Below are 71476 nucleotides of genomic sequence, written 5' to 3'. Positions count from 1 at the left end.
TTGAAAAAGCACCTGGGAAATTAGTCTCTTAATTGTGATATAGTGATGGACTTTTTGCTCGGGGCTGGTGCTTCTGAGGCTTGTGGTGGACAGACAGCACTGTTCTAAGACAGAGGCTTCACACATGTGGGTCCAGTCTCACATACGTGTGTGCAAACCCTGCGCGAAGGCCCAAATCTCCAGGATCAACTAACTCTGCAAATGGCTCAATGAGCCCTTGACACATAAGGGCACAGATGCAACCCAAACACACACACACACACACACACACACACACACACACACACACACTGTGCAAACTCTGCCGACTCCATACATGCTCTATGGACATTCAGAATCTTTGCATGCATTTATTTATCAAAACCTTCCTGCACTTCCTCTCCTTGAACACTCACATGTCTGCCACATAACAAGAGCTGGCTTTGAGGAAACGGGCTAGGCACTCTTAGGAGGTTGCTTGCTGTTCCAGAATGCCCACTTCCCAAGGGATTGATGGTCGTGGTGGTGTGTGTCAGGGGGTGTATTCCTTGGCTGGTTGCCTTCCCTCTGGAAGCCTTTTTGCAGTGGTACTTCTCAGGCAGTTGTTTGAGATCAGTGATTTTACTCCAGGGTAAGACGGTCCTGGGGGAAGAGCCAGGCACTATCTGCTATTATCATGTTGTAAGCCAGGTTGACTCACTTGACACGAACCTGGGTCTCTACACACACTGAAGGTGGTCAGCTCATTCTTCATCCTGTCCCTGGGGGCTATTCTGTCCTTGCAAACTGTAGGTATGACTTCAGAATTTTGAAAGAAAACTGCCCTCTACAGGGCTGCCTGGGCTGGCTGTTACAGGGGATGCTGGTGGGATGAGGTTTCCAAGCCACAGGCCTGGGCCAGAATTCCTGCATCCCCACTTCCCGTCAGTGTGACCCTGGGAGGACTGCCAGCCTCTCTGACGGCAGTTTGCTCAGCTGTTCAATGGGGATAATTTCAGCTCTGCGCCTCTTGTAGTTCTCGGCTTCAGCTCATGAACCTGCTCAGTGCTCGCTTCTCCTAAAAATATCCCATTTTGACCCCGTGCTCTACCCTCTTTCTTTCCTTTTCCTCTTTCTCTTAAAAGCTTAGTCTACCCTCCTGTGCCCATGTCCTCCCATCCCATTCAGGCCTCACATCAGTCAGGGTTCTAGGGACAAGTGACAGAATCTACTCCAGCTAATATAAGCACAAAGGAAATTAATGAAAGGATCCCAGGGACCCTGCAGAAACTCTGGGAAGGCTAGACTCTGGAGTCTGCACACATGGAGTGGTGCCCAAAGCCCACCCCTGGTCTCCCACACTGGAGGCTCTACTGATCTTGGCTACAGAGCCCAGAGCTGTGGCCGGCACCACTGATGATGGCATTCGGGATGCCAATGAGTCTGGAGCTGCTGACCCCAAAGCCCACAGCTCCCTACCACCCTCACCAGAAAATGGACTCCCCCAGTACCTGTCACCTTGCTCTCTTCCAAATCCAAGCTTCTCACTGGTGGGGCTGATTGGTGGAGCCCAGGTCACATGACTGTCCCGGCTGTAAGGGAGGTTGGGAAAGAGGAATTTTTTCCCTGGGGAAGAGAGACTTATGTGTGGGAAATTTACCATGCACAGGGAGGACGTTCAGGGGATGCTGAGAGATGTGACAAGCATTTGTTGCACATGCCACTCACTGCCCCCAGGCATCTAGCCTCCCCTGCCGCTCTACTGAGGCACACCGGGTATCTTCTCTTTGTCCCTCTGTGTCCACCCTCCACCCTCTTGCACCCTGCAGTCTTCTCCCAGAGGCTGACCTGGAGGACATACTTTACTTATTGCCTCACTTGCCTTTTGGCTCCCTCTTGGGTGTGGCCAATAGAGAGTGTTGGCTGGTGACTGGAAGGAGGAGGGTGAGGTCAGGGAATTCACCTGCCCAGCCCTCTACTCCTGGGGTCTCGCCAGCCCTGCCAGGCAGTCTCTCCACTCAGCTCTCCCTGTCTCTGGCCAGGGTGGTACCTGCTCATGCTGCCCCTCTGGGACCTCTCCCCAGGCAGAGGCACTGCACTTTCCTTGGGGCTTTCCCTGCACACACCATGTCTCACTGTTACCAAGACTCCCTTTATTAAACTCTGCAGAAATGACCCAACTTACAGGTGCTATCTCTTTCCTGCCAGGACCCTGATAAGACAGCTATAGCGGCCTCTACTTTCCCAAAGCCAGTGCATACTTTTTAGTCTTGATCTTCCTCTACCTCTTGGCTGCATTTGACCTTGGGGCTACTCCCTCCTTGATACCCTATGCTCCCTTGGCTTTTAACTCTCTGGCTGTTTCTCTTAGTCTCCTTCATGGAGGTTCCTTCTTCTGTCTTCTTTCTGATCATGGCTGTTCCCTGGGGTCCATTTGTGGATTTTCCCTCGTTTTTCTCTATATGATCTCTGTAGTTGAGCTTACTTACTCTCTTAGCTTTAACTCCACCTTTTTGCTGATGCCTCCTGAGTCTGAGTCTCCAGCCTTTCCCCTGAGCTCGATTCCAGGTACCCACTAGCAGCAACCACCTGGATGTCACTTGGGTATCATGCACTCAACCAAACCCCAAATGACCCATCATCCCCTCCCACCAAGCTGCTGCTCTCCCTGTGTTCCAAATCTTAATTAAAGGCAACATCACCCATTCAGTCACCCAAGGCAGCAGTCTGGGGACCACCAGGCTCCTCCTTTTCCCTCTCTGGCCTTTTCCCACCTCTTTTTCTTTTTAAGTGTTTCTTGACCCAGTGCTCTCTTCCTAACCCTACTACCAGTGCCTTGATCTGCCCTTATCACATCTTGGATAAAGTGTAGAATCTCCTCCTTACCAGCCTCCTAGTTTTCAGTCTTGCTCAGTGGAAACCATCGCCCTCTTTGTAGCCAGAGCGATGTTTCTAAAATGCAAACCAACCAGGTTAGATGCTGCTGAAAGCCCTTCAGTCCGCTGACATCCAAGCCCCTCAGCCAGTCCCACAAAGCCTCCTCCTGCTTCACCCTGCCCACCTCTTCAGCCTCATCTCATGCCACTTCCTGTCTCCAAGGTCATGCTCTAATAAACTGACCTGCTTATAATTTCAAACACAAACTGTGCCATTCCACGCCTCCTTGACCTTGCATATGCGATGTCCTCTAACCCACGTGCTGCTTCCCTTTTCCTCATCTATCATCTGCTCGGGCTTCAAGCCTCAGCTAGTGTCCCTTCCTCCTGAGCTGGTGTCCCCAGTGTGGGAAGGACCACGAATTTTATCTTTGCATTTATCATTCATATTGATTTTGTCTTTGTGTCTGTCACCCCCCACTAGACTATAATCTCCCTGATGGCAAGGACTGTTCTTTAATCATTTCTAGCACTTGGTGTCTGGCACATGTTTATTGATCTGAATTGAACCAAAGGTATTGAATCAGCTGTATCACACAATCTCTAAAAGTTTTGATACCCTGAAGTTCTTGGTGGCAGGATCTACAAGGAGAACCTTCTGCCCTCACTCAAAGGTGGTTTGGATTTCCCAGAGGGCGTCCTGGGGAATCAGAGAACCCTAAAGCCCCTCCCCTACAATGAAGAGATCTCAGGGCTGGGACAGTAGCACAGACATCTTAGAAAAGACAGTTTCTTACTGCTGGCCTGGAAACCTCACTCCAGCCAGAGTTAGAGCCCCCTGATGCCTTCCCGTCTTGGTGCTCTGCCTCCCTGGCAATGCCCTCTTTTCAGTTCTCCCTCCTAGGAAATGCCTATTTTCAAGGTTGGTGGAGCCTATAAAGCATTAAGGTTCAGAGCCAAGGCTTGGGAGTCAGACAGGCCCAGCTTAAAGTCTCCTCACCACCATGTGACCCTGGAGTTCCCTGACCCCTCTGCGCTTGTTTCCTCATCTACAAGATGGGTGGTAATTACAAAGCCAGATCACAGGGTTGTTGTAAGGATTAAATGAGATAATGGGCGTCAAGCACTTGGCTCACAGCCTGGCACCCTGACAGCATGCGCCGAACAGAGGCTGCTGTGAAGGCTGAGTCCAAATCCCACCTCCCCTGAGAAATCTCGGGTGACTCAGAGCCAGCCCACAATAGTTTCCTTCCTCCCAAGGGTGTGAGTCTGGCCCCAAACACTCCTTCCGACATTTAATCACTCACCAAGTTAGTGTTCATCCTCTCCCCACGTGCTAGCCGTGTCTACGCGGCCTGTCTCGTCTCCCCCACCACATTTCAAACCATTAGAGGACAAAGATCACGAAGCAAATAATTTCTCGAAATCTTGCAGGCACCTAGCTGGGTTCCTCCCCTTCTCTCCTTTGACGGAACACCGTGAGGGTGGGGTGGGGAGGAAGGCTGTCTATCCGGGAGACCTGAGTCTTGACCCAGGTGGAGGAGGCAGGTGAAGTGGGAGAAGGAGGGACATCTATAGGGACCACGAGGAGGGGGGCAGTTAACATATCCTCCGCTGTCACAATACCGAGGGATGGTGAGCAGTTCCTAGAAAACATTTCCCTGTGATGATTCACAGGCAGGCTGCTCAGGAAATCGGCAGGGCAGGCTGCCCCTCCTGGCGTCTGGAAAAGGATGTCCTGACATAGCCCGGCTCCCGGGCGGAGGGCGCCAGCAGCCACTGTCCACCCCCGGACCGTGTCAGGGAGGCGTTGGCAGTTCGGGGGCCCCCGGGTGCAGGGAGCTGAAGCAGCGGTAGGTCTCCTGCCCAGAAAACCGGAGTCTGCGGAGGTTTCCACACACACCGCCTGTGCGCAGGCCGTGCGCCCATGTGTTTCTGCCCGTGCCAGAGGCGCACCTCGCCTCTCTTTTGTAACAGCCCCCCACCTTCCCAACCCTGTCTCCTCTCCAGGCTGGACCTCAGCAGGCTGCAGCGTCTTTCCGCAGGAGAGATGCGAGGGCGTCCCCACCCGCCCACGACACCCGCGCGGGCACGGGCCCACCCCCGCCCCCCTCCGGCCTTGGCCCAGGGGGACAGGGCGGCGCTTGGGAACCCGAGCCCCCTCCCCGCCGCCCCAGTCCTTGGCGAAGGGTCCCGCGGCGCCTGGGTGGCGGGTCATCGCAGCCCCCCTCCCCACCGGCGCTCACAGCCGAGCTTGTCACGCCTGCGGCGACACAGCCGCCCACGCGCCTTAACTGGATGTGAAAAGTTAATTCAGGTATAAACGCGAAGGCTTAATGAAAGGAGAGCGCTGCAGATTAATTATGCCCCTTTTTGCCTAGGGAACAGCACGATCCCCCGCAGGCCAGGGCGCCCCCGCGCCAGCAGCCGCCACCGCCACCCGCAGCCGCGCTTTGGCCTCTCCCCGAGCTCTCCCGGGAGGGGACGCGCGCGCCCTCCCTGCCGAGGACGAGGACGCGCCTGAGCCGCCTGGGCCGGGGCGGGAGAAGAGCTGCATCAGTTATGGCGTTTTGGAGAAGAAACCTGCAGGGGCAGCGAGGAGCAGATGAGTGGCACGTGCTGTTCTCTTGCCAGCCGGTGAGTCAGGCCCCTCCCACGTAGCTGCCCGAACCTTCCGTCTTCTTGCTGCTTCTCCTTTGGTGTGTTCGATGTAAGACGTGCTCCTACCCTCAAGGCGCTGCAGGGCAACTGGGACTTGTTACGGTTACTACCGCTACTGTCATCGTCACCATCGTCCACTTACTGCGTATGTCTGAGCAAAGCGCTGTACTGGGCACATTATATGTTATTTAATTCCATGTTGTCAGCAATCCTATGAGGCAGGTTTTCTTCTCCCCATTTCACAGTTGAGGACATAGAGGCTCAAAGAGGTAAAACTAAATTGTCCACAGTTGCACACCTAGAAATCTGTAAAATTGGGCCTCCATCCTTGTTCTCTCCACCCCTGCGCTGTTGTGCTACCCACTCAGTTAGTGGCCCTTCAGGAAAGGTAATGGAAATAAACAAACAGCCCCAAATCCGTGATGTGTATGATGTGTGTAATGCTGCTCTGCAGACAGCAGATGATGCTTAGAAGTTCCAAGTAGGAAGATTGCAGCAGGCTCGGGTGGGCAGGAAGCAACTCCTGTTTTGGGGTGTTGTCAAAAAGCCTTGGAGCTTCCTTATTTCCCCTCCTCTGGGATCGGCACAGGTTTCCTCCTCCCCCTCTCCACCATGACCTCACCCCAGGAATTCACATTTCTCCTCTGACGTTGGAAGGTGACCTAGCTAGCCTCCAGGGCCTGGGGAAGGAGGCTCCAACCAATGTCATTTTCCCAGCCAAGTGGAACATCCCATCATAGATGAGTGCCCTGTCATGCCATGACTGAGCAGAGGTGGCCTCTGTGCCCTGATTCCCACTGCCAGAGCTGACAGTACAGACAGAGGGCTCCCGGGTCTGATCCACACTGCAGGCTGTGTCTGGGGACAGAGCTTCTGTGAGTGTTAGAGTAGACATTCTCCAGGGGCTGTGGAATCAAGGGATTTTTCTGTCCACAGCTGCATTTGTGTGCTTCGCTTTCATCCAAAGAGTATATAGGCTGGGCAGACACTGTATGGAAGTCTCAAGGGCAGCTGCTGTGTCAGTAAAGTGACCTCGTGGCCCAGAGAGCCACAGGATGCGGGAGGTGGGGGGGTGGGGGGATGCAGCCAGTGGAGGTTAGGAGACCAGAGAGGTCAGGGAACATGCTCAAGATCACAGAGTAATTTCGCACAAGCAAAACCCCTAGTCTGCATTTCCAGGTTCCCAGTGCAGGCCTCTGCTCATCGGAGCTTTTCCTCTGAGGGTAAGCCTCAGCCCAGGGAGCCCAGGAACAGGACAGGGGCACAGAAAGACTCCCCTGTGACAGGCGTGTGTGTACATATTAGGTGTCTCGGAAAGTAGACTTAGAAAGACAGGCTGACTTACTGCAGACCACCCAGTTGGGATCTACACTGGAAATGTGATGTGACCAGGGCACCCATGAAAAGGGGGTGGTTTAAGTTTCACTGGGTGAATCTTTACGGGGCACCTACTGTGTGCCGGGCCATGCTCTGCTCACTGGGGATTCGGCAGTGAACAAGACGGACGGGGTCCCACCCCTCACAGAGCCCACAGTCTAAGGGGCCAGGTACCTTTGTATTCCATGAAACAAAAGCGCAAAATGGGCACGTGTTTTATGCAGCTCTGCGTTCCTCATAGTGGGGATTCTTGACCCTGGCTGCAAAATAGGATCACCTGGGGAGTTTGATAAACCAAAAGTACTAGGGTCCCCCTCCAGACCAATGTAACTCAGATCTCTGGAAGCATGTAACTCAGAGCTCAGGGCATCAGTATATTTCAAACACTTTCCAGGTGAGGGAAGTTGCCCACAGGTTGAGAACACTGCTCTGTAGCTGCTATGGGCACTAAGAACAAAGCATGCCGGGACACATGTCTTATACTGGGGGATTGGGGGTGCGGTGACGATCAAGATTGCACCTTTGGGATTAGTGGTGGCCTTAGGAGGCAGGAATGCAGGGTAGAGAGGGCTGCAGGTGAGACCCAGACACAGGCCCTCACACGGATGACAGAGTGGAGGTGGCAAAGTGACAGGTTTATATGAATTACCTCAAGGTTTCTGTCATCTGCCTGGGAAGAATTTATTTATTTATTCCAATTTCTAAAGAGGGGACTTTTGCCGGAGTGCCTTGAGATGTATGTGTAAAATTTAAAGCACCAATTAAAATACATAAAATAGAACATGGGGAAATTGGAGTGGCAGGAAGTGGCACGGAGACGCTCCGTCAGCTCTCAGCGTCTGAGACTGGGAAGAGGACATTGTACCAGGCAGGGACTTGCCCAGGGCAGGGAAGGTCAGGAGTAAAGCGGGAAGAGCATCCGGACACCCCTCCTCTTCCAGGTGGAACGCTGGGAGATGGTCTATAACCACAGGAACCTCAGTTTGAGGGGGAGGCACAGCCCTGTCCTCAGGAACCCCACTCGGATGGTGGGACACATCTCTGTCCCCAAGGAAGCCCAGTCAGAGGGGAGACACCACCCTGCCTTTAAGGATCTCCTCATCAAATGTCTGCCTTGCACTGACTTTGTCCACATTCACATGTGTGAGGCTTATGTTTATTCTGAGTGAAGGTATGGATTGGAGTGTATGCGGTTATGTGGTCTCACTGGACACTTCATGTGTAGAGCTTGATCCCAGAGTTTTAGTTGGATGTGTTTGCTCTGTCATATTTGTGATTTTTTAACACTTTGTCAAAAGAGGATTCTTACTTTTAGTACCCATTCCTACCAGCTAATGGCCAAAAGGAGACCCAGAAGGTGTATGTTTACCAATAATAATAAAAGCTGATAGTTACAGCTTTGTGCCAAGTACTGTTGTCAAAACTTCATGCCTCATAACTCATGTAATTCCTGTAACAATCCAATGAGATGGAAACTAGCAGCCTATTTCACACAAGAGGAAACTGAGGCATAAAACCTCACTCCCTGGAAGTCACATAGCTGGTGAAAGCCCACATGGGTGCAAATCTGGATGTGCTGACCCTGGAATCCTTGCACTGAAGCAGGGTGCCATCTGGGGTGCACCTGAGCACCTCCTGACTCCCTGAGGATCTTCAAGCCCCATCGACAGGAGGGTGTGCAGACCCATCTTGGGAACTGTGTCTTCAGTTTGTGCCACAGGGAGTCAGGTGGCTGCATCCAGACACCAGCTCACAGTGTGATTTGGTGTCAGTGCCTTTGCCTGCCTGGGCCTCAGTTTCCCATCTGTCATTGAGGATGTTGAATAGGGTGAACCGGTGATACACCCGGAATCACCTGGGGGAACTCTTAAAAGACAGATTCCTGAGGTCAGGCCCTGGGGATTCTAATTCACAGGTTCTGCGTGGGGCTCCGGTAGGCATTGCGGACTCTAGGCCACCTGCAACAGCAATGAAATGAGAGTCATGATACTGACCGTAGCAGACAGTCATAGCTAGTATTCATTGAGCATGTACCATGTGCTAAGCCCTGTGCCACATGCTTTATAGGGATCATGTCATTTCATTGTCGCAACGATCCTGTTCTGAGGATGCTGTTATTATCCTCATTTTAAGATGAGGAAACTGAGGCTTAAAGAGTTCAAGTGGCATTCCAAGGTTACAGCTAGTCATTAACATTGCAGGGACTTGTACACAGACGCCGTGACTTGAGCGCTTGTGTTTGTATCCATTACGCTACACCGTCCCTTTGCGTGTCCGGCTCGCTGCCCGCCCTCCCCCAGGTCTGGCTGCGACCTATTCCTACAGCTGATTGCTGCAGGGGTGGGCAAGTGACTCACATGGGCCACTGCACTGGCTGGCTGGCCGCCGGTCAGTGCTTCTCTTGAGAATCTGAACTGAGAGACATGGAGACTAGACACTGAGAATTTGGGTGGTGTTGAGACCTAGAGTGATAGGTAGAGTTTGGGCCAGAGTTGGCACCATGGAAACTCAAAGTTACGTTAATGCTGAATTTATGGTGAGCTTTTCAGTGGAAGCTGGTTCGCAGGGAGGAGAATGGAGCAGATAGAAGGGACCGAGGGATGAGAAAGAGAGAAAGAACCCCGTGGACGCCTTCCCAGGCCCTGTGAGACCAGCCTGCACCCCCAGAAATTAGGATCCATGCTCTTCACCAGTGTCCTTATAATAAATTTCCTCTACTTAACCTAACTCCGTGGGTTTCTGATCCTTGTAGCTGAATTATTCCCTGAAATCTTGCCCCGACTTCCCTACAGAGTTTTCAGGATCAAATTGGATAACATATATGAAAGCCCTCAGTGATCTGTAAGGAACTGCACCAATTATGAATATCTGGAAGACAGTTCTTAGCTTAGGTATAATCAATGGATTACTGTGAGAAGAACTCAGAGACCGGAGGCTTACTGCGGGGAGAGTTTAATTAAGGGAGCTCTACAGACGCAGCGCTTCTGCACAGAGATCTGTAGAAGGTGTAGGATACGGACAGCAAGAGAGAGAAGGAAGACCCTCCAAGCAGGGGAAATATTATAGTCTGAGCAACCTCGTGAAGAAGGCATGTGGGTGTGGGTGTGGGGTCAGCGGGGATGGCAGGGGATTACTGTGGCAGCTGTCTAATAGGGATAATTTGGGGAACTCCAGTGAGTGGATGTTTTTTGTGTGTGGTGGGCCATAGGAGGTTATTGAAAGTCAAAAGTGATCGGTGAATTAGTTGGAGAGGGCGTGGGGGGAGTAAACAAGAAGGCACTGTAGTCTCGGGGGGTGGGCTAGAAAAGCATCCAGAAAGAAAGACTTCATGAATGAAGAGTAACCAGGACAAGGTAATAAGTTGTACACGGGTCACTCATTCATTCATTCATCTAACACACTTTTATGAGCACTTACTATGCCGGGCATTGTTCTAAGCAAAGGTGAGTTAGAATGAATGAGACAGGTGTGTTTCCTGCCCCTTTGAAGCTTGCAGTCTGGTAAGGGAGACAGACATTAATTCAACGATAATACAAATCAATCCGAGATCACAAATGGTGAGAAGAGCCTATTACGGGGGCTTGGCCAAATTGGAAAGAGGATGGAGGGGGGTCAGAAAAGGTGTCCCTGAGGAAGTGAGGTTTTCCCTGAGATGCACAGTCTGAGTAGGAGTGTTATAGGTGTAGGGCAAGTGGGAGGACGGTCCACATTGTGAGAACAAAGGCCGGGAAGTAGCTGGGACAGAGAGAGCAGGCAGAGGGTCTTGGTGAGGGAAGAGGCTGGGAAGGCGGGGCAGGGTGTGTGTGGGGTGGGGTGGGGTGGGGTGGGGGTCATTGAAGATTTTGGTCTTAATCATAAAAACAGTATGAAGCCAAGCGAACATTTTAAGCAGGGGGGGACATGATTGGATGCATGATCTTAGAAGTCCACTCAGCTGAAAGTACAGGAATGGATAGGCGTGGATCCAAAGAGCGTTCTGGGAGGCCAGTTAAGAAGCTTGGCTGTAAGCCATGGAAACTGACCTCATTGCCTTAGGCACAAAAGATTGATTGGAACAGGTTAGGGGACTCACAGAACCAAAGAGAAGGCTGTGGGGACCTTGGCGATGGGGTTGGGCGTAAGTCCCCCAAAACCCTCTTTCCTCCTTTGTCATCGTGTTCTCATGTCTCTCCACATGCTGGGGACAGGGCTGACAGTTGCTTTGGGGTCATGTCTTTACATTCACCACCCAGGAAAAAGAGAATTCTGGGGAAGGACTCTGAGTCACGTGCCTCGCACCAGGGCCCAATCACTGTGGCTGGGAGATACGGAGGGGCAGAAGCAGTGGGACTGACAACCCCGCAAGATGCAGGTGGAGTCTGGGAGAGCACCTCCCTAAAGCAAGGGTGAAGGACTGGGGGATTCTGCTGCCAGAAGGCACGTGTCACAGAAGAGGGAGAAATCAATGTTTAATGCAAAAGCTGAATTTATGCAGAGCAGTAACCTAGGTGGGGAAAGCATAGCCCCAAGAATGGTTTTATCTTGGAAGGAGGATGGGAAGGAAAGGAAAGGGACGGGCATTTATTAAGTTACTATGTGCCAGGCATTTAGCCTCGTCATTTTCTGTATTTTCACAATAGCCTTGTTAGACTCATTTTACAGATGAGAAAACTGAGGCTCAAGAGAGAGAGGGTTGCTTGCCTGAGCTCACACAGGCATTCAGTGGCAGAGCTGAGAGTTGATTCCAAACCCCATGCTTTCTTGTATCGTAGGTGATATCTTCCTGGGGAGTGAGTTTAGGTGGAGAAAATAATATTGGCCTTTGACACTGACTTTCCAATTATAGGTAGGCCAACCAAAGAGAATAGTCTTAGCATCAGCTTGAAATTTGGGCTGCCAGAGAGGGTGAGGGGTTCATTTGGGGGGTGAGAGGTCATCCTGGCAGGCTCCAAGGCACGTGTGTTCCCCATTAAAATGGGTCTCTGTGGACGGTCTACCTCCCTTCTCGTCCCTTCCCCGCTGGATGTGGTTACCTGACTGGCCCGCTTTTTGCTGATCTTCTAATTAACAAAAGAGCCAGTTGCTTGATTTTTAAAATTCATATTTTAGGAAATGAAGCGAGATGATTTTACACAGGTTTGTCTGATTGCTGGATTAGCTAGCACCTTCCAACTTGTTTAATCCTTATTTAATTCCTTGATCAACCTGATTCCGCTCAGAACAGCCCGCACCCAGGAAATTCAGAATAAAAGCTGTGTTTTCGGGAGTTAAGCACTGACATTGTGTTTATTCTTTAATGTGACCAAATTGTGCCTGCATCTGAAATGAGAGGGACAGGCACACCAAGAAGGGGCTGCCAGCTGCAGAACTAAAGAACAGAGTCTGGATCTTGGAGATGCCCAGGAGAGATGACAAGGGGCGTGGACTTGGGGGTGGAGCCAGGAGGAGGCTGTGGCTGGGTAATGTGCCCCCAGGGCTGGGAGCCCTCTGAAGCAGAGACTGCTCAAATCACAGTCAGGGGCCAGGCCCCAATCAGGTGCCACATTCAGAGTGGGGGAATCTGTAGAGAGTTTAATAAAGAATCCACTTAAAGGGGAGGGCAGGGTGCAGAGAAACCACAATGATGCACTCTCTAGGGCTGGAAACAGAGGGCCCATTCCCACTCCTAGATCTGAAGGGCCAAGGGAAGGGAACAGGGGAACAGTGGTTGGAACCCACAGGCAGAGTGAGTTGTGTGGAGAGGACGGCGGAACAGGAGCTGAGACCTCCAGCGAAGTCCCCGCAGAGTGGGAGCTGGGCATAGGCACCCCATCTCATTCTCCTCGCTTCCCCTGATCTCCTGCTGGTGTTCTTCATTGGCCTTCAGAAGCCTGGGGACAGGGAGCCCACTGAGGGATCCCACAGGCGTGGATGGGGGAGGGGGGAAGATGTAGGGGGCCAAGGGGAAGATGGCAGCACAGCTTTCTGCAGTAACCCCCAGACCCTCTTGCTCCGTATCTGGCTGTGGGCTATGGAGAGAAGCAATGTGCGGGTGGGAGTGGGGGACAAGCCTCAGCTTGGTCATTGCCATCTGAGCCTGGCCTTCCTGCCTCCAGACCCAGGCTGGGCAGCCATGTCTTCAGTACCCTTCCCTTCTTTCCCTACCTGCATCAAAGCTTGTTGTCTCTCAGGGCTTATTTATTAGACAAGAGCTACTAGTCTGACAGATTGAACCTGGTCAACATGTGTTTCCCCTTCATGTTCCTATCCCACAAAGGCAAATGCAATGTTCAGCCTCTGAGGCCCTGCTTTGGACCCCAGAGGAGTGTAGACACAGCCCTCTGAGGATAGGAAGAACCCACCTGGTTCAGGTGTGCTGGGACTGCTTTGTCTTGACTCTCATCTCTTCCAGGACCTGAGAATCTGCCAGAATGGGGCACCACCTGGATATTCTACCCTTCCTCTCACTCCTGACTCCTGTATAGACCTGTCCTTCCCTGCCCCTTCCTTCCAGGAAGTCTTCCCTGATTACCCCGCCCACACCTGCTCACTCCTCTGCCCCATAGGCAGTCATCACCCACAGTGCCGGTTGTTGCTGGATGTGGCTCTGGGAGTGTGATCACTCCCCAGGAAAGTCTCTTTGGAATGTTCACCTAACTCTCCTCCTACCATCTGTACCAGCTTGGCCAGCATCTCTGGGAAGCAAGTGTGGCTGGGGTTGAGGGGGAGGCAGGATGCTCTGATAGAATCATCTAACCTGACCCCAGAAAAACCATTGCTGAGAAGTAAAATTAATATATTCAGTGTTCCATGGCTCTGGGAACAGAGAGAGACCATTGAACCAGGGTCCTATTTTTAGGATTTTGGAAGCTGAGATTGTTAGAATTGTAAAGAAACAGAGAGGCCCCCAAACCCAATGGTTTAATACTAATTTTTAGCTACAGGATCTTTTATTTCCCACAAATTAAATCTTTCATGGATTCCTATGAATAACAGATAAATGGCAGCTTCTTTGATTGAAGAGATGTAAGGGTTGGTGCTCCGCCCAGCTCTGATGGCCTTAGAGCCATGGGTTCCATGTGGCACAAGGCCAGAGCTCTGAGCTAGTCCAGCCCCAGTGTGAACACTGAGGCCACAGAGGAAGGTGACTTGTCTTAGCTGGTTACTGGCTAGGCGGGAGCTAGAACCCAGCCTCAGCATGCCTGGGCTGATGTCCTTTCCCTCTCACCCCACCTCTTAGGAATGTTTGTTTGCCTTGGTCATTCCTAGCCCAGTCTTCTCCCCTGCCCATGGGACACGCCCCAAGAAGCCAGGTCTGTGGCGGGGACAGAGCACAGCCTGAACAAACCTTGGAAGCACTTCCTGACTTTACCCCCAGCACATTGGACCCCAGTGGCTGAGCAGTCCAGTGCCCAGTGCCCAGTGCCCCAGGGCTTTGGGTCACGAAAGGCCCAGGCCAGATTCCCTCATGTCCTTAGACAGGCAGCCTCCTCCTTGCTCTCAGGGCCATCGGTGACCTGGCCACTTGGCTGTGTCTGAGATCCCCGTGAAGTGCAATTAGCATGCAGGGCCAGCGCCGGCTGGCTCCCTGTATTATTTGCACAGGTTAAGTATTCCTGATAAGGCTTCTCAAATCAGAGGGCTGAAATGAACTTAATTAGAACTCAGAATACTCGAGGTAGAGATAAAAGGGAGCACCTTCAGGTCTCTGAAGCAACACCCTGGGGGTGGGGAGAGGAGGGTGGGAGAGCAGAAGGGGGAAGGTGAGGGAGCCAGTCTCCAGCCGTGACAGATCCTTCCTCTGCAGACAGAGAGGCAGGGGCCAAGCCCTCGTCTTGCCTCCTGGGACTTTCTCTTCCCACCAGACTTAGACTCAGACCCTCTCCCTGGAAAGTGGGAGTAGAGTCTGTAGTTGGGGGCAAGCAGCATGGGTGAGAGGAGAGGGGCTGGGTCGGCTGGCATAAGGAATGGGAATTCGATTTTTATTAAATTTAGGGTCAACAGCCCCCTTTTCCTGCCAGCACTCAGGATGTCCTCTAGGCTGGGGCAGGAAGTGCAGTCAGCAGAGACGGTGGGCTCCACGAGCCAGGGGGAGTTAGTTCTCTCTAATCTTTCAGATTTCTGGGTTCGTTCTCTCCCAGTCACTCTCTGACCCTACACTTTGGAGTCTGAGTCCCTTCTACTTGAGTTGCCCCATAGCTCATTGCCGGGTGGGATAGCTAAAGGACACCTGCCATTCCCAGTGCAGCAGGGGCTCCTGGTGGCTCACCTGTGTCCCGGCACATGCTCTTGGTCCCTGGTGGGACAGGCAGGAAGTGCTACAGGCCTGGAGGCACCACCCAAGGTGTGTTCCATGCAGTGCCCCAGGTATGCCCAGTGGCCCACAGTGGTCACCTGCTCCAGAGTGACCCTGAACTTGCTACCTCCCTTCCCTGACCCGGCTCTGTGCTTGCTGGGAACGTGGCCCAAATAAACCACTGGCATCCAAATCCTTGTTTCAGTATTTCCTCTGAAAGACCCAACTAAAGATACTTAAGACTAAAGAATCTTCAAAGACTTCGAGGCTGTTTTTATTTTCCTTCTTAACTCTGTCTTCAGCTTATACTGCAAAATCACAGCTTCTTCATCATCTTCCCCAGAGTCCTGTCTCTCCATCTCTCGGCTGACTGGTGCTGAGCCTCCTGGGGACAGGGCCTCACTGTGGCCTCTTCTCGGCTTCTGCCACTGCCACTGGCGGCCGTCTCACCACTGATCCACCCTTGGATGTCTCCTCCCTGCCCCTTTCAGCTGTGATCTGGGAAGCAGCCTCCTCTTGCTCACGCAATGCACTGGTACCTGGGCATTGGTACCTGTGGATCTGCAGACATCACTCCCCCCACAACCCCTACTCCCACCTCCACTCGCAGCCCTGGCCCCTGCCCCCTGAGAACTCCAGGCCCACTTCTCTGCCAAGGTGCAAGTCTTGTCTCCCCTTCCAGACGGGAGGGCACTCGAGGGCGGAATCTAAGCTGAACTCCTCCTCTCAGATCCGCTCCTCCCCTTCCCCTGCTCCGCTCTGCCTGCAGGCCTGAGCCCTGCCAGCTCTGACCTTGGGCTCCCTCAGCAGCGCAACTGGCTTCTGGGTTCACCGATAGGAGCCCTGGTGGGGACTGGAGGGTGGGAGCAGGTGAGAGTGCATGGTATTTCTAGCAGCGGCTGCCTTTCCTCTGGTTCAAGCTTCCTTCTAACAGGCTCATGATATTCTTGGTGACCCCCATCCTAGGGTCACCACCTTCCGTCTTTCATCTCCAGCCCTAGGGTGACAGTGGCTCCCTGCTATTCTGAGTCTCTGAGTTGTGTCCTCTCCCCTGTTGACTTCCCAGCTCCCCATCATCTGAGCAACCAATCTCCTGCATTAAATCCCCTCAGGCTGAGATACTCTGAGTGGTTTCTGTTTACCAGGTGGGACCCGACTGGTGCATATCCCACTGCCATATAACCTCTCTAGGTACAGATCTGTAAGATGGGAGTAATGTCATGTGAATCGACACGTGCAAAGAGCAGAGCACAGCCCCTGGCATGTGTTGCTCAGCGGAAGGGCTGGTGTTAATACTGATGACCTGTGTGTGTTGGTGAGGTGTGTGTTCCTAAACTGCACATGTGCGCTGTTATTCGTGAACTGAACTGATAAATCTCTGTGGACATGGGTGTGGCATTGGGGCAGGTGGAAGGATGTTCATTTTCGTGGGCAGTTATGTGTGCTCTGTGTGAAAGGGTGTCTCTGTGCATGACGCCAGGCCTGAGAACACATGTAGAGTGCTGTCATTGAAAATGCCCCTTGTCACCTCATTATTCTCCTATACAACCACCTTGCCCTTTGCAAGCTTATAAAATCAAGGGGCCTGGAGGACTCTGTGGGCAGACAGTGAGTGCCAGCCTCAGCTCTCCTCGGGTTGGCACATCAGTGAGGCAGCTTCTCTGTGGCTGGAAGGACAAGGTCCTCTGCAGGCTGAATGGCCAGAGGGGTGGGGAGAGGATTGCCCAGAGCCCGTGGTGCTGTGTGGGCCATGCAGGACTCTCTGCCAGGCTTGGCACAAGTCATCGCATGGGACCAAGCCTCCTGATCCCTCAGCATCCGCCTCCCTGGACCAGGCCTGGCACGAGCTATGCAGGGGCTTCAGTTCATGGGCATTGGCAAGGGCCTCCCGCTTCTCTGTTACCTGCAGAGACATAGAATTTAGAGCTCATGGGCTTTCGAGACTCATTCCTATTATATAACAGAGGAAGAAACTGGCCCAGAGAGGGAGAATGACATGCCCAGAGTTGCTGAGCTGGAATTATTATAGAACTCAGGTCTCCTGACTCCACTCTGCCTTTGTTCACTTTGGGTGGGAACAGCCTTCTCTAGTTTTCCAATAAAGATGGGATGTTTCAATGAGGACAATCCTCCCTTGCCTTTGTTCTAGGCTTTAAAGCTTACAAATACCTATCCCATCTGTAATGGGGATAATATTTTGCAAATACGAAATCAATGCATTTTAATTTCCTCCCTAAATTGTGTTCTCACGCAGCTTTCCTTTGTCAAGGCTGAGCCAGGGATGTGTCATCTCAGCAAAGGAGAGGGTGGCCCTGCTTTGGCCAGAGACTCCATGTAGCGGGTCTAGAGGGCTCTGTGGGTCTAGAGGGTCATTCACTGTGACCCAGGGTAGATAACTTCTCTGTGCCTTAGCCTTTTCCTCTGCTGCCTGAGGACATCTTAAGACCTCCCTGGCCCGGTAGTGGTGGGACAGGCCCAGAGTAAGTGTGTCACACATGCTGTCAGGCCTGGAGACTTGCTCTTGGGGCTTTTCGCAGGGAGCAGCCCATCAGCCAGAATGGGGAAGGGAGGCCCATCCTGGGCTTGTAGGGGACGGAGGGAGGTGGGGATGTGGAGGTAGGGAGTAAGATCTGCATCCTGATCTTCCTCCAGGCTGTAATCCCCAGGAGAAAGGAATCCTGGATTAGTGGAGGAGACACCGGGGCAGAGGGGACTCTGCCCCTTCTCAACTGGGACTGAGGCTGGCTGCCTGCGGCTTCCCAGGCTGCTCTTTCCCCAGTGTGGGGGGCTACACTGAGGCCGACCGGGTGGTGTGGTATGGTTAGCAGAGAGAGGAACTGAGTTTGCGTCTCCAAGCATCCCTTGGTTCCTGTGTGCCTACGACGGAGCCTGGAAGTTTCTGCTTGCCCCAAAGTGAGGGGAGTCTGGCTGGGGAGTTTTCCAGAGACCTCAGAGGGTCCTCAGCATCATAAGAGGCAAAATGGGACCTGTTTTATATGGAAGTACTAGGGGAGCCCTGCCGATGGAGCTGGGAAAGAACATGCCAGAAGGTCATCAGCTGTGCCCATCCACAGTGGAGTGTCTGTCGAACACTCGAGGAGAGACCACTCCACCCTCCTTTGCCGAGCACCATCCCATGGATACGTAAGCACTGGCTTGAGGCCAAATGTGCCCCTCTCTCCCCGTGCCACACAAGCCTCTCCCTAGCCACACAGCTGCCATCCTGGAGGGCAGGAGGGAGAGAGCGGCAGGAAATGGAAAGATCAGCACTTTGTCCACAGGAAACTGAGTGGTTTCTTTAAAAGACTATATTGGGCTAAAATTTAGCTGCCCTTTCCCCATCACCTGCAGGATAGGAGCACGTAAGAGAGCTCCAAGCAGCTCAGAGAAAATATAGAAAAGTGGTTTGTTTGCACATCTGAATGCACTGTGAGTGCATCTGTGACCTTGCCACACGTGTGTGACCTGGTTTGATTCCTGTATGCGCTGGAGAATGGCCGTGACCGGGGAGCAGCTTAGAGTGGCCATATGGTGTGAAATGGCAGAGGCCAGGGTGGCCTTTCCACTGCCAGTGGCTCCGGAGGTCTTTGGCACCTCCTGCCAGCACCTCCCTCTGTGCTGGGCTCGGGGCTGAGCTGAACTTGGTGAAGGAAGGTGGCTGCAGTAGGACTTGGGGGGAAATAGCCGAGGCTTTGGAAACACCCAGACCAGAGCCGGGTAGAAACCCCAGCCCTCCCACTTACCAGCCATGTGACCCTGGGAAAGCAACCTCACCTCTCGGCCGTGAGACGAGAGATCATAATGTGAAGTTGGGCTGTGAGTTTTAGAGGTGTCTGTGGAACACTAACAATGCCCCGGGCAGAGCGGGTTCTTGATAAATGATAGTGAACTTAAGGATGAATGAATGCACGAATGGGCCATTGCAGAGATAAGCATGCAGGTATGTGTCCCGTGCTGAGAGGTAGTATGATGTTGTGTTTGAGAGCAAGGGCTCCAACGCTAAAGGACCTAGGTTCAGATCCGGCCTTGATCACTTATTTGCTATATAACCATGGAAAAGTCACTCAGCTTCTCTTTCGGCCATTATTATGGTAACGATGTGTGTGTAGGCGCCATTCTGCTCCATCCCTGCCCCATGCCCAGCGCTGCTCGAGGTCCTGTGAAGAATATATGGGAAGCATAAGACACAACATCTGGCCTCAAGGAGCTCATTGAAGAGGCCAGATGTTCATCCCTGCGGCAACCATGCTCAGGCCGGCATATGGGCCCGAGTGACACTAAGAGAACCGGGGCCCGGGGGAGGTGCAGGCAGAGAGAGGATGGCACAGGGAGTGGAGGAGCAGGGTAGAAAGGGGGGGCTTAGCAAGTCCCCCAGAGGAGACGGTGCCTATGTGCACTTGGAGGATGGGCCGGGTGTGCTATCCAATTTCACACGCCCAGCGTCTCACGGGAGTCCAGACAGCAGTGGCCTTCGCATTGCTTCACCCTTCAAAGAACAGAAGATTCTGGACAGGTCTCTTGGTGCCCTGAGCCTCTGTTTCCTTAAATGAATGGGAGTAAAAGCACCTGTGCTTCCAACTTCTCAGGGCTGTTGCCAGGAAAAAATAAATCAAAACGGATGTACTGAGTAGGTCGTTGCAATCTTCATACAAGTTAGCCAATATATGAACCACCAGTCCTTGGACCCCCTGGAAAGGGAACTCAAATGAACGACTCCCTAAAGGAGAAGTTGGGGTACTTTCACCTTTGCTTTGGGGAGGGGGAGTCATCTTACCACACAGAGGCCTAGGGATCTCCTGCGTTTTTGGGTTCTAATGTCCACACAGACTTGATGTTAACTGTGGGGCAAGTAGCTGACTTTGTAGCGTCCTTCACACAGCTGCCTGCGCTGGGGAGCACAGCTGGGGAGCACAGAAGCACCAAGCCCGAAGCTCCTTAGGGGAAGAAGATATTGCAGTCCACACCAGGCTTCTCTGCTGGGGAGGACGTTTCTTCTCTGTCCCCAGGAAATGCTGGCCTAGGGGATCCCACCTGCCCACCTCCTCCGAGATGGGGCCTGCCCAGCTGTGCTCACCACCTCCACCCGACTTTCCTCTCTGCACATCCTCAGAAATCAAACTTAATCTCCTTCCATCCGGCGTCTGCATTACGATAAATACTTGTGCTATGCTTCTGACGAGAGAGAAAAACATCCAGCATTTAAAATATTGAGCCACTCAGAAATAATTATTCATGAGGGTTTGTGCATGTGTTAGAGTTTTCCCTGGGGGCTGAGGGCTGCCTACTGGAACGAACTTACCCACGACTTGGTCTTTATTTCCCTGTTTTCTTTTTTCTTTCTCTCTCTTTTTTTTCCCCTGAGTTTATGAGTCCTCAACACATTCAGGATGGAAACATTAAAAATGCTCATGAGCATGACATGGGTATGCCTTGCTGAACTCAACAGCAGAAGGTGCCTATGATGGGAGGAAGGTCCTTTGAGATGTGAGTGTTGTGCTCTGGGGGGGAGCAGACAGAGCCCCTGCCCTCGGGGGACCCAGTCTGAGGGCAGACACGGCCCCGTCCTCATGGGACTTCCCCGTGATGAGAGATTCTATTCTGATCTTAGAGATGGTATTCTCTGCTTCAATGACTTTCTGATGGGGAAATGTATTGATAAGTTCATTTTTCAGTGGGGAACTGCATTGATTGATTGATTCATTCATTCATTTAACAAATATTTATTGAACACAGGTTGTATTTCTATGCCAAGTACTGAAAACACGGGGGATTTGCCCAGTCTTTTTTGTCAAGGACACCAGTCTTATTTAGGAGACAGGTAAGGGTTTTCACGATAAGTTGCAATAAGTGCCCCAACAGAGATGAACCCCCAGGTCCAGGGAGAGAGGGCCCTGGCCCTGGCTGGGGAACTGGAGTGTTCCTCCTCTATGCCATGCTCCCAGCACCTCCATTTTGCCGTGGAGGCCTCCAAAGAGATAGACCAGGAGAAAAACAAGTGTTGAACGTGAAATATCTGAACCTCTGTAGAGAATGTTTTTCACTCATCCATTTATGAATTTGTTGAGTAAATATTTTTGGAGAGCATCTAGATTCCAGTACTGTGCAAAACTGGGGGGACAGAGATGGGACTAGATATAATTCCTGTTCTCCAGCAGCTCGGGGCCATCTAGAATTTTCAGCAATTCTGATTTGGCATATTCCAGGGCTTTAGAGCAAAAGTCGTCTGTAGGTCATCTGGTCCTGTCCCTGCCCCCAGCCCTCCAGGCATGACAGCTGCTTGGGCAGAGACCCAGAGTGTCTGGGAAGAGGACTCTAGAACCCGCTGCATTTACCTGATCCCCACTCTTAAGAGATCTCTGTTTATATCTGATCGGCTTTCCTCCATCCCTCTTGCTACAGAATAATCCCTTCTTCATCTGTGAGTGCCCTCCCCACTCCACACCCACTCTGCCCTCCTGGCCTCCCCGCTGCACACCGGCCCAGCCAGCTGAGGTTCCTGCACACGGGAAGGCCCTGCAGGTGACCAGTGGTAGGTCTCCAGGTGTCCAGAACCAGGATCCCTGAGATGCTCAGTTCACTGGGCAAAGCTGTGCCAGGTGTGCCACCCTCTGGGGTGTGGTGGGGTGGGGGAGGGCAAACCGACAATGTACTTTGGGGATTGGAGCAATAGCCCGCCCTAAGGGACCTGGGTGAGTTGGCCACGCCTGGGATCTAGCTGCCTGTAGAGCTGGTAGGGACCTTTGTGATCGCTGAGTCCAGGTAGAGGTCCAGCTGCTGCGATAGAGGCTGGAAAGACAGTGGGTGACAAGAGGGGAGTTTGCAGCTCTCCTTTGAGATAGGCTAGAGGCTGGCGGATGGTCTGGGTCACCTACAGTCCCAGACAGGGGGGTGCAGCTCTGCCACCCTCAGTATAGGCCTTCTATCACGGGCGCTGAGAGGGCTGCTTCAGTGGTGGCCCATCCCAGCCGTGGAAGGGTTAAGAAAAAGCAGAGAGCACTTTTCTTTTTTTTAAAGACAGGCCCTGGAGATTGCATCTGCTCCACTTTCACTCATATCCCATTGGTTGGAACTTGGTCACATGACCACTTCTAGCTGCAAGGGAGTCTGGGAAATGTAGTCTGTGCCTGGGCAGCTATAGGTTCTGATAAAACTTGAGTGGTGCTAGAAACAAGAAGGGGAGAATGCACACTGGACATAATGAACAGTTTCTGTCTCAGGGGTCGCCTCAACTCTGTCAAGCATCCATGGCAGTCTTATTTACCCCAAACATTTGAGCAGCCTTTCTGTTCCCAAGGGACAGCAGGATTAGAGGGAAAAGCTCCCAGCGCAACCAGCTCAGAGGCAGGAAGGAGCCGTTTTGAATTGCTCTGATGCTGCCTAGGAGTGGGGCTGGTGGTACAGGTCTTCAGAAGCCAGGGCTGGTGCTCACAGCGTGCACTGTGGCAGCAGGGGTGGAGTGCCCTGCAACAGGAGTGCCCACAGCTGGCCCTCCCAGGCCTCTGGCAGGCTGGCACTGCCCTGTCCTTGCAGTGGCTGTCGGTGCCCCACGCATGTCCTCTTAGCATGTACCTTTGCATTCCACTTCCAGTCATGACGATGGCTTCTTTTGCAAGCACATGTGGACGCTGCCTGAGGGCTTTCTCTGATCACTGGAGCATGCTGTGCCCACCTGCAGGGCAGCAGTGCCAGGGAATTACCCTGAGGAGTAGCCCCCAACCAATAATAAATGGCAGTTGCTGCACAAACTCTCCACTCCGAAATGTGTTCTACAGGCTCTCAGCGGTCCCCAGTTCCCACACCAGCAGCCTGCCTCCTGCACTGGCTTCCTTTCCTTCCTTATTCCCTCTTTCCTGGGGGTACTTCTTGGGGAGACCCCCCAAATAAACTACTTGTCCTGATGTCATCGACTCTGCTTCTGGGGAACTCAGACCAAGAAATCTGGGTCGATTGGCTCTCCTTGCTCTCTCTGAATAGAGAGAGGATCCTACAACCAAGAGGGAGGGTTTCGAACCAGGAAAGGAAGCTGCATCTTATTGTTACTCTACTCCCAGCACCTGTCATTGTGCCCCTCTGAGGACAGGTGAATGGGTGCCCAGACGTTATTTCACTGATTGAATGAACTCACTAAAGTGCCTGCTATCATCAACCTGCTGTGTGACTGTGGGCAAATCTCTGCCTCTCTGAACCACACCTTCACCATCTACAGAGAGGGGATAATAAAGGTACCTACTTGGAAGATGGAAAGAGATAACGGCTGTGAATGAGCTGTTATCTCATTCCAGTCTTAAGGGGTGAAAGATTAGAAAGCTGCCTCCTATCCTTGTTGCTGCTTTTCAAAATACCCAAATAGGAACCTTTTAGTGGTTAAAAAGCAGCATCAATTTTCTCATTGAAATTCTTTTATGCAACAAAGTGGATAATCTTAGTGGGAGGAATGTACATTATATTTTCTGTAGCATTCATTAAAGTTGTTTTCATTTTGAATTAAACATGCAGTTTCTGAATATTTGTTCTGAATTGGCCTTGCAGAGGAAAAAAAAAGAAAGAAGGCTATTTCTTGCTCCTCACTAATCTTCTTGTTTGATAGCTGAGTAAATGGACTAGGGAGGACTGTGTTCCTAGGGCCACAAGGCTGGGTAGGAATATTTGTTCATTCTGCAGATACTCCACGGGCAGGGGCTCTGGCCAGGCACTACGCTGGGTGTGCGTATGCCTTGGTGAGCCACCTGGAAACAGTCCTACTGTCATGGCGCTGCCAGTCTCATGTGGCAGAGGCTATGAACAAAATAGTCACAATAACGGTTGACCAGTTACGTACTGTGACAGAAAGGATCATGTTTCTCCAAGAGCTAAAGCAGTGGAGCTAACAGAGAGAGAAGGTGCCCAGAGAAAGATTGCTTGAGCTGAAGTCTGAGGCATTGTCTGGGAGAAAAAAAGGAGGGAGAGCCTCCCAGAGAAGACAGAATATGCAAAGGTCCTGTGGCCAGAGGTGGTACATGGTGGGTTTGAGGAAGTGAAAGAAGGTCCTTGCGGCCACAGTGTGGAGAGTGAGGTGTGGCCTGGGGAGAAATGAGGCTGTAGAGGTGGGTGAGGAGAGGCCACATAGGTCCCGAGAGGCCCTGTGTGCTAAACCAAGAGTGAAATCCAAGCCTTCTTTTTTTTTTCCTGCCTAAAATTGTTTATGAAAAGTTTTAAAAATACAGAAAAGTTGCACAATGGAGACCCATTTACCCACCACCTGGACTCTACAATTAGCTTTTTGCCTTATTTGCTTTGTCATATATCTTTCCATCAATCCATCCCTTATACATCTATTAATCATCTTATTTTTTAAGCACTTCAAATCAAGTGGCAACATCAGTGCACTTCGGCCCTAACTACTTCAGTGTGCATATCATATCACTGACAGATGCATAGAGCTATGTAACCCAAACTCTTATCAAGGTACCGACCATTCCATCTCTCTAGGAAGTTCCTTTGTGCCCCTTCTCAATTAATTCTTGCCTTGAACTCCCAGGCAACCACTGCTCTGATTGTACCATACATTAATTTTGCCTATTCTAGAACTTCATATAAATGAAACCATTCAGTATATCCCTCTTTGGGGCAATGTTTCTTTAGTCCAACATAATGTTTTTGAGATTCATCTATGTTACACGTATCAAGAGTTCATTCTTTTTGTTGCTGAATAGTATCCCTTGTATGCTTATGTTACAATTCAGTTGTCCATTCTACTGTTAATAAATAGTTTGGTTGTTTCCAGTTTGGGATGATTAAGAATAACACTGCTATGAGCATTTTTGCACTAGTCTTTTTGAGGATATGTAGATATCTAGAGTGGAATTCTTGGGTTATAGGGTCGATGTATCGTTAGTTTTATAAGAAACTTGCAGATCTTTTTCCAAAGTGACCGTACCATTTTGCTTTCCCACCAACAGTGTAAGAGAATTCCAGTTGTTCCACATCCTTATCAGTCCTTTCCATTAGCCTTTGAAATTTTTAAATTGGTGAGTGTGTAATGATAGCTCATTATCATTTTAATTTGTGTTTCTCTGCTGGTTAATGATGCCGAGCACTTTTTCCATGTGCTTATGGGCCATTTGCATTGGCTTTTGGTGAACTATCTGTTAAAATTTTTTGCTTATTTTTGAAAAAGTGGACTGTTTATTTCCTAATTATTGAGTTTTGGGGGGTTCTCTGTAAGATATATCGTGTAATTCTTTTATTCAACAAATGTTAATTGAGCAATTACTATGTGCTAGGCAACGTGCTAAACTAGATAGCCTGGGGTCTGTCTGTGGAGAGCCACAGTCCAGGTCTCCTGACTGCCAAATTCAATTCTTTCTTACTGAACTTACCTCTTCCTTCAGAGGAAAGCTATGGATTCAGTATTTCCCCAGGATCCTCAAGTTATCAGGAAAGGCCTCCAACTAGACCTTACTTAGATGGCATAGTTCTGAAACCTAGCTCAGTCACTTACTTGCTGTGTGATTGGGGGGAAGTTACCTAACTTCTCTGAACTTTGGTTTACTCATCTATAAAAACAGAAGGAAAAAAAAAAACTATCTCATAGATTTCCTGTGAAGATTAAAGGAGGCAAATATGCCGGCATAGAGTTGGCCCTAAGCCAATGTCAGTTTTCTTTTTTCCCTTTCTTGGGGACAAGAGACTGTCCTAACCCGGAGGTGCCTTCAGCAAGGCTCAGTCTGTCCTTGCAGGGCTCTGATGGAGAAAAACTGTTGAGTTTAAAGATCAGATGTTATGATGGTGCTAACAAAGTGTGAGGATTCATTCTCTTCAGGTTGTGCTCAATGGCCCCTGCTTTCCAGGACCAATGAGGTTTCCTGGGTTTGCTAGCGGAGTGTGTTTTTAACCGGCTTCCTGATTCCTCTCCATCAGCAAAGAGTAGAGGGAGAAGCCACCGGCCCAGGAGGGAGAAGGCCTGGGTCCCGGCTGGCTCTCCTAACCAACTACGTGCTCTAGGCAGGTTCCCTCATCCCTCTTGGGTACACCCTTTCGTGTAAAATCCAGAAATGGGACAAAGTGATTTCTCAGGTCTCTTGCAGTTCAAATATTCTGCACTTGCAAGTTTCTTGGGTCCCTGAAGAATGCTGGACCACACAATTTCAAGCAGAATTGACCATTAGATTAGCAAGCATTTGTTAAGCTCTTTTATATGACCTTATGTTTTGAGAGGCATGGGGTGGGGTGGGGGACAGATCTAGATTTTTTAAAAATGAGTAATGTAGATAGGAAAGATATTAAGGTCCTTAAAAAAAAAAACAAAAAACAAATAGCTGCATACCTGGTTACCCAGGCACCTCTGTGTTCAGTTTTCCTTTAGCCAACTTCTTAACAGTTAATCGATGCTTCTATTGACTTGCCCAGGTGATGGAATTGGGGACTGTCTCGCTTCCCCCTTTATTTTTGTCCAATTAAAAACATAGCTCTTTTGGCCGTAAAGGTTTGGAAATTTTTTTTTATTTAAACTGTATGTTGGTGAGATGAAAGCTGTATCTCTTCTCTAATTTACTAATTTGGTAAATTCAAAGCTTCACAGCAAGGTTTTGTGCAAACCGTGGTTGAACAGGAAGGAGGTACCTGGGGACAGCAGACAGACGGGTGGGGCGTCGAGGGCCTTCCCCCGGCCCCAGACCTGTGGCCCAGCCTGGACCCTCTCAGGCCACAGATAAGCGGGTCAGTCCCAGGAGGCAGCACCGCAGGGCTTCAGAGCATCCCAAGTGCCATTGTCACCTTCCAGGTGGCAGATCTGGGGCACATGACTTTGGAACTCAGAAATGGAGATGATGACAGTGCCAACCTCACCAGACTGTTTGAAGACGAGATGGGATGGCCAGGGTCAAGCACCCAACATAGTGCCTGGCGTATCACAGGCTCCACATCCGGGTTACCTGCTACCGGTATCATTCATGCCTCAGCAAGAAGGGCCCTGCCTTGGAAACCACTGACACGTGGAGGCCCCTTAGCTTCTAGCCGGGCAGACACGGAAGAATCCATCTCAGGATCCTTCTCCCAGGCCTTCTCCCTTAGGGATGCTCCTCCTCTGGATTTTCCCTGCGGCTTCATCCTGGAAAAAGTTTTCCCAACATCCTTTTCCTTCTGAAGCTTCTGGTCTCCATTTATATGCAAATTGGATGTCTGAGTTCCCAAGGCCACAGAGTTTGTTGCATCTGGCTTTTACATTTCAAGGGAGGCAAAAGAAATACCACAACAGAGCGGAATACCATTTTCTACCCAGAGTAAATCTTCCCTTTCCGAGCTCCTGACAATCTCCCGTTAGTAGGTGCTAGCACTAGGAGTGGTGAATTTCCCACTGCAAAGGGTCTCTCCAAGGTTGTCCCCCTAGGAGTAATTTAATAGGGCCCCTGTCGTCTTCCATCAATACCTTTCAAGGGCTGGCACTTTCTGCCTCTTTAAGCTTTTTCATATCTGCAACAGATGCTTGGGAACAGCAGGGTCAGGGTACACACTGGCCTGTGTGCCCTTCTCCATAAGACCTCCCTCTCCACCTCCTGCAGGTCCTGAACTGGAGGGGGCAGTGGAAGGGTAAGTCCCAGTAATTGTCAGTACTACATAGCAGCATGTTGGGTGTCAGTCCCATTGGCCAACCAAGTGCTTTACTGCATCATCGCATTCAATTCTCAAGAACCCTGGGAGGAGACACCATTATTAACCCAGCTTCCCGATCAGAATGTGTAGCGGGTTTGCACAAGGCATGCACTTGGTTAGTGGTGGAGTTGGAATTGGAGCCAGGGGCCCTGGCTCTGAGAGCAGCATGCTGTCCTCTGCTGTGGGTGTGACGCTCGTGGGGGTGATGGAATCAGGATTCCGCATTGGACCTGTCTGACTCCTCAGCCCTGGTCACGCTGGTTAGGAGAGACTCATTCAACGAGTTTCCAAATCAATAAGATGCGGCAAACCCCAGAGAACATCAGAACCCTTTTGGATGCAGTTTAACGTCTCTTAGAGATTCAAAGAAGCACATTGGGCTCATTCAGGAATTCAGGACCACGCTGCCGTGCTGATTGCACTGAAGATGGGCTGCGCTCCTGATGAGCAAGGGCTCCCGAGGAAGGAGAACCAGAGAGTGGAGCAGTTTCCCGCACTGTCCCAGTTTATCTTCTTATGAAAACGGTGATTGGATTTCAGAGTCAGGTGGGGGAAGATCATGGAGAACTTTTGGATGTGAAGACAGTTTGATCCCAGTCACCAGATAGCCTCTAATAGCGAATAATAGTAGCTACCACTGAATTTATGTGCTAAGCAGTTTTTAGGTGCACATGTATATTTAACAGAGTATCTCGCTCAAAGCTTACAAACCTATGGGGTGGGTATTTTCCTGAGTTTACAGGTGAAGAAATGGCCACCCAGAGATGTTAAGTAAGTGACTCAAGGTCACACAGCTAGGAATTGGAGGGTTTGAACCCAGGCACCCTGGCTCTAAAATAGGTGTTTTATTCATGTTCCATATTCTATGACTACTTGCTGAGCCCCTGACGAGTGCCCCGCATGATGCCAGGTGTCTTGGAAGTGTTAACTCAATTGGTGCTCACATCCCTATGTCATGGGGCTTATCCACATTTGCTAAGTCACATGGCCGGACAGAGCTCTTTCTTCTGCCTTCGGGAGAGCAGTGGCCAATAGCAATAATTGAACAAGTTCACAAGTGGGCGTTATATAGAGGGGAGGAAGGCGAATGTCATAAGAAAGGGATGAACAAAACATCAGGGGCTCAAAGGAAGGAGCCAACTCCCATCAGGTTGGAGGTGGGAGAGGGGCTCAGGGCCAGTTTCAGAAGCAGGTGTCACTGGAGAGAGCTCCATGGGGCAGGGGCCCACCGACTTGCCCAGTTCTGTGCTCAGCCCCCAGTAGGAGAGGTTTCAGTACTCAGAATCAATTGAGAGATTGGGATGCTCCAATCCATCCCAACCTGCTCGGCCAGATGAGCTCCAAACCCAGTGGGTGCAGCTGCAGGAGGGCCTGGGGTTGGAGAATGTGTAGCTGGGAGAGTTGTACCTCCAGGGAAAAGAAACGTGCAGGGCCTTTCTGCTCTGAGTAAGGCCCTGGATCATTTCTAACACCATTGGCTCATCAGAAATGCAGACTCCCAGGCCCACACCAGCATTTTAACAAGATCCCCAAGTAATTCTTATGCACATGAAAATGTCAGAAGCACTAGTACTATGGTCTCAATGTTTGTGTCTCCCCCCACCTCAGATTCATACGTTGACACTCAATCCCCCAAAGTGATGGTGTTAGGAGGTGGGGCCTTCGGGAAGTGATTAGGTCGTGAGGGTGGAGCCCTCATGAATGGGATTGGTGCCTTTATGAAAGAGACCCCAGAGAGCTCCCTCACCCCTTCTGACATGTAAGGACATAGCAAAAAGGCACCATCTATGAACCAGGAAGCAGCCCTCACCAGACACCAATCTGCCAGTGCCTTGATCTTAGACTTCCCAGGGTCAAGTTCAGAAACGCGGCTCTGAGAAGTTCGTATGCTAAATCTCAGGGCTTAGCGTCAGGCCTGGGAAAGTTGGATCCACAGGCAGGACTGAATGTGATCCATGACAGAGGTCATCGGTATCCATCTCTCTCTTACTTTCTGTGTGCCCTGTCTTGGGCTTCGCTCACTGGGGGTGGCCAGGGGTGCAAGTGTGCCTGACTAAGGGAGATGAAAGGGTTAATCCATGGGGTCTGAAGTCACTGAGTGGAATCAGAGCTCAATCTCACCTCTGCTTGCCGCGTCTAGTGCTGCCCTGACCCTCAGGTGTGAGCACACATTAGTGAGCCCCGGGTACACCTAGGAATCTGTCCACATACAGGGTTCTTTTTCCACACACGAAACGCTGTGCAGAACACAGTTCTCTACTGGAATCCCTCTTCAATTACACCAGACTTAATTATTTAAATTTAATCCATTAGTGGTTCTATACTTAATTTTTAAAAATCGAATGAATTATTAGTCTGTTAATAAATAATAAAGTTTAACAGCTGTTAATGAGCATTCAAAATAGATAAATGGTTGCATTCCATACGCAATAGTGATGTTTGGCCACGAAACAGAAAAGTTGTACCTATAAGAAACATCACCCTTTTGACCTAGTTCTTTTTCCTGCTAGCAAATATGGACTAATTACTCTATTATGTGGCATAAATAAGAAAGGGAGGGGGAAATGGAGTTCACTTATGTGCTGTGAATACGTTTTGTTCAACTCTCTCAGCCCAGCCCAGACGCCCTCCCATCCCCTGCAGCGAGGGACAGAGGGGTGTAGCCCACGAGAAGTGCCACTGGCTACGGCATCATGACCGGAACAAGAGTGCACTGTGCTCCCCTCCCTGGCTGGGCATTTCCCCGGAGTATTGCTAACAGAGCCTCACATAAAACCAGCAGTGAGAGGGAGCTGCACATTGAGTAGGAAAAGCATCCATGAAAATACTGTTACTTTTATTATGTAGGGAGTATAAAAGGCATATAAATAAAAATATTTTATTATGTGATTTGGACATTAAATTTCATTGCCAAACCCCATGTGCTTTGATATGCAGACTGACGGCTGCTAAGAATGAGACTCTGGAATTGCCTTTCCAGCCCGTGTGATTCTAGGAGGTTCTGGAACAGTGTATTGGAACTTCCCCTCACCCAAAAGGCTACAAGCGTGTATCCATGTGTGTGTGTGTGTGTGAGATGCGTGCATGAGTTAAGTGTGTGTACGTGTACACGCATGTGGATGAAGGTATGTAGATAGACATATACAAGCAGCCACTCATTCAATTGATCAGTTTTTTTAACTATTTATTAAAAGGCCTACTAAGTGCTGTTTTAGGCGCTGAGGATTCAGTAATGCACCAAAATAGACAAAATCCCCATGTTCCTGGGAGAGAAACACATATCCAAACAAACGAACGAACAGGAATAGGTGAAGAAACCAAAGCAGGTGAGAGGATGGAAAGTGATCAGATGCTACCTACAACAGGGTGGCCAGGAAAGACCTCTCTGGGGGGGTCACACTTAGGCACAGACGGAAGTGAGGGGAGGGAACGAGGTGTGTGGCATCTAGAGGAACCGCGCTCCAGGCGGAGGACCCAGCTTGTGCAGAAGTGCGGACATGGGGACTTACTGGGAGTGTTTGGGGACCACCAGAGAGCTGGTGTGGAGAGCAGTGAGTGAGAGGAAATCGCGTGCACAGGATAATAAGCCTCAGACCAAGGACTGTGGGATGGAGCTGCAAGGGATGGAAGGGGTGTCATAGTTAACCCAACTGAAACCTCTCGTGTCCTGGCCAAGAGCCAGAACTGGGATTTTCCACTTAAGTGTCCTAACCAGGAGTCTGGGGGCTTCACTTTGCACCCCCGCCTGCCATCCCCACGCCTTCCTCTGTATAGGCCTGAGTGCAAGATGCAAGGGGCTGCTCCCTGCTCGCTCATTACTGACCCTGGCTCCCACTCCCTGGCTCGGCCTGGCTCAGCACCTCTGGCATTTCCTAACCTCCTCTCCCCATCTCTGGCCTTCCAGAAAAGGGCAGAACAGAGAGGCGGCAGCCCTGGGCCCTGCAGGCCAACGATGAGATATTGACATGGCTCGTCCTTCGCATTTGCACTCTCCTTTGCCCCTACAAACTGCTCAGGGAGGCTAATGGAGCTCCAGGTCTCACGCGGGAGGAGGGTGGAGGCTACTAGCACTGCCTTGGGAGAGGGACCCTGACGTATTTGTGCTGAGGAAGTCTGAGGCCCAGGGGAGCAACTGAGGCAGCTTTCCCGGAACACGGTGATGGGCAGGCCCTGGCTCCTGGTAGAGGGTCTCAGATGCAAAGTGGGGCCCTGGGTCACCTCGGCTCAGCCCCTTTTTCCAGGGGTTCCTGAGCATCTGGGGGCTTGAAACCTTCTGTATTTAGAGACTTGCTGTATTTTTTATGTTAAGTTTTATTGCATGCAGAAAACGCAAATATCGAGTAGGCTATTGGCCCATATAAACTAGAGTTTGCTTTTTCTCATGTAAAGGAAATCTGGGTTGCCAGTGCAGGCCGGTCAGCAGGGCTCCTTGGTACCATCCATGTCCCAGCCTTGATGTGTCTCTCTGAGGTTACTGCATGATCTGTGATAGTCACTGGAATTCCAACCGTCATGTCAAAGTTCCAGGCAGAAAGCAGAGCGGTCCCTATCAGCTAAGAAACCCCTGTTTACAAATCTTTTTCCAAAGCCCCACCCAGTGACTTACCCTTAAATTTCATTGTCCACCCCTATCTGCAAGGAAGGTTGAGAAATGCCTGTCTGTGTGTTTAGGTGGTGTATTTCCACTCTAAAGAAACTGTGATTCTGAAGGAAGGGACGCTGGATATTTGGTATTAAATCTCTACTGCTTGTGCAAAGGCACAGAGCCGCTCCAGCACCGTCCCAGGTCCACAGACTCCGGTGGGGGTGGCAGGGAACAGGGCATGTCCGGAGGGCTGGCTGTTTGGATCGAAGAAAGCATGCCCTGTGTTTAGGTCTCTTACTTTCCAGATGGAATTATCCTCAGGGGACTTGTTGGGGGTAGGAATGAAGGACTTGAATGGAGGTCATTCTCAAGGTCATTTTAAGGTTGTCCCCCCCTCACCCTTGAATTTCTGTAACTTCTGCACGTGAGTGCTCTGGTCCCTGGACACATTTTCCCGGTTTGTCTTTATAAAACGTGAACGATAATATATTAATAGTTCACAAGGCCATAGAACATAAGAACAGAGGAAACCAATATAAAACTCATAGCAAAACACTTGTCACATGGCAGCACTCGGCTATAGTAATGGCTTATTATTATCGTTAACTATGTGTGGGCCACAGATCAGTGGCACGTGTGCTCACGTGAACACACGTGTGTATACACTCGCATGCAGGCGATTGTTCACAGAGGGGGTGGCACAAGAGACAGAATGGGAGGCTCCTGCAGGTTGTGCGTGCCTGTGACTTTCACTGTTTGTGCCCTGGGGCTCTGTTGTTACCCAGCCGGGCAGGACAGGGCAGGATAGGGCAGCGATGGGGCTGGCCTCTCACAGAATTGAGTTTCCACGGGAGGCGCTTTTACACTAAAAATTCCCACAGTCCAATTTCGAGGGCAACAGGCAGAGCGAAGCTGGGTTGCCAAGCAACCAGCCATTAACACGAAATTAGTCGCTCATCTCTGAATGTCCTGTCCCATTTCCATTCCTCCTCCCCCTCTGCTGCCAAGCAGAAACACACGCACAGGCGTGCTCAGGTGCACACGCGTGACACAGTAGCAAAACTGAGTGCCGCCAGGGAGAGAATTCTCTTCTGAGGGGAGAACTCACGTTGCTGGACTCACACCCAGCTGGAGCGGGCAGCCACCTCCTCCTCTCTCCCTGTCCTGTGTTTCTCCTTCCCTTCCCGGGCCTCTCCCGTCGTAGCTCTGCCCTCTCTCAGTGGCCCTGAGGCCTGTGCTTGCGAATGTTCCTCTTCTCTCAATCTCCTGACTCAGGGTGGGGCTCCCCAAGATCAGGGACTATTCCTCCTCTCCCAGGCTGAGAACTCCCTACGAGTGGTGGTATCCAGTCTCTCTCAAACCTAACCCTAACCCGCTCTCTCCAACCTTGCTCACACCGTACCCCAAACCCAAACCCCAAAGCTGGTTTTTGACCCAGGTGTCTTGCTTCAGGAGCTGGGCTGCACCTGCTGTCAAAGAGGAAGGGCCCCCTCAAAGCCTACATGGAGGGTACAGTCATCGAGGACCCGTATGGGTGGGGAAGGAGAGTAGAACAGGCTCACCTTAGCTCCCAGCGCCAGCCAGGCCAGGCCAACGCCAAAAGACTTAGGCCAGGAGCTGCTCCTGCCTCCACCCTGTGCCAACAGAGAACAGTGAAGTGGGGGCCCCCTGAGGTCACCTGGCACCTCCCCTGGAACCTGCCCTTCCCCGGATCTGTTCTGCCCTAGTGGGTGACACTTGGTCCCTACAGATACAAATCTAACTGGAGAGAAAGCCCCGTACATAACATCACCATCCCCAGCCTCAGCCATATTTCTAGAAAGTTGGCCTTGAGTCCTGAAGGCCACTCTCAACGTATGCTTCCCTCCACACATGCGCTGACACAAGCAACTGGTACTCAGTTAGTAAGGTCATTTGGGCCAAACACTGAGCGAGACTCTGCTGCGATCCTCGCTTGGAAAAGGCCCACGGCCCGGAAAAAGAGGCAGACGCGTAAATAGTCATTTGCCCAACGGAGTCATCTGAAGTGTCGTGGAGGCCCAGGAAAGGAGTGATTCACCCTGCAGATGTTGGGGTGGAGGTGGCTGGAGGAATCAGGGAGCCGGTGGCATTTCAAATGGGCTTTGGAGTATGAATAGAAGCATGCCAGAAACAAACATTGGGGAGAGTGTGGGGGAGAGGGCATTCTAAACGTAACAGCCTGGATGAGGCCGGGTATTTACAAATAACACTTCTCAGAATTAAAGGGGCTTGCTGGGTTTTGGAAGTCAACATTTGAAGAACATTGGGACAGGAGCAAGGAGGTTCCAGCCCCAGCTCTGCCCCTGACTCGCTGTGCATCCTCAGACAAGTGATGTCACCTCTCTGGGCTTCTGTTTCCTCCTCTGCAGAACAGAGGCTTGGGTGACCTCTGGGGTTGTCAAGTCTGACACCCACGGATCTGTGTGTGTAGAGTATGCATCTGATGAAGGAGAGAGAAGGAGGCTCAGGTGGGGGTGTTGCAGGGGCTGGAGGAGCGTTGGGTCTGAGGCCTCCTCCTCATCTCTCCCCCTCCCCTTCCCACCCCCCTGGGGCTGCCTCAACACCTTCCAAGTCTCACCGGGCAGCCACAGAGCACTCTGAGCATGGGAGTGACCTTTGCAGAAGATTACTCATTTCAAAAGATTTAACTGCACTTAAAATCAACGTGGGAGGCTTTTAAGCAGGGATCGGCAGGTGTCCTGGAGGGAAGCCTGGGCTGGGAAGTGTCCTGGGGAGGCCACCCTTGCCTGAGGAATGCTCTGAGCTGGGAGAGAGGGCTGAAGACCAAGTAGTAACTGTTCTTGAAAGTGCTGTCCTAGAAAGAGAGTGATTAACACTCAGGAGAAGGTGACAAGGTGGGTCCTGGACATCCTCGGTCTCCAGCTGTCTCACACAGCCCAGCTTGCGTAACTGAGGGCAGGAGGCTGCCCGGGTGCCATCATTCCTTGTCATGACTACAGGACTATCCCAGGAAGATGAGAAAGGGCAGATCATTAACACATGAGGGTTTAGCCTGATAGACCCTTGGGGGGCCACCTAAAGGAAAGAACGAAGAGGTGCCCAAAAGGCGGGTGGGAGGACCCCAGACAGGCTCGGTGCCCTGCTGCTGCTCTGGGCGAGCCCAGCCTGGGGCTGGGGGTTTGCGCTGAGCCCTCTGGGCAGCCCCCACTGCCAGGCAGCAGGCCCTGTGCAACCGATGACCCTTTCAACAGCCTTCAAGGCCCCAGGGAAGAGGACAGCCTCACGGTGACAGGAGCAGGGAGAGGAGAGTTTGACCTACGGCCCCTGGCCCCCAGGGTGGTCACTGCTTCCTGGCCTGAGGCTTCGAATCTTCAAAGCCTTTTTTCTTAATATGAAAGAAATGTAATTTATTTGTCAAATCAAAAGCTTCTTAACTGTGCAGAGGCTGCTCAGCCCAAACACCCTTGCCTTGGGCAGAGCAGAGGCCCGCTGACTTGCCAGGGGTATGCTTGTGCATATTTAATTTAATTTGTATTTATGGCGCACTGGGCTGTCTGCCTATGTGGGGCCTGTGTGCTTGGATGCTCCCTTCTGCAGGCATTTGTGTCTGCAGGCACGCATGCATGCGTGTGCATTGTGTGTCTGGCACGTGTCCCCGTGCCCCCATGTGCAGGCCTAGCTGGGTGATGCCGGGTGGGATGCTGTGGTGGGGTGGGCAGAAGGGAGCCTGCAGAAGCCACAGCAGAATCTCAGAGAAGCTGTTGAAGGCTGGGGCCTGGGGGATGTGGCGTCAAAACAGCTCAGGTCCACTGAGCTCTCACCTTACTAGCAGTCTCGGGGGGCTTCAGGAGACGGGTACCTCTCTCTGCCCTGGATCTGGGCAAAGGTTTTTTTTTTTTTTTTTTTTTGAGACAGAGTCTTGCTTTGTTGCCCGGGCTAGAGTGAGTGCCATGGCGTCAGCCTAGCTCACAGCAACCTCAAACTCCTGGGCTTAAGCGACCCTACTGCCTCAGCCTCCCGAGTAGCTGGGACTACAGGCATGCGCCACCATGCCCGGCTAATTTTTTCTATATATATTTTAGTTGGCCAGATAATTTCTTTCTATTTTTAGTAGAGACGGGGTCTCGCTCTTGCTCAGGCTGGTCTCGATCTCCTGAGCTCGAGCGATCCACCCGCCTCGGCCTCCCAGAGTGCTAGGATTACAGGCGTGAGCCACCACACCCAGCCTGGGCAAAGGGTTTTCCATCATAGCCCCTCACCCCCTTACCATTAGTTATGCAAGGGCATCCCAGCCTCCTTTCCCATGTGAGCGGTGGCAGGCTGGCTGGCTGGCTGTGTGGGGAGGGAGGAAGAGGGCATGGCCAAGGGGCATTTCCTAGGCAGGGTGGGCAGGGGGCTGAAGGAAATGGGACTCTGCTCACACATTTCCAAAGAGGGGAACAAACAGCAGCAGTTGAAGCCCTTGGATTATATTGCCGAGGTCCAGCCTCCCCCATCCACCTTGGAGGCCTGATCTGGGGGTGCGGAGCACAGAGATGAGGCGGACTAAAAGGCTGAACCCAAGGGGACGGGTTTCACTACCCAGGGAGAAGTGTGTTCCCAGGTTTTATAGGAATCTTGAAGAGTCAGGTTTATCCACTTGCAGCTGGCTGGGAAGCCACGCTAGTTTAAGGGTTCAGGGAGCAGGAATAGGCACTGAGACCTTCAGCTGTGGTTACAGATGGTGGTAATGAACTTGAAAGGATGCACTGGGTAGAGTCAGGGGACAGGCTGCCCCATCTCAGGACAGAAGGGACAGACCGGGATTATTGTCTGCAAAAGGCGAGGTGGGAACAGGAGGGGCCTGAGGGATCTCCATGTCTCAGTGCCCTTCCTGCCCAGCGTCCGCCCTGCTTTCTCCACCTGGCTCTCCCCAGCCCGGCTGCTCAGCCTGTCCTCTGCTCCTGAGGTCTGTGAGGGACACTGGCCACCCTGAGGGACCACTGTGTGTCTCACGCCTCTCTCTGTGATCACACCAAAAGGTTCTGCTGCCTCCTTCCCAGGATTAGGCTGGGGAGGTGCCAAGTGCTGCCTGCACCGTGTGATTAACATTCTGGGCTGGTAGGTGTGCAGGTGTTGCAGGTGCTGCAGGACTCCAGAGCTGGGAGAGGGCCTTGCTCTCGTTCCCACCTCTTCTTTCTCCTCACGGCTCCCAGGGATCCCCAGCTCATCTGCCTGCCCTCCTCCCTGCTAGCTTCCTCTCTGCCCTCTCCGTCTCTCTCCGGCTCTGTGTCTCCCTCCAGCTCCGTTGGCTCCAGCGGCCTGCAGGCTTTCATTGTCAAGTGCTTTCTTCACTTCCTGTTTCCCCTCCCCTCTGCCAGCCTGTCTCTTTCCTAGTGCTCTGATCTTGCTTTTGTGTCTCTCCCTGTCTCCCTTCAGGTGTCCCCCTCTGTCGGCCTGTCTCCATCTCTTTCTCTCCCTGCACCACCCACCCTTCCCTTTTTGATGGCAAATGTTCAAATAAATGAAAAAGGCCAAACCCCATGTGCCTGGCAGTAGAAAGCACCTTTGCAACCCCAGGAGCGTGGCGGGGACTGTGCGGAACAGAAGATTCCCCATTACTGCCTCTGGTGCTGGGCTCACTGCTCTAGAAACACAGCAGCCCAAGGCAGGAGAGGCAGAGGGGCCTTCGTGGGGCTGTGGAGCTGGAGGTACGGCAGCAGTGGGTGTGAACGGGCCCTGAACACTTTCTCAGCCCCAAGACACGCCATGGGTTGTTCGTACCTCTTCCCTCGTCCCACTCCAGACTCTGAAACTTCTCTCCATCTGCGCCCCTCTAAGGGCCGGCTCCACCCCACTGTGTGCTGGTGCTGCTCCCACCCTCTCGGACCCCACCCCATGCACACACCAAGGCTGTAAGGATCCCCACCGTGTCACAGCCCCGCGGTCACCCAGGCCACAACTCTGTCACCAACAGGTGTTGGGGGGTCACCCTTACAGGTTCAGGACAGGCTTCAAATTCCCTTATCTCAACGGGAATCTGTCTCCCAGCAGCTAACCCAAACTGCATTTTCACCCATTTCTATTCCTTCCCTCTTTCTTTTCTCTGATGGGCAGAGGATTGAGAAAAGATGGGGAAGGGACTTTCCAAAAGTAAAATTTCACCATTTCATGTTTACAAAGACGGCCTCTGGGAGGGGCAGGGAAAGCTGGTGCAATGGTTACTTTTAGGCATCCACTTGACTGGGCTACGAGATGCCCAGATAGCTGGAAAAACGTTCTTCCTGGGTGTGTCTGCAAAGGTGTTTCTGGAAGAGATGAGCATTTACAATGATGAGCTGAGTAAAGATCTGCCCTCACCAGTGTGGGCCTCCTGCAACCCACTGAAGGCCCAGATGAGAAAAGGGGGGAAGAAGGACAAATTTGCTCCCTGTTTGAGCTGGAAAATTCATCTTTTCCTGTCCTTGGACATTAGTGCTCCTGGTTCTTGGGCCTCAGGACTCAGACCAGGACTTATGTCATTGTCTCCCTTGGTTCTCAGGCCTTCAGACTCGGACCGAATTACACCATTTTCCTAGTTCTTCAGCTTGCACATGGTGGACTGCGGGACCCCTTGCCACCACAATCACACGAGCCAATTCCTATCATAAATCTATAGCTATATCTGTATTTCCTGTTGGTTCTGTTTCTCTGGTGGTATAGATTTTAGTGTTACAGTTCAAATCCAGCTTTCCCTACCCAACAACTTTTTGACCTTTGTCGAGTTATTTAATCTCTTGGAACCTCAGTTTCTCTATCTGTGAATGGTGGAATTAATAATATCCCTCTTACAGAATGGTAATAATATCTACCTCACAGGTAACTTCCATGCCGAGGATTCACTTATTAGGAGCACATGTGGTTGGCCACCTGCCGGCCCACAAACACGCTGGCATTTGGAGCAGCAGGTAACTTATGAGGGGCATCAGCTTCACAGTTCACCCTCGAGGTTACTCAGGAGGTTCAGATGGATCTACCAGCTCCTGATGGCCTACTTGTATCAATTTCTGAATGAAATTCAGAATTTAGGGTCCTCAGGGGGGAAACTCCGAGGGTGGGTGCTATGCCGTTGCCCAGGGTTCTCCGCAGGACTGAGCCCCGGACCCACGGTGTTAACCAGCCTGGTCACGCCCCTGTGATGATCCCTCCCTTCCCTGCCCCACTGCCCACTCCCCTGCAGGGCTTTCTTCACCTCTCAAATAAACAACCGGCACCCATGTCCTCGCTCAGGGTCTGCTTCTGCAGGGCCCACACAGAGAGCGCACAGCATTGCACAAAGACTTGGGCTGTGGGGTCAGGAGCTCAAGACTCATGCTCCAGCACTGACATGACTCAGCTGCAGGCTGGAGGGTCTCTCCTAGTGTCTTAGCCCATTTCCTGCTGCTATAGCAGCACACCACGGACGGGGGAATTTATAATGTACAGAAATTTATTTGGCTCCTGGTTCTGGAGGATGAAAAGTCCCAGGCGGCCTCCGTGCTGTGTCATAACATGGTGGAAGGCATCACAGGGTGAGAGAGGGTGAGAAGGGGGAGAGTGCATGAGACAGAAGGAGAATATCCGGCCAAACTGATCCTTTTTATCAAGAACCTGCTCCTGCAATAATGGCATCAATCCATTTATGAGGGTACAGTCCTCGGCCTAATCACTTCTTAAAGACCTACCTTTTTTTGTTTTGTTTTTTAGAGACAGGGTCTCTCTCTATTGCCCAGGCTGGAGTGCAGTGGCGTCATCATAGCTCACTGCAACCTCGAACTCCTGGGTTCAAGAAATCCTCTCACCTTAGCTTCCTGAGTAGCCATGACTATAGGTACTCACCACCATGCCCAACTAATATTTTAAAATATTTTTTATAGAGATGGGGTCTTGCTATGTTGCCCAGGCTTGTCTCTAATTCCTGGTCCCAAGAAATCCTCCCACCTTGGCCTCCCAAAGTGGTAGGATTACAGGTGTGAGCCACCCTACCACACCAAGGCCCACCTTTTAATGCTGTCACAGTGGCGATTAAATTTCAACGTGAGTTTTGGAGGGGTCATTCAAACCAGTATTTCATAACTAATTTTGATCTTAGTTATCTCATCTGTGAAATGGGGCTACTTAAAATTCCTTTCTTACCCATCTTAGAGGCAATGTGATGATGAGGTCAAATGAGATAACGGGAGTAAAAAAATGGCAAACCATAGATGGCTGTGCACCTTGTAAGGAGTTACCGTTGTCATCACTGTTTGATCTTGTACATTTAACTCCCAGCATCAGAAGGAGATGTGGGGAGCGGAGATCTCTGGGCCTTCCTCCCTGGCGCGGACCTGGCTGAGCCTGTCCGCCACCCCTTTCATCCTGCCTGCACCCCTTGCCCTGTGATCATCAAGGGCTCCCACTTACTCTTCACCTGCTTTCCCGACTTTGAAGTTATTTAAAGGAACTCTTATTACTGGCTCTGGGTTTCCTCGCGAGGGGATTCTCAGATGCTTTTCCTGACATTTGACTGCAAGTGTGCGTGTGACCTGCTGCACACTCTTTTCTTGTAATAAATAATTAACGCATTCATACTAAAATGTAAATATGTGATACAGATTATATATCTTACATGATGGCTTTCTTTTTACGTGGCTTCCTTTTCTCTGCTAGTTAGCCATGCAGAGGGTTTTTTTTTTTTTTCCCCCTTTCCAGAAACCAGTCTTTTTGATCCTCAGCACACATTTTTCCTGGCTTTCAATGAGGATTTTCTTTATTTTTTTTTAATAGTCTATGGGTTTCTTCTGCTTTTAAAATGTTTTTTAAAACTTTCTTTTAACCATTCCTTTTGATTTTTTTCCCTTCAACACATGCTCTCATTTTCGGTATTTCTCTCTACAAGAAATAAGCAGGGGCATCATGGGTACTTCCCAGCAGGGGGCCGAACTTCAAGGTGCTGGGGCCCAAAAGAGGCAGAGTGTCACCCACCCCAATCCCTTTCTGCTCGGTCCCTGCCCTTCCCCCAAAAGTACCCCCGGCCCCTTCCCAGGCTGACTCCAGCAAGCCCCGTGCCTGTGATGGATCCCCTTATCTCTGTCACCACTGGGGACTCGCTGCACAATGCCACTTTATCACTTGTACCAGCTGCCAGCACTCACTGCACCTCACCCTTAATTAATTACACCCTGTGCTGTAAGGAGCCATCTCCCTCCCGAAGACAGCCTTCAAGCCCTGTCAGATGAAGAAGCAAAACCCTTTCATCTTTCCTGATGGCGCCTCTCTTTCTGTGTCATTTTTCCCCTTCCTGCCAACCCTGATTCCTTTGTAAGTCCGCCTGTGCTCCTGGTCCGGAGCCATCCACGGGGCCTGGACTCCGCGCTGAAATCAAGCTCCGGGAAGCAGGTGGCAGGGCCCGTGGGGTGGGCCGGGGAGCAGAGGGAGGGGGCTTGGTCTTAGGCAACCTTGGTGGCCAGTATTTTAAAGTGGGCTGAGGGCACAGGGGTGTGGGACAAGGTGGTGTGCACATCTGGGGTAGGGGGAGTGGTGGCTGCCCGGGATCAGAGACAGGCAGGCTTCAGGTGTGGTTGTGACTACCCATGAAGAGTGTTTGCCCGTGATGCCATGTCCTACTATTGTGTCATAGACAGTGCGAGGCTCTGCAAACAGGGGCACAGACAGCAGTGGGGTCTGCAAACCATGGCACAAGCAGCGACACCAACAGCGATGGGGTTCAGCAAAGAGTCGCCCAGAGAGACGGCCTCTGCTTTCATTGCACTGACAGCGTGGACACCATAACTTCCAACACCACAGGCTCTGCACACAGGGACCCAGGCGGTGAAGGGCGCTGTAGACAATTCTTCTGACGGTGGCAGTGGCAGAGACGGTGACGTCACCACTGACAGGCTCAGCAAACAGCGGAGCAGGAGGAATGGGCTCTGTCGTCACCTCAACACCAACAGACACAGCGACAGGTACTGCAAACAGTGACACAGTGTTAGCCTCTCCCAATAACACCAAGCTCTGCAAATAAAACTCAACCTCACAGAATGACAAACAGTGCCACGCTCTCCACATGGTGACACAGGCAATGACAAGCTTTGCAAATAGCTCCAAGCTCTACAAATAATGCCACACAGGGCCAAGCTCCACAAACAGTGAGTACAGCTGCACCTGGGGTGTGCACAGTCAGCCGAGGGCCACTCCTGTTAGTTCAGACACTGGCCCCAGAGCACGCCCCTCCTGTCACCTTCTCCAACTTTCCCCATCTCCTCTCCTCTCTCCACTGGTTCAACTCGCCTTTAATTTGAAAAGCCTTCACTTGACCTGGCTCTTACTTCCTCTGATCTGTTGGTTTCCTGCCTTTCAGAGCTAACCTCTCCAAGGGAGAACCAGGTCCTGCACCCTCCGGAGCCCCACCGCCCAGCACCCAGCGCCCTGAGAAGCAGCGTCCTCCGCTGGGGCCCCCTACTGCCCTCCCCCGGCTTCTGCAGCTGAGCAGTCCGATCCTCTGACTTCAGACTCCCCTTCCCCACGCCCGCCCGGTCTCTGGAATCTGCTCCACCTGCCTGAGAGAGGGGGAGCGGGAGGTGATGCCCAGAGCACCCTCAGCCCTGTGCACATTCTCCACTTCATGTGTCATCCTGACCCTGTAAGTGGGAGGAAGCAGAAGCTCACAGAGGGGCATTCACCTGCCAGGGCCACGAGGATCCCACGCTGCCATCGGCGCTGGGATTTGTGCCTGTCCTGCTGTAAAGCTGGTGAGTCACACCACGGGCCATGTGGCAAGGCGGTGAGGTGTGCAGGCACAGGCAAGAGCTGCCTGAAGCTGGGCTCTGGGATCTGCGGGAGGTTATTTAACCTCTCTGCTCTCAGCTTCCTCCTCTGGACAGGGGGGGATGATAACCATACCTGCCTCAGAGAGTTTGAGTGAGAATCAAATGAGTTAATAGATGTAAAATGCCCAGAAGAGTTTTCTGGAAGCTACAGCTGAGCCCCTCAGCTCTGCTCTGGTCTCATCTCCTCACCCTTCCCCCTTGTCCCCTCCACTCCACAGCCTCCCACTCTTCCCCAGAATGCCGGCTCACCTGCCTCCCTCGGGGCCCTGGCACCCACTGTCCCTCTGTGTGTGTGTGGGGGGGGGTTCCCAGATGTGCACCCGGCGTCCCTCACCTCCTCTCTGCTCAAACGTCACTTCCACAGAGGGACTTCTCTGACCGCCCTACTCAAGGTGGCACTCTCTCCAGTTCCCTTCTCCATCACTGCACTCTTGTCACGGAGGGAGGGAGGCTTAGCATGACTAGCTCCATTTTGCTTCTGACCCCTGCAGTAATAATGTCTCTTAGGTCAAAAGCTTCTGCTTAGCTCTGCACATGGGCCAGTCGTAGCTCAACTGGAGAAGAGAGATGATAACGATCCCTTTCCCAAAACTAACTTCAGGGAGATAAGGAAAGTGTGCACTCAGTAACGATGCTATGGTAAAGGTTTGTAGGAGCATCGTGTGGACTGATCTACACCATCCAAAGCTAACTGACCAAGAATAAAGAAGTTTCACGACCTCCTCAGGCCCTTGCTGACGCCCAGATGTCTGTGGTCCTTGACTAGCTCTTGCAACCTCCCTCCTCTTCCTCCTTCCCTTAACATAACAAGGAGCCCAAAGTTCATACTATCTTAAGATGGTTCTTTGGGCCACTGGGCCAGTCCACTATCTTCTTGGTTTGCGGCTCTTTGAATAAAAGTTGGTTTCCTTGTCCCAACATCTTGTCTCTCCACTTACTGGCTGTCGTGTGGTGAGTGGTACGAGCTTGGACTCAGTTACATTCTTCGGAAGGCACTGTCCCCACCACCAAAGGTGCGGGCCTCGGGGAGGGCAGGGAGCCCAGGGGCGGGTTGCAAATGTAAACAGGGCAATGCAGGAAAAGCCTCACTGAGCCGCGTCTGTGGGCAGTGAGGGGTGCTGTGTCCCATGGCTCCCTGGGGTCCTGATGCCAGCCCAGGAGGATGTCGCTGGCTCTTCACGCATACCTCCCCTTGCACACGCTCAGCCAGGGGCCCTGTCCTGTGGCCGGAATCGAGAGGTTCACCAGCAGCAGAGGCGGTGACTTCAGCCCTAGCCTGACCCTCTACTCAGCAAGGAGACATGGGGCTGAAAGATGAGAAAACAAAACCACCCCGGAGAAAGCAACCCCCTCTGCGGCGAGCAATGGCAAAGTAGCGGGACAGCCTCTTCCCTTCAGTCCAGCTGTGACACAGTTTTCCCTGTCACCCGCCAGAGAAGGCTTGGGCGGGTGGAGAGGACAGGGAGAGAATAAGAGAAGGACCAGGTGGAGGGGAGGAGAAACCAGAACGTGCTGGCGCTGTCAGAGTGGCACTGAGCTCAGACTCTCCGAGGCTGGGACCCTGGGTCTGTAGTGGGTCGTCTGAGCATCAAACACAGTACCCGCCTTTTAGGCATCTTGACTGTCCCGTGCAAAAATACTGCAGGGTCAGGAAAATGGCGCTTCGTGTACCTCCCAGTCCTGTGACCCCACAGACTCCAGGGCCTGGCTGGAGGGGCCGCGCTGTGCCTTCAGCAGATCCAGCCTCTTTCCATCTCCTGTCTGGGTCCGCAGCCACACACGTGTCCCCTCCTCGTGAGCTGCCTGGCCTCCTGCCTGGCCCTTCCCGAGCACGTGGCAGAGAAGCAGAGCCTTCCTGCAGAAGCTGAGTTCATACTCTGAAAGATGCCTTGCAGCGAATGGAGGAGCAAAGACCAGGGCATGGGAAAAAGCCAGAAGCAAGAGACAAAGGTCAGAGCTTCAGTCTGGCCACGTGGGGACCGGAAAAAAGCAGGGCTGGGCAGAGCAGCATGTGGAGGTGACCCACCTGGTCATGCTGGTTCAGGGCATTGTGACTTTGTCAGGGAGCAGGCCCATTCGTTCATTCATTCACTTGCCCGTTCATTCATTCAACAGATAGTCACTGAGCACCTGCCCCAGGCCAGCACAGGGCAGCACAGGCTGTAGGGCGAACTAGAGAGACGGGAGGTTCACAGTCCCGTGGCACTGATTTCAGAAGACCCTGAGTTCCCTTCTGAGTTGGTGTGGCTCCTGTATGCCCAGCCCCAACGGGCTGCCAGGGCTGCTGTTGAGAGAATGGGCATTGGGATAGCACATGGGCTGGTGCGGACGTGCTCAGAGCAGTAACAACTCAGCATCAAGGATTTGGAGTTTCAACTCTGCATTCAGTTCTCTTTATAGATCTTTTTGGTCAACTTCATGAAGTCCAGAGTTACGGAGCCTCTGCAGGCACCGTCACGCACATATGCCTGGAGTGGGCAGATCGGCCGTGACTGACAGCCTGTGCGGTCAGGCTCCTAATATTCCAATGCGTGAAGTCAGGGGGAGGTCTCCAGCCCACTCCTGCCCCAAACACACACACACACATGCGATTAACACACACGATCACACACAGACTCACGTGCACACACAGACACACACATACATATACACAGCAACATGGACATATACAAACTCACATAGACACACACATACAATTCACGCACATAAACATGCACACTCACACACACGCACCTGTTCTCTCTTTTGCTCTCTGTCTCACTTGCTTGTTCTCCAGCAAACTGCTGTCTTCAACGGGCTCCTTTCTGCCTGGCAGTGCTGCAGACAGGAGGCTTGGGAGAGTTACGGTTCGGAGATGGGCTCTCTGGAGTCAGACAGCCCTAAATCAGCCTCCTGGGCCTTCTGCCGCCGACAAGCTCGGTATCCTTGGCTAATATTTCTGACCCTCGCATACGTGTTGTGATAAATGAGCATCACGCATCCACTTCAGAGTGCTTTTGCAATATTTAAACGGGAAAACCACGATCATGCCTGCGAAGTGGGCAGGTGTCTTTCTCTGTGGCCAGCACCTCTCTCTCTCCCTGTGTCTGGAAAGTTCTCCCTGAGCTGGGACTGGGGTGGGTGGCAGAGTGGCTGTGTGCTTCTGCTATGGAAGGCTTGTCTCTGCCAGTCTGATGCACCTGCCCCAGACTCTGGGGGACCCTGAAGCATTATCTCTGGCTGCTGCAACCGGTTTTTAGCGTTCCCAAGGCAGTTGTGGCTGTGCAGCTAATTTGGTGGCCAGCATCCAGCTGGCATCAGTGGTGAAAGCTCCAAGCGCCGGTCCGGGCCAGCAGCAGTGGTGTCCAAATGTGGGCCACTTGTGTAGCAGCATCACTTTGGGTGTTATTCTTGGGTGTGTAGCACCAAACCTGGGTTTTAGGCTTTTTAGAGATTCTATGAGCAACCAAAGATGTTTTTAGTAAATTCTTTTTCTGCCTAAATCAGCCACAGCAGTTTCTGTTGCTTGCAGCTCAGAGCCCGGTCTGTTAGAGTGGGTAAAGCATTTGGCCTGGTGCCCAGAACACACATAGCAGGTGCTCAATAAATGTTAGCCATTGGAGATGACACGCACGCAGCTTGAGGGATAAAGTGGTGAGTGCTGGATGGAGGGAGGGGGCTCTGAGGAAGGGACACAGCTGCAGCCCTCAGGGCGGAAGTGATCAAGTGTCCCCACCCTCTGTCTTTTCAGCCACAGGGTACCAGGAGCCAGAGGGGAGGCCTCTTTCCCTTTTCGGCTGGGTCAGGTTTGTAAACAGCCCAGATGCCGAGGAGTGGAGGAGTGGAAGGGCAGCAGGAGAGGCAGCTTATTCTTTTTACTTCCAGGTAAACATGCTGCTTGGCTTCATCATCTCCATTTCTGCTCCAACAAATCCCAGATCACAGAGCTTTAGGAAGAAATGAGGACACCAGGAGGCCCTGAAGGCGGAGGACTCATGGGGAGACCAGCGCCCAGAGCCTGTGGGATCAGACTGCCCTCTGCCCTGCTCCCAGGCCCCCGGGTTACAAGGCACTTCCTCCAAACTCGCCCTGCTCCGTGGGAGATCCCGTCACCTCTGCCAGGAAGGCTGCACATGGCTGTGTGCTTTGGGAACTACACAGAGGCACCAACTGAAGGTAATAGTAGGGGTTTCCTGGATCTAGGCTGGGTGCAACGGGAGGAAGGGGCATCTTTTTATCTCCGCAAGGGGCTGTCCATGTCCAAGCCATGCCTGTAGCACTGCTGGGGGCTTTGGAACTTCCCCACCACAGTTTAATCAGGGGGAGTCAGCATCTTCTCATTTTCTGTTATCAGTGCTACGGTTTGAATGTGTTTCCCAAAGCTTGTGTGATGGAAACGTCATCCCCAATGCAGCAGTGTTGGGAAGGGAGGCCTGCCTAATAAGAGGTGAGTATGGATTAATGTCGCTGTCTTGAGAGTGGACTAGTTATTGTGACGATGGGCTTGCTATAAAAGCGAGTTCGGCCCCCCTTGCTCTCGTGCCCTCTCGCCCGTCCACCCTCCGCCATGGGACGATGCAGCAAGAAGTCCCTCCCCAGATGCGGCCTCCACCTTGGACTTCCCAGCCTCCAGGACTGTAAGAAATAAATCTCTGCTTTTTATAAATTACTCAGTCTGTGTTATTCTGCTACAGCAACACAAAAGGGACTAAGACACTCAGAAACAATCCATAATGATTTCTAGGGCAGAAATCATGGACTTCAGTTTTCCTATCTGCCAAGCCTGGGAGTGCAAGTCAGCTCCTGCCTTCCTGCTCATGGGCCTTCTGTGGCCACCACTGATCAGCAGTGACTCCCTTGGGTCAGCCATAGGGACCTCCACGCCCCTTTGGTCCTGTCTCTGTTTGGCAACATGATGGGAAGAGGTTCATATTCCCGTCCTGAGCCCCCCCAGGTCTCTTTTGAAGTCCACCCTGCAGTTCCATGAAGGTGTAGACGGCAGGGCACAGTGAGGGCAGGAGCCACGCCCTGGGGCACCTTCTGTCAAGTGCGATCTGCCTGGGGCCGATGACACTGCCCCCGTGGTAAAACCTGGCTATGTTCCTATTCACACAAGTCTTTCCCTAAAGGGTCAGAGCAGTTAAGGGGGAGAGGAGAAGAGGCTGTTCCTTCATCCAGCTCTGTAGCTGCCCCTGCTTCCTCAGGGCAGAAGCTCTTTTCAAATTACATCTTCAAAAGGAGGTTTCTCCACATGGCTGCCACCTCTCCTGGAGACCTCTCCTGACCTCCTCCTGCAGTGGCCTCCTCTTTTAAGCCCCCATGCCATTTCCCTACCTCCTCCATGGAGAACCACCTTCCCTCTTTCAGAAGGATGAGGATCCCCCGTCCCCAGTCTGGCCCTGTCCTCAGAACTTCTCTGCTCGAGCTATGCTGATTCAGAGGAGACTATGCTGATTCAGAGGAGACAGGGTGGTCTCTGGTTCACTGAGAGATGCTAACACGTCTTCTAAGCCTTTGTAAAAAAATCTCTGCCTTCCCACCCTTTTTGTTCTTGCGACTTATCGATGAATTGAATTTCTGTTCTGGACAGTTTTCCACTGTTTGGCTTTGTTGCTTGTGTTGGGACTCAGAAAACCATACCCCCAAATGAAGGCTTCAGCAGCAGCCTCAGAAGCAAAATTTTATCTCTGACCTTCTCTTGACCTCTTGACTCTCAGTCCTATTCTTCCCCGAGGCTAGCCATAAAAACTAGAATTCCTCTTCCCCAAGGCAGGTCATAGAAACTAGAACCCCTTTTCCCCAAAGCCAACCATAAAACCTAAAATTATTACTCTAACTTTCCCTCCATCTTTCTGTGTAAAAACTGGCCGTAAAGAAATTATCTGACCTTCCTTGTTTGACTGCAGGTCATAAATCCCCCATTCCAGGGAGGGCCCTGCCCCACACCCAGAGGGAAGGACTGCGGCTCAGAGAGGCCAAGAACAATCTGAACACACGGCCTTGCGGGGTTTCCCCACTCGGCCTGTTGACATTAGATCCTACCCTTTTTGTCCAATCCTGGTTCTGCGTGGCTGTCCATACTTTGATGAACCTAAGCATAAAAATTGACAATTTCCCCTGTACCTTTGGGTCTTCATTCTGAAGACTCCCACGTAGACATTAATAAAATGTATATGCCTTTTCTCCTTTTAATCTGCTTCTTACCAGTGATTTTCAGCAAAGCTTCAGAGGGCAAAGTGAAAGCTTCCCCCTGGCCCTGTGCAGTCTGGCGCTACGAGCAGGATCAAAGCTCCACTCTTTTGGGAGCCACAGCCAAGGGAACCCAGGACCCGATCAGTTGGCAGAAAGGTAGGACTTTCTTACCTGCCCGGCTCCTGGCCACTCTGCAATCTAGTCAGGTAACAAAAAAATAAAAATCACTATTTCTCTGTAAAATGTTGTTTAATGGGAGAAAAGGATTTGTGTGACTAGCCCTGATATAGCGACTCTGGTGTACTTTTTGGTACTTTGTGGTATAAATATTCATATTGTTTGATCCCTTTGCTCCCAGAAATAATCTTTTTCGTTGACTTTGTCTGTGTTGCTCTGTCATATTATAAGTAGAGGTACCAGCTGAGGTTCTGTCTTGCCTTGTTTTATGTCTTTGAGAGCTTTACTGTGACCAGGTGGGAGCCGTCTTGGTCTTCGCCGACTGAGGGTGTGATTTCTGGGTCACGTCAGGTGGCCAGTTTAAAAACAGCTGTGAACCCAACACTCTTTGTTCCAAAGGTGTCAAGCTCTCAGGAGAGTTTGTCTTAATAAGAAGTCCCATCCGGAGGGGCTCCTGTTGTCTCAACCCTTGTTGCGTGGTTAGTCTGTGGCAACTAGAGTCTTTTACTATCTTAGCCTATTCCTGGGAGTGCATTTTTTGGGGGAGGCATCTTTGGGATTGCTTCTTCTGTGCCCTCTCCAGGAAATACCCTGACCTGGCCATACAGAGGCTACTGCTTTGAGTCACTATTGGAATAAGTACACACTGGAAATTCTAATTGCCGATGGCCAAAAGATGGGTTCTTTAAATTAGACTCTGATATTTAAAAAAAAGGATTTTAGAGATCTCTCATTCTAAACAATGAGAATGTCATTGCTAGCCTTAAAAATTCTCTTGACAAAATTAAAGGACAAAAAACTGGCCCCACACAAAGTTAAAATCCTTGGTCTATGCAAACTGCCTGTCCTGAGCGATTTGCAGTGAAACCCGCTCCACAGTCTGGTAGCTCCACTTCCGCGCTTACACGACCGTGGCCTGGTTCCGTTCCTGGTCAGGAAACCAGGTTTGATATTTATGGGAGTTTTTGGTTTGATATTTATGGGAATTTTGCCTTTTGGGGTTCTCATTCACCTCTTTGGAGATGCTTCATGTGTCCTTGGTTAAGCCATAACCTTGGTTAAGGCTTATTGGTTTCACTTGGGAGGACAGTGTTGAAAAAAAAAAAAAAGATTTGGCTAAACTCTGATAATACAAAATTTAACAGGATGTTTTTAAAGAGCTTTATAGCCAAAAGTCAACTTAATTAAAACTGATATTTAGGCCATATTTAGGCCATACATGTACATGTGCATATTATATATGCACATGCACGCACGCACACACACAAGGGCTGTCCGGAAAGTATCCAGCCATTAGCCCTGGATAATATACATAGTGTATATAGTAACATACATAGTGTGTATGTGTGTGTGTGTGTGTGTGTGTGTGTGTGTGTACGCGTGTATAGTTTTAAAGCCTCTGTTCTCTCTTGTATAAACTTCTTAGTTGGCTGAATTCCTCTCTTATTAAACCCCTGCTAACCATATGTGCTCCCTTCCTCTCTCAGTTTACTTCTATCCCTCCTTCCTCTTGTCACCCTGGATGCCACCTGATGTGACCTAAACAATTACTAACAGCCTAAGATCCCTTAAAGAAACAGGAAAGGTGCCACAGACTCTTCCTTCTGAGAAAAACCTGTTTTTCTTCATAGAACCACTGCACTTGCGTCCTTCTGGCATTCTTTAACATATTTCTCTGTCCTCTAGATTTCTGCAAATTAGAAACGAGATCCACAGCTTGAGCAGATTCAGATATCTTGCTTTCTCTCTCTCTGTCTTCCTCTCTCTCCCCCCATCCCCTCTCTTCTGGGACTGCAGGTCAGGCCCCACCGGTGAGTGCTGTGGCTGATTTCCTCACTCGCTGTCAGAAATACAGGCTCGTCTCACTAAGGGAACATCAACGTTTGTCTCTGAAGAGAGCAAACTCTAGCTTCATGTGAGCAAAGGATGTTTCTCTTGGCAACGTGACTTTGGTTCTGCTCCTTCTGACCCAGGAACCCATGCTCTGGCGCTAGGGAGCACTTGATCCCTTCCTCAGCCTACCTGACGTCCTGCAGGTCACCTGTGGCTGTCAGCGGCTCTCTCAGCTCCTGGCAATGTGGCTGCAACAATTTCAGGTCCCAGTGATTTTCACATCTGCCTGCTGACAGGGGAGGTAGAGGGTGGCCAGACGTTTCAGTTTAGTCCCACCAGTCTCACCGTTCTCGGAAGTTTTTTTGTTTGTTTGTTTTAGAGATCTTGTCCTGCTCTGTCACCCAGGCTGGAATGCAGTGGCACAATCATAGCTCACTGCAACCTCAAACTCCTGGGCTTAAGTGATCCTCCCACCTCTGCCTCCAGAGTAGCTGGGAGGGACTACCGATGCACACCACCATGCCTGGCTGATTTTTTAAATCTATTTTTGTAGAGATGGGGTCTTGCTATGTTGCCCAGGCTGGTATCAATCTCCTGGCCTCAAGCCATCCTCTTGCCTTGGCCTCCCAAAGTGCTGGGATTACAGGTATGAGCCACCTTGCCCAGTTCATTCTAGAAACTTAGCTTTTTCTTCCCACCCCCCATATAGGCTCTTTCCCTAAAGACATACCATTCTCTCTTCCCTATTCCCTGCTTCCCAGCCCATCAGATTGCCCAAGAGGGTCCAGCAAGGGGATGGGTGGGAAGGTGTGGAAGACCCTGGGGCAGACAACCGGCCAGGCTCTGCAAGTAAGATGTTTATTCATCACAGCGTGGGGACTGGGCATGAACATATCCCCAAGAGATGAGCAAATATTTTTCTACCTCTCCCTGGGCCTAAATCTAACCCAACATGGATTAGGTGATGTTCAACTTTGAGGCAGAGGAAGAGCCATTGTAACATTTTTAAAAACCATTTATTTGAGTTACGATCTGAGTAATGTTCATATCTGTTGAGCAATTGACATGTCTTTTAAGTCTTTATCAATCTCTAGGTCCCCATACCTCTTTCCCCCCCTTTGCTACCTATTGATGAAATTGGAGCTGTTTGTTCTGTACAGTTTTCCACTATTTGGTCTTTGCTGGTTGCATCGCTTTATTGTCCCTTAATATATTCCTCTGTCCTCTGCATATTCTGCGGATTGGCGACCCACAGTCTTGAGCAGATTCGGTGGTCTCTCTCTCTCTCTCTCTCTCTCTCTCTCTCTCTCTCTCTCTGTCTCAGCAAGGCTACCTGGTAGCTGCTGTGTTCTTATGTCAGAAGCACAAAAGGCTGATGATTGTCTCGCTACCCAACGAGCAATGCCTGGATCCGTGAATTCACAGGGGTTGCTGAATGGTGCTATTTTACTTTAATTTGTTTTCTTCATGAATTAGGTGGATTTTTTGTTTCTCAGTTGGCTTACCTCGATAAAGAGAAACTTTCCCAGATCTACTCTCTGGACGCAGTGGAAGAACGTATATAGGAAACCTCCACAACCTCCCGCTCAGCCAGCGCACTCACCTGTCCAGCCCAGGTGCGGGCTCCACGTCACCTAGCGTGTCCACCCCTCTCCTGATGCAGGGATCGCCTTCCTCCTCCGCACCAACTTGCTCATTCAAGTCCAGGGCAGGAAGGGGGTCTCTGGCATGGATCCAGCTCTCAAGGGGCTCCCAGTCTGAGGCCCAAATACTGATTTTTTTAAAAAGTAGTGTGTTTTCTTGTTGCTATAGAGGATCATTCACGTGGGGGTCTGTCCCCATTCCACGTGGTGAAGACATTGTCTCCATGTTTAACCCCATTCTTTCACTTGTTCTCTGCACATACAACCACCATATTCATGGTAGCAGAATTTGGAGGTAACGGGGTGGAAGAGGTGGTGACATCATGCCATCAAAAAGCAAATTACTTGAAACTGGATTTTAAACATCTACTTTCTTTGAATGCCTCTGCCTGGTCTCACTGTCTACCGTCCCCACGGAATGCCCCATCCTCCCAGCTTGTTTTGGGAATTACTTGTTTTTGCCTTTCCCGGATCCCCGGCCCTGGCCTTTGCCTCCTGGCCCTGCCGTTTGCTTCCCCTCTCCCCAGAGAAGCTCCTGATTCTGACTTGATGTTGTCTGAGCTCTCAGGGCTTCTGCAATTCACACCCACTGTTCTGCTCCAGGAGAAACTCGCAAACAAAGCACCATTTGCCGGCAGGGGAATGACGCTCTTCCAGCGGGTAGGGTAAAATAGTAGAGTCTGTTGGGGTTTTAAATAAATTTATATTTATTTCTTTCAACAATAATGAAGAAAATGAAGCTCAGTTACCTTAAGGACTTTCCAAGGTTTCGAAGGTAGTAAGGCGGGCCTGGAGTTGGGATTCAAATATAGATTTTTAAGCTGCAAACCCCTAACATATGTCCCTGTCCTCCACTGCTTATCCACCTGTCACAGTGGTTGGCACCTCTCTGCAGGATGAGAGCAGATATACAGCTCATCCAAGAGCACTCAAAGAAGGACAGATTTATCTAAGGGGAATAGACACTACAGGCTACACCTGGCTCTTATTTCAGCAGTTAAGCTGGACTTTTTATGAGAGCTTTTAAAAGCAAGCTACTTGGGGCAGAGTGTGGTGTAGTTAATAGTCAAGAGCGCAGACTCTGGAGTCATGCTTCTAGGACCAACGCCAGTCCTGCCAATTATTAGCTGTGTGGCCAGAGGCACGGATATTGCTTAGCCTGCCCATGCCTCGGTGGCCTCCCTGGGTAACAGAGATTATCATCGTCCCTACCCCAGAGGGTTGCTTTGCGGTAACGGCTTCAATGGTTGCACCATTAGTATCATCTGGGAGTTTGTTAGAAATGAAAATTCCCAGGCCCCTCCCCAGGCCCGCCGCGTGGGAGACTGGAGCAGAGCTCAGCAGCAGTCTGTGTCTAGCACGTTCGTCCCTGGGGAGGCTGAGCGCCAGTCTCATGCTCAGGGACGCACCTGGGTTCCCGTGGACTGGTCTGTGTGTCCACTGCAGACCGTCCGGCCCCAGGGCAGTGCCCGGCACATGGCGTGGACTTGGCAGTTGTTTCCTGTATGGATGTGGCATCTCTTCTCACTCTGCCTCATCTGTTAGTCTGGCCTTGAGAACAGGAGGGTACGCTGGGGCCTGAGGAGTGGACGTCACCTCCTACTGGAAGCAGCCCACCTCCAGGGAGCATTCTCCACTACCTAGGGCTGGGCTTTCATGCTCCCTTGTTTCTGTTAGTTAATTAGAGTAGTGTGTGTGTATGTGTGTGTGTGTGTGTGTGTGTGTGTGTGTGTGTGTGTGTGTGTGTGAGTGTATAGGGGGGTTACCAGGCCCCTGTGTTTATAGCACAGTGTACAAATAAAAGAAAAAGACAGATAACTCAAGAGAAAAATAAATATAAACTTTGTGCATTGCTTAAACAGGGATAGCCCAACAGCCAAGAACCGTGAAAAGGCGCTCACCGTCATTTAATATGCACCAGGGAAATGCATATTAAAACCACAATGTGATGCCACTACGCACTCACCAGAATGATCAAAGTGAAAGAGGTGGAAAATACGGGGTGCTGAGGAAGATGTGGAGCGACTGGACCCTCCTGTATAGTTAGTGAGAATAAAGTGACAAAGCTACTTTAGACAACTATTTGGAAATATCTACCAATGTATATCCTATGGTTTGGTATTTACACTCCTAGCTATAATGCACCCTACAGAAATACATCCATATGCTCCTCTGAAAGACATGTACTAGAATATTCATAGAAGCACTATTTTTAATAGCCCCAAACTGGAAATTACCCCAACAAACTTATCTGTCAGGAGTAGGATGGACAAATCAAAAGTGGTATGTTCACACAATAGAACACTACACAGCAATGAGAATGCATGACCTACAACTACATTCAACAACATGAAAGAATCTCATAAACATACTCCTGGGCAAAAGAAGCTAGGCATGAGAGAATGTGTCCAGAGAGTTTGATTCCATGTATATAAAGTTCAGTAACAGATAAAACCAATCTATGGCATTAGAAGGTGGATGGCGGTTACCCTCGGGAACGTAGTAACCAGAAGGCAGCACCTGGGGGCTTCAGAGGTGCTGGTGAGGTATGTTGGCACCTTAAGAAGTGCTAGTTACACTGACATGTTCAGTTTGCGAAAATTCATTGAGATGTATGTCTTTGATGTGTGCACTTCTCTGTGTGATTACTTCAACAGAAGATTTAAAAATCTAAGTGACCGTGGACTATCAGGCAATGCATGTCCCCTGCTATTCCCGAGGAGGCGGACCTGGGGAGGACAAAGAGTCCAGAATCCAATACCTAGACCCTGAACGCAGGCCTTTAAGCATCCCAACTCTTTAAGCATCCCGACGCTCAGTGCCTTTACCCATAGATGACAGAGAAATCCAGACCCAAGAGAAGAAGGAAACCTTTTATGCAGGTCGTTTATACAGAGGCCGCCAGAGCCAGTGCCTTTACCTTGGCCACACGCAAGGAGGTAGCCAAGGCCCTGCCCGTCTGCTGTTAGAACTGGCCGGGTGGTGTCTGCAGGGGTGCTCTCCCCTGGGCATGGCAGAGCCGTGCAGACCGCTCTTGCCAGCATTCCCTGAGCCGGAGATGTGTCCACACGGATTTCTCCGTTACTTCCCAACTTCGTGCTCATTCTCTCCATTGATGCGCTCTCGTTCTTTCTTGAAAGTGATTACAGTTCCTAAATGAGCACACAAAAATAAACCTCTTCATTAACTAGGGAAAAATGTACCACCTGAGTGGAGTGTGAGCCATATGCAGTAGAAGCACAGCAGCCCATGCCAGACCAATTGCCCGTCTGCATAGATGGGTGTGTTCAGCACAGTGGCTGCGTTATGGGGGGTGGTGGCCGGAAGCATCCCTGTGCAGGGCAGCATTTCCGAAGGATGTTCTCCAGGCCACTAGTCCCGTGAGATGTTAATAGGTGCCATGAGGTGACAATTCCCTCAAATACATTTTGAGAACTACTAGCTTACATGTTATAAGATGCACCCTTTGCTGCAGGACTTCTCAGAGACTTTAATATGCTAGTGGGTACGACGAGTCACCTAGATAGGGGTCATTTAGGTAGCATTTTTCTAACTTATTTGATTACTCAATGCTTTTGGATTTGTAGAGCACCTTATGGAAAATGTTCCTTGGAACCTACAGTGAAAAATATTGACATGGATCCAACCTTGGTCCAAGAGTCAGGAGACCTAGCTTGAAAATTCAGCTCTGTTATCCATCAGTAGGAGACCTTGGGCATGTCCTTCTCTCTAAGCTTCAGTTAATTGGAAGGAAAGTACTTGAAGGAAAGGAGGGATATGGATTTTACAGGGAGTGGGGAATGGTATACTAGCCATTATCTTACCACTTTTTTTCCTTTTTTTATATTTAATACCATGGTGTTAGGCAATGAGGCTTGTTTATATACATGGGAGAAACTATTGATAACTTACCTAATGGCCATTACCTTCCTCTCTTGCTAAAAGGATCCTGGTTTTTCTCATGTCGAAATGATTCCAGTGATTGGGTAAATCCCATTCCTTTTTGTTTAGGTGCAACTTTATGAATCAGTTCTGACCGATGAGATATTAAGGGGAAGTTTTCCGGGGACATCTGGGAAAGACTTTCTGCTCTGATGAGATAGAGCCCTCGAGGAGAAACTCTCCTTTTCCATTCCCCCCTTCTTGATTAAAAAGTGGTTCTGTGAGGATGTGATGGTTGGAGCTGTGGCAGCCGTGTTTTGCCCATAAGACAATAGGATGAAACCACCAGCAAGCTGAGGAGGCATAGAGAGAGGAGGGACAGAGCCTGGGGCTTTGATGACATCCTTGATCTGCTGACCTGATATCTGAACTGCCCACCTCTGACTTCTTGTCAAGGACACAGTAAGTTTCCTCATGGTTCTAGTCACCATTAGTTTGATCTGCTATTACTTGCATTCACACAGGAACTTATTGATAATATTTGTGTCTGTTTTTATCTTTCACCATTCTATTTTCTCATTTGCAAGCGTTCTGTAGTTATAAGACACATTTCCAGTTGATTTATTAGTAAGAATAGGATAAGAGGCTCTGATACAATAACAGACAAAAGCCTGAAATCTCAGTGACTTGGCACAATAGCAGCTGATTCTTCACTCCACCATAGTCCATTAGGGGTGTCATCTGTAACTAGTAGGGATGTCATCTGGATGGAACACATCATATCTGACTCAGGTTAAACCAGGCGAGGTTGCAGTAACCAACTCTGAAATTTCAGTAGTTTAATACATAAAGGTTTATTTCTGGTTTGTGTAGTCTGTTCTTGGTCTGCTGGCTCTCCAGAGAAGTTCTCTTCCAACTGGTGACTCAGGGATCCAGGCTGCATCTTACAGATACAATATTTGGAACAGGTAACTTCCTGGTTGCCGAAGCAAGAAAGGAGAGAGCTGAGGATCATGCACCAACTCTTAAATGCTGTGGCCTGGAAATGACATCACTTTTCTTTAGAGCCCATTGTCCAGAACTAGTCACACATCCCAACTTAATTCCAAGGAGATCTGGGAGATACAGAGGTGCACGTGAATATTTGGTAAGTACCAAATGTTCCTGATACAATTTAATGATAACAGCTTTTTTGATAACCTCATCTCAGACTGAGTCCCTGCAATGTTAAATGGAGGCTAGGCCATGGGGGCCAGGAAGAGGTGGCAGGTGAAACTTCACACCGAATCCAGCTTCCAGAGGCCAGGCCAGGCCGGGCAATAGCTTTGTGGTGGCACGTGGAAAGAGCCAGCCGAGGACCCAGAAGTCTGGGTTCTAGTCTCTGTGTTCCTATCAGCCTTGGGCAAATCACATTTCTATGGGCTCGCCTAATCTGTACTATAAGGGTTTTGATCCTGTTCTGGCCACTACAGCTGTGTCACAAACCTAAACAACAATCATTTAGTATCGCTCATGGTTTCCATGTATCAGGAATGCAGAAGTGGCTTGGCCGGGTGGTTCTGCCTTTGGGTTTCTTATCTACAGTCATCTGAAGGCTTGACTGGGACTGAGGACCCGCTTCCAAAGTGGCTCACTCGCACAACTTGCAAATTGGTGCTGGCTGTCAGCCTGAGGTCTCGGCGGCTCTCACATGGGCCTCTCACAGGCCTGCTTGAGCGTCCCCACAGCATGGCGGCTGGCTTCCCCAGGGCAACAGTCCCAGCCACCAAGGTGTAAGCCACATGCTTTTATGACTTCCCTTCAGAAGTCAAAGAAAAATCCTCCACTGTGTTCTCTGGATCACACGGGCCCGCCCTGACCCTGTGGGAGAGGACTGCAGAGGGTATGAACACCAGGAGGTGAAATCAGTGAAGGCCGTCTGGGAGGCTGCCTCCCCACACCCCATTCCTATATTCTGGTTTTCTTTGCTTATCCTCCGAGACAGCCATTCCTCCTCCCCAGCAACAGCCCTCCCTCCAAGGAAAGTACAGGTAGGACCAGGTCCTCCTAAGACTTCCCCAAATCCTCCTGGCCCTCTTGGATAAAGATATTTTCAAGAACAAGAACCCTAAGAACAAACTCTATGAAACAGGTGCTATTTTTGTCATCCCCTTTTCACAGATTGGGACACTGAGGCCCAGAAAGTTGACTTGCCCAAGGTCACGGTGACCATATGCTGAGTCAGATTTCAAACCCACGTGTGCGTCACTCACGCCTGCTGGCTCAGCTCCACAGCCCTGTTCCTTGCGCCTGCCCTGCCTCGAGCCCCAGTGCCCTCTCCGCAGCCTGGAGCCGGGGCAGCTAACGTCTGTCTCCTCTCCCGAGAAGAGCTTGGTGGCACCCAGGGAGCTGCCCTTGCCCACAAGGTGCCCACTTCTTTCCATGGGGTTCTCATCCCATCTGGAGGTGATTTGCACCCCTGGAACTTGCTGGAGACTGGAAGTCCCTGGGTTCTTTTCTTATTTCTAGTGCACATTGAGCTAAGGGTGTTAGCGGCAGAAAAACAGTGTGCTCCCGCTTAGAGGAGTGATAATGAAGTCTGATAAGTCAGAACAAGGAGTGATTTCTTTGTGAGCCAGCATATTATGGCTTAGTTGTAAGACTGCCCCTTTTATTTAACTGCCAGAAGCGTGAGAAAAAGCTCCTGACCACAGATTTATTAAATGTTGTGGACTTAGATAAGATGACTTAAAGTTCATGCTTCCATTCCTGATCTGCCTATTGCCAAGAAGCTTAAAAAGACCTGACCCATCTCAGCAATCTGCCTGCATTTGAATGAGACAAATGAGCAATTTCTTGGGGTCCAAGGACAGGAAGGGAACCAACAAGCCTCTCCTGAGTGGCTTTGGAAAGAGCTGCCAGAGCGCTGCCATTCCTTGAGGGAGGGCGGGGAGGGACACAGGATGGCGCTGAAGAGCGTGGCGCGTTCAATCAGGTATGGGCGTGGGAGGTTATGAAGAGTTGGGTGTGGGCGCCATGTGTGGGACATGTGCGGGGGGTGGCGTGTGCCATGGTGGGAGCCTGGAGGGTCCTGGCTGAGAGTACAGGCCCAGAGACATGCTAGAGTCTTGGATCTGCCACTTACAGCTGGGACCCTCAGGTGGGTTTCCTGGCCTGTGACGTGGAGATGACAATGACAAGGGCACCCATCTCACAGGGCTCCTGCGAGGATTACAGAGGTAACACCTACTGTGCCTTTCAAACCTGGCATACTGTAGGCACTTACAACCATGGCTGCTTTTATTTTGTGTGTTTCATGTATATATCCGTGTGGACTCCTGTTTGGGACGTGTGCATGTGCGTTTATCCAAATCTGTGTCCAGCTGTGTGTGTGCGTAAGGGCAACTGCATGGAGACACGCGTGTAACCTTAGTGTAATTGAAGACAATTACAATTAACTCCCCGGCTGCTGGGGACTCACCCGTCCCAGGCAGACTGTGACACCTACACCTTCCCCTTGAAGAGCTCACCTGGACCTGCAGAGCTACCGAAAGCTCTCCCATTGCTGCAGAGGCCACCTTTACCTGGGATTTTGTAGGGGAGGACAGGTGGGTAACTGGATGGCCATGTGTCAGGGGCAGAGAATCAAAGCTTTGCCTATTACTAAAATGAAACCTGCAGTGTTCCCTGAAAATTCAGGTATAACTCTGGATGATTTCTCTCACTAATTCTTGGACACTAACAGATCGGGTGGATTTGCTAAATCACCCTGCTGCAGCCCGCCCCCCGCAGCGCTTTCTGCCATCAATATCCCCTGGAGTGTGGGGGCTTTGGGGACAGGGAGTCAGCCAAGGACAAAGCTGCTGGGATTGCCATGTTCGATTTAAGGCTGCACAAGCAAGTTGCCAATTCATCCCCCAGGGCGGAATTCAAGAGGGGAGCCAGTGTGGGTTTTGCAGATCAGAGAACTGAGTCCTTAATGAGTGAGACGGCTTCAGCAGAGCCCTGGCCTCAGCCTTTCTCCCTTTGGGTTAATGTCGAGTGTGCTGTGGGGTGGCTTTATGGAAGGACACGGCAGCAGCCCTTTCTTCCAGTCCCAGCAGCTCACTCGAGAGGCTCAGTGTCAGGAGTGTGGGGAAGCCAATCCTGTGTCTGCTACTGCACTTCTGTGCCTGGCTTAACACCACCTCACAGGATCCAGCCACTGGTTCTCCCATCAGTCCATCCGTCTTCGTTCTTTACCCTGGGAGTGACACAATGACCTTCAGCTACCTGCCAGGACTTCTCCTCCCAGCAGTGGGGGGTGAAGCACCACATCCTCTCTGGGCCCCCTGTGACCGATGTCCTGTCTGGACAGAGGACAGAGAGGCTGGGGAAGCCATGGCAGAGAGTGATGCCTACTAGGCCACTGGGGACTCTGTCATGCCCCCGGAAGCCTGGTGCAGTGGAAGGGATGGAAGGGACCTGGCCTGGTGAGGAGCTATTTCCTTATCTGCAAACCAAAGCGCTTCAACTAGGGTGATGGGTCACAGATTTTTGAGAGAGCAAGACTCACCCAGAGAACTTGTTACGGGGAGATTTCCAGCTCCCAGACACTGATGTCCTAATTCAGAAGGTGTAAGACAGTCTTGGGCTGTCCAGCTTTAACTAGCATCTCAGGTAATTCCGAGGCAGGTGTTCCATAGATCATTTAAGGCCCCTCCCAGCTTTGATTAAATACATTCAGGAGCCCTCCAGCCCTTGGCTCGCCGGAGCATAAGGGCCATCTCGGGGACGTGGGGTGGGGTGGGGGGTCTTACTGTGCAACTGGAGACCAATAATGTCACATGCCCCACCTAGTCCCAGACTCTGGTGTGGAGAGTAGGCACTGTGGCTTATTGCGGTTCTCTGTCCCTTCTTTCCTCCTGCAGAGAGTATTCCAGAGTGGGTAGGTACCCTACCTTCACCCACATGTTCAGGAAAAAAATGTTGGCATGATCTTACTTCTCCTTTTCTTATATCCTATGTGCAGTCCATTGTCAAATCCTGCCTTTCTGGTCTGTTGTCTCATGGCAGCCAGGGGGATCCTCTTGAAGCATGTCATTCTCCTGTGAAAAGTCTCCCAGGGGCTTCATACCACACACCAAATAAAATCCAGAGTCTTTATAAAGCCTGCATGAACTGGCCCCACTACCTCCCTGACCTCGTCTCCTCCACGCTCCCCTTCACTCCCTCTGTTCTGCTCAAACGGCCTCCTTGCTGTTCCTTGAATACGCTGAACTCACCCAGGGCCTTCGGACTTGCTCTTCCCTCTGCCTGGAATGCCCTTCCCCATGTCAGCATGGTTTGCTCTCTCACTTCATTAAGGTCTATCTCAAGTGGCAATCTGAGTTTTTATGTTCTTCTTCGGTGAATCTTTGTAAAATAACATCCCCTGCATGTGTTTCTGGCATTTTTTTCATGTGTGTGTGTGTGTGTGTGTGTGTGTGTGTGTGTGTGTGTGTACATGTACCAAGGTTACCCTCCAGGGGAATGCAGGGTCCATGAAGGTGGGCAGGTTGCTGTTTTCTGCTCTTTCCCCAGAACCTGGAACATTGCCTTGTACATAGTGTGCCCTCAAAATATCCGTGCTGAATAAGTGAGTGAGAGAATGAATAGGTGAGTGAAGTGGCAGTATCACAGGCATAGCCCTCAATCTTGTCTGGTTTTTAAAATAAGCCAATTAGCCATGAATTGGAAATTGTAATTTCCAATATGTTATTAACAAGTCATGAGGAACGTGCTCATCCCTGCCATGGTGACAGGGACAAGCTGGTCACTGTAGGGTCTGAGCCTGGCATTCACAGGGCTTGCAGGGGCCACACAGATGCTCAGTCTCTGATTGGCAGGGAGTGCCTGAAATGGCACCACTTCGCAGTCAGTGTGGACTCTCACCAGGGGGCAGGTGTGACTCCCTGGCCCTGAACACAGCTTGGCAATGTGGGATTCCTCACTTAAGTACCCTGGGCTGTGCTGGGAGGGAAATGACACACGACACTTTGCCTTTTGGAGGTGCCTTGGGATTTTCAAAATCTATCACATTTACTTATTATTTTCCTGGAGCTGCCATAACAAGGACCACAGACTGAGTGGCTTAAACCATAGAATCCTATTTCTCACAATTCTACGGACTGGAAGTCCAGGGTCAAGGTGTCAGCAGGGTTGGTTTCTTCCAAAGCCTCTCCCCTTGGCTCCAGATGGCCATCTCCACCCAGTGTCTTCACACGGGCTCCCGTACGCACTGCCTGTGCCCTCAGCTCCTCTTCTTGTACGGACACCAGTCATGCTGGATCAGGGCCCACACTAACCACCTCATTTCAACTCAATGATCTCCTCAAAGGCCCTATCTCCAAATATGGTCACACTCTGAGCTATTCAACACATGAATTTGGAGGGGTGGCACAATTCATCCCATAATATTCACCTGTTTCGCCTTCAATCTTTCTAGAAATTTCCAGAATAAACAATTTTAAAATAAGTTCCTAACATGGGCTTTACGTGGTTTAACAGCACTCAGGGTGCAATGATTATCATTTCCTCTTTACAGAAGAGGGGACTGAGAGAGTGAGTGACCACTTGCCCAAGGCCACACAGCGAGGTCAGCCGTAGGACCCAGAGTGGGCTCCCAGCACAGTGCTCATGTCCCAACCAGTCACCTCCTGTTCTTGCCATAAATGGACACAAATTGCTGTGAAGTCTTAATTAAGGTGCCCAGTGTTGCCATTTTCAAACATGTGCGCTAGAACCTTGTGAAAGGGACAGTTGGCACGGAGGAGCCTTCCTACAGTCCTGTACCTCCAAAAATCTCTGCCTCGCACAGCACGTGCCTCTAGTCATTTTGCCATGGAGGAGGACAGTGAGAGGAAGGGGAGTTAAATGATAGTCGTAGTAACTAGGCCAACCTCCAGCGGACAGAGTTCTGCTCCCAAAGATTCCATCTCCAGCATTTGAGAGAAGCCCAAACACCACCAGGAGGTGAAGGATGCTCCAGGAATGGGGTCCTTCCACCTGCCTGCCACCTTCTCCATCTGGATAAAGATTCTACTCTTGATGAACACATACCTGCACATACCTGCCCAGGTGATCCTTTAGAAACCTGAGCTGGGTAAGCAGCAAGTTGCAGGAGGGGAAGGCCACTGGTCCGAAAGGCTAGATACACTTCTGCAGTCCTACCTGTCCCTCCTGGTAAATGAGGTCTACCTGCCGGATGTGTCATAGCCCTACAGCATTTGTGCTGATCCCAGATGGTCCTATCCTCCCCCTGCCCTCTTCCTTCCTTCTTCAGATGTGATGTGATGCCTGGAGCCACAGAAATCATCTTGTGATTGTGAGACTCTACGCATGAGAACGCAAGCCAGCTTTTGGGGGATGGCGGGGTGGAATGGTAGAAGAGGCAAAGGTTTCTGACATCACTGAGTGCCAAATCAAAACCAGCAGTGTCTAAGTCCTCTCGATTACTTGATATCTAAGAAAAATAATTGTCTTTTAATTTAAGCTATGTGCTTGGGTTTCCTGTTAATTGCAGCTGAATGCATTCCTAACAATACATTTAGTGAATCAAAAACAGGCTGTTCTGAAGATCAGCCTGTAGGAGCCAACAGGTCTTCAGAGATTCCCCACTTGGTTGTTAACTGAAGTGGATGGAAGTGGCTTCAAGAATGTGGTGTCCAAGCAGGTCCTCCTCGCCCTCTCCTGTCCTCTCTGTGGGGTGAGAGGTGGCCCTGGCCCTGAGCAGCAGTGTTCTTGGATTCTCGCCACCTTAACCCCGTCTCACTCCACACTACCTTTTAAGGGCTTGAAAAGGTGTTTCAAAGCCTAGCTCTGAGGTCTGTTTAGTTCTTGGGTCCAGGTAAGCTTCTTCACCCACAAAATGAGATTAAAAATCCTCCTTTAAGGATTGTTAGGGATTGTCTGGGAAGATTTTAGGAAGGTGCTGGAAAATGTGAGAAATTGTTACTATGGGTCGATATGCAACAGAGTCGGGCTTTGTTGTTTGGTCATGTTCTAACCTCACAACCATGCTTTTTGAAGACTCTGGGGTCTGTAGGAGGAAGGGAAGTAGGGGAGGCTGTGAAAAGGGAGCTTCGAGAAACCCCACCCTGGCTGTAAACTAGGTTCCACTATTTGTTTTCGCACATTAGGAGTGAGGTTTCCAGGTGTGGGCTGCACCAGGAACGTTCAGCCAAACAATAACGGGACTAATACTTGCTGGGCTCTTAATCCTTTGTTAAGCAACGTCATTCACTGCCATTTGAACTGGGGAGACTCTTCCTATCCTCATTTTTCAAGGAAACTGAGGTCCAGAGAGGTGAAGTGTCTTAGCTAAAGTGACGCAGCTTGCAAGTGGCAGAGATGGGGTTCAAAGGCAAGTCTTCTAATTCCAAATCCCCTGGAGGTGATAGCTCCGCCCTTATGGAGACCCCAGGTCACGATGGAGATAAAGGCTGTGAACTTGGGGAGCGCCTGGTCAGAAGGGAGAGGAACAATCTGAAGAGTCCAGGGATTTCTGAAAGGGTCAAAGGACCCAGAAGGTCGCCGAGAGAGTACAGGATGTCAGATCGGGAAATGTCCGTGTCTGGGGCAGCCCCACACAGCTGCTAGCCCTATGCCGAACGCGGCAGGCAGAGGTGGGACAGTCACCCTGACAGCTTCCTGAGCAAGGTGAGCTGGGCCAGTCTCTGGGAGAGGAAAGGAAATAGAGAACAGTGTTTTAGAGGTAGAAAGAGGGCCAAGAAGAAAGGTTTCTGGCCAAGAAAAGTTCCGGAGAAGCTCGCCCCTGGCAGGCCACCTGCTCAGGCTGCAAAGTTCTGCGACATTTGGGTCTGTCTGCCTCAGAGTTCCTCTCCCCAGTGTGAGGACTGTCCATTCCTCTCCAGAGCCGGCCCAGCCTCAGGCTCAGTGGGGTAAAGACAAGGACGAGTGCCGAGCCACCTGTGTCCCTCGCAGCTGCAGAGCCGGCTCCCGCTGGCTGGGGAGGACACCCTGGCGGGGAGGACACCCTGGCGGGGAGGACACCCTTGGCGGGGAGGACACCCTGGCAGGGAGTGCAGAGCACCCATCACTGGGGTGCTCTTCAGAGATGGGACCCCTGTCTTCTTCAGCAGACTGGGAGATCCCCGGGGAGGGGTTCTTTTGCCCCCATCAGACTAGAGGCTCTGGAAAGTCCGGGGCTGTGACTCCATCAGATTGGGGGTCCTCGGGGGAGAAGGGCTGTGCTTCCCCCATCAGATCGAGGGTTCCCTGAGCACAGAGATCATCTTTTTTCTCCCGGCCTGTGGTGTAAAGAAACAAGACAGACAGAACCCTCTGTGGTGGGAGGGTGGCTGTGTCCGCCCAGCTCTCCTCTGCCTCCACCCTGCTGTGGTTTCAGGGACTGGTTACCAGCAGACTGTTTTTGCTCAAGTCTTCTTTCCTAAAACAGCCTCGGGAAAACTCAGCCCTTTCATCTTACCTTCCTCACGCCCACCCGAGTCTCTAGGTCAGATAGGTAGGAACTCAAGCCTCAGTTGCACGCTCGGATGGGCCTTTCGAGCTCAGAGAAGGAGATGCTCTCTGCCTGCCCAGAGCTCAGGCTACTGCCAGAAGGAATGAAAGCCAGGAAACCCACGGGTCACCGGAGTTGAGCCACAGGGATTCCTGGGTGCTGTAGTTCCCGGCCTCTTCCCTGCTCCCATTGGAAGGAAACGGCTTCCAATCTCCAAGTAGCTTCTCTGAGGGGGAGCCCTTCCCCTTTCTTCAGAACTGATGCGAATAATAGTACCGTTAGAGTTATAGAAACAGTTTTTTTCTTTTTTATAGCCTGACACATTTATAGATTTTCAGAAAGAGCAGGCTGCCGTGATACAGACCCACAGGGCGGTTTTTGGTAAGACTCTGTCCCCTCTCTGCTGGTGGCAGTGGCTGTTTCCCTGTTGGGTGGGGCTGGGGCTGGGTGGGCCAGTGGGGTTTGATAACCAAGAGGCCGCCTGTGCTTCCCCTGGAGACCCCACGGTGACACATCACAGTGCCTGGTTCCCGAGCACTGCTCCGGGCTGGTGCTGTTCATTCGCAATGAAGCTTTACCAGTCCGCTAAGAAATGAGAAAATAAGAAAGAAGTAACTTGTTTGTCCTAAAGCTAAACATATTTCATTTAAAGGGGACTGTCCTTTGGTCTGATAGTTTTGGCACTTTTTAATGTAAAAATGTGATAGGGACATGGGAGAGAGCTCAGCGGGAAGAGGAGGGAAGGGGTTCCCTGTGCAATGGGTCTCAAAGTGATTCCTTACACACTGGGATATTCACAGATGGGGTGTTCGTAAGTCAAGACATGCTGCTAATTGTCTGCAAATTCTTAATTGTGCTGAAGTAGGGAGAGGTGGTGGTACTATAGAGAATCATCCAATACTGGAGGTGGAACAGGGAAGGAAAATATTGAGGACTAATTCAGAAAGGATAATTGACTCACCCAAGGTCACCGTGATAGTTAATATCAGGTCGGGGACTAGAATCTGTCTCCTAATGCCTAGCCCAGTGCTTTTTAAAGTACACTACCTGAGTTGTAGTAATAATGATTATGGAACAGTGAGCAACCACTGAGCATGTACGAAGCGTTGCACAAGTAGTGTCTCTCCCTGTTCTCGTGGCTGTCCCGAGCACGGGTCGGCAGTTTGCCTGTTTACAGATGGGTGATTCAAAGGTAATTTCAGTTCAGTTCAAGATACAGTCACTGAGCTTCTGTGAAGCTCCATTCCAGGTGCTGTACTAGGGACAGGCATTGGGAACATTAAGAAGATGGAGTTCCTGCCCTGAGACATCTCGGTGGGAGATGTGTGCAATGGGATGGTCTCAGTAAAACGCGGCGGGTCTCCTGAGCAATTTGTGCTTGGGAGATATATGGGGGCACATGGGGGCACGTGGCTAGACCTCAGGGTAGAGGGAGTTTGAAGAGGGAGCGGCTCGCGGAGGGCTTCCTAGAGGACTGAGCCACAGGCAGGGGAGAAAGTCCAGTGAAGCCTGTGGGCACCCTGGGCAGGAGGCGGGGCAAAGGCCCCAAGGCGACAGCAGCGTGGTGTGCAAAGGTGATGTGAGAGGTGGGGAGGGGACGGTTACAGGCTTGGGTGTCATCCTTGGGGCCGTGGAGAGCCACTGAAAGTTTTTAAACAGGAAGCGGTGTGATCCCATTTATGAATCATGTTAATATGCTCTGTGGCGGTTGAGTAGGAGTTAGAAGGAAGGGCTTTCCGGTCCTGGATCAGCAGTGATGAGCGCTGAGCCGAGCAGGGCGGTGGAGAAGAGGGCTGGATTCGGAGATGCTTAGGAAGTGAATCACAGCACCTGGGGACGGGCTGGGTGTGGGCCTGAGGGGAAGGGAGGGCTTGTGGGGAGGGGCAGGTTTCTCCTCTGGACAACCAGATGGGTGGTGGGCTGAGACGGGACTCTGTGGGAGGTCAGGTGACGTGTGTGGATGACGGGCTCAGGGAGCGACAGGATGAATCTCAGTGACTAATGACACTGTCACCCATCACCTTCTCCCTCTGACTTCTGAAAGTCCCAACTCCGCCTCCCTCTCTACAGCCAACCACGTGGAGAAGGGGCAGACGGCTTTGCCTCCTGGAACTCGGGAAGCCCAGGGAGAATGGCCCATGGAGCGTTCTGAGACTTGGGTATTTGGGAGAAAGGAAAAGTTGTGTCCTGCCCCTGCCCCGAACCCTTGGCTCAAGGGACAGTGAAGGGATTCGTGACCTCTCTCTCCCTCTGCAGACAGAGCCTCATTAGGGCCCTTCCTAGAGGACACGGTTCTTGGCCTCTTTTCTCCCATTTCTGCCTGGGAAACAGCAGAGAAGTGGCTAATCTAACAACTGGGTCATCATTTGGGGGCCTTTATTGCTCTCCTATGGTGACTCGGACAGAATGATGATTTAAATAATTACCATTACACGTCGTTTATTTGTTCTTGCCAGCAGAAGCCCTGTTCATCTTTGTCCCTGGTGTTGCGCTAGACACAAGACAAGCAGATTCCTGAGACAGGCCGACTCTCAGGGAGCTCACAGATGATCAGGGGAGACAGACCGGTCACAGCCTCTGAGATGAGGTGGCAGTGCTCCTGTGCAGAAGTGCACACGCCTTCGAAAGGTGTTTTTTGTGTGGAGGGAGCTTGTGGAGTCCTTAAGAGCACAGGCCCAGGAAGTGCATGGCTATGGTTGGATCCTGGCTCTTCTCCACTTACTAGCTGTGTGACTATGGGCATGGTACTTAACCTCTCTGGGCCTCTGCTTTCTATCTACAAAATGGGGATGATGATGGCACCCACCTCCTTAGGTGGTTGTGAGGATTAAATAAGCTAATGCATGGAAGGTGCTTAGAACGGAGCCTGGCCCAGAGTGCGTGCTCCATCGTGTTAGCTGTTTCGACTTTTATCATCATCATCATCATCATCATCTCTATCACAAACTCAAGGAGTCTGCAGGAGAGGACTTAGCACAGAGGAGAAATGTCTGGGAAAAGCTTCATAGAGCACATGACATTTGAATTGGGCCAGAAAGTGACATTTTGCCAAGGGAAAATCAAGTGCAGGGCAGCCAACCCAGGCCGAGCAAGCGGGAGCACTGGCAGAGACAAGGAGGTGTGGAAAGGCAGGGCACGCCCAGGACAACAGCGAGGCCCCTGGGTCTCTGGAGTGCAGAGGAGGTGGGAAAGGATCCTGGGAGGGTATTGGAGCCAGCTTAGGAGAGCCTTGAATGCCAAATTAAGGAATTTGGACTTTATTCCCTAGGCAAAAACAGTCCTGAAAGAGTTGCTTTAAGAGAGGGGACATGACCAGCTGTGTGGGTCAGCGGCAGGGGCCACCCAGATGGGCCAGGTGAGAGATGGCAAGGATTTGAGCTAAGGCCTTGGCAGCTATGCCCAGGCACTCAGTTACTGTGAAGCTGCAGGGACAGAGGGGAAGCTGCACCTGCCCCCCGCCCCCGTCCCTGTTAATAACCAGGAAAGGTGTTAGAAGCATGAGGTGAGACTGGGCCTCCAGATGCCCTAAGCTAAGGTCCCTGGACCGGCAGAGCCAGACCCTTGGGGTCCCCCCACTCAGCATCATCTACTCTAGAGCCGCCCCTCTGCTGGCCATCGGGGGGCTGTGGCCTAAGCCTAGCCCTGGTGCAGCACCCCAGTGATGGCTCTGCACCTGTGGGACAGATGTCACTGCCAGGGTGATGGGTTTTGGAGGCCTTGTTTCCAGGCCCGAATGTGCCAGTCATATGCAGCTCTGTGACCCCATCAAGTCTCTTTACCTCTCTGAGCCTTGGCTCCCCTCTAAAACGAGGACAATGGTAGCCACTTCAGAGGGTAATTTTAAGGATTAAATGGCATAATGAGCAAAAGTGCTTAGCACTGAGCCCAGTGCCAAGGACATGCTCAGTAAGGGGTGAATGCTCATTGCTATCATACCCCTGGCATTGACCTTGACTTCCCCTCATTCTACCCATCTGCCTTATCCACTGTTCAGGACTCCTCTGTCCTGGCCTCTTCTCACCATATTGAGACCCGGGACTACGAGACGGATTTCCGGCTGGCGAGGGGAGCGGTTTCTGCCCACTGCTCTTCCTTTAACCCTCTTCTTTGCCGGGGATGTGTGGTGACTTGCACTTTTTACCCTTCTGGGTGCTTCACTACCCAGATGGAGTCAAAAGGCTGTCTGGGCCAGAAACTTTGAAGTTCTTAAAGGCAGAAGGATAAAAAAATGACCCTGGACCCCGAGCCTGTGCCGTAGTGTCTCACTGCCCACCCCTCTCGCCTGCTGGCTTTTACTGGCCCTAGAAACAGATTCTGCTGCATATGGTGAGAAGCCACCGCCGTGCATTTATTTCCAACGTGTTTATTTCCAGCCAGCTTGTGGGGCGGGGAAGCCGTGGCTGGCTGCTCCGCGACTCTGCGGGCCATCTCCTGCCACCACACAGATTCTCGGGCCGATGGAAATGTGATGTGTGGGCTTGGGAAAGAGGGAGAGAAAACGGCGGCTCGGGCCACAGCAGTTGTCCTGGTTCATTGCCCGCACTTCCCTCCCTCCACGGGGCACCCCGGCCCCCCTAGGCTAGGCTGCCAAGCCAGACGTGACTCCTCCACCCAGCCCACACCTGGGAACCAAGCCAAGTCTCTTCTCTTTGCATCCTGCCTCACTCCAGCAAAGCTGGGTTGCAGGGAAGCATTCAGGGGCTCAGATCACCTGGAAGGGGCAACAACGCAAGGGTCTTCCTCCTCATGAAGCTGTCCCCAGATCTATACCCCATGACACCAGAAGGAAGTTCCCTATAGGAACGACAACCATAGCCCCAGCTAGAATGCCATCACCTGGCTTTGTGTGGGTCCTTGTGACTTGTGACTCTGTTTCCTCTGGTTGGCAGCCCTGGCTGAGGCCCCTACCCAGGAGATAGGCCATGCAAATGAGAAGCCTGGTGGGCAGAGATCTTTGGATGGTTTACCACGTATCACTTGTGCCTAGTTAATCAAGTAAAGGAAAAGGGAAACCAATAGGGCAAGGGTAAAACAGTGAAGATTATTTTCTTGGAGAAGGGAGGTTTGAAAGACTGAGAAAAGGAAAGTGGACTTAATAGGTAGTTGGAAGGATAGGCAAGAAACCTCTCTACAAAGTTCATTCATTCATTCATTCACT

The sequence above is a fragment of the Lemur catta genome, chromosome 2, assembly GCF_020740605.2.
Source record: "Lemur catta isolate mLemCat1 chromosome 2, mLemCat1.pri, whole genome shotgun sequence".
NCBI classification, from domain to species: domain Eukaryota; kingdom Metazoa; phylum Chordata; class Mammalia; order Primates; family Lemuridae; genus Lemur; species Lemur catta.
This window is presented reverse-complemented; position numbering follows the sequence as displayed.